The sequence below is a fragment of the Parasteatoda tepidariorum genome, chromosome X1, assembly GCF_043381705.1.
Source record: "Parasteatoda tepidariorum isolate YZ-2023 chromosome X1, CAS_Ptep_4.0, whole genome shotgun sequence".
Classification (NCBI taxonomy): domain Eukaryota; kingdom Metazoa; phylum Arthropoda; class Arachnida; order Araneae; family Theridiidae; genus Parasteatoda; species Parasteatoda tepidariorum.
Genome location: NC_092214.1, coordinates 73,903,110 through 73,975,198, shown reverse-complemented (window position 1 = coordinate 73,975,198; position 72,089 = coordinate 73,903,110). Strand labels below are relative to the sequence as shown.

General features: G+C 28.5%; 4 protein-coding genes across 6 annotated transcripts in view; all 4 read left to right on the top strand.

The window, feature by feature from the left end:
• The window catches only part of LOC107448397 (protein TMEPAI), a 42,628-nt gene extending 31,647 nt beyond the window's left edge, over positions 1 to 10,981 (top strand). For all 3 annotated transcript variants that reach the window (XM_016063570.3, XM_016063569.4, XM_071187653.1), the window contains exon 3: positions 3,336 to 10,981. In XM_016063570.3, coding sequence (XP_015919056.1) covers positions 3,336 to 3,929 — 594 coding nt within the window. In that variant the 3' untranslated portion in view covers positions 3,930 to 10,981. The remainder of the gene's footprint in view (positions 1 to 3,335) is intronic.
• Positions 10,982 to 30,611: 19,630 nt separating this feature from the next.
• On the top strand, positions 30,612 to 59,898 carry LOC107448395 (heparan sulfate glucosamine 3-O-sulfotransferase 1-like). Its single transcript, XM_016063567.3, has 4 exons — positions 30,612 to 31,097; positions 44,634 to 44,857; positions 54,689 to 54,831; positions 57,618 to 59,898. Exons 2-4 carry the CDS (start codon positions 44,650 to 44,652, stop codon positions 58,290 to 58,292), a joined length of 1,026 nt encoding a protein of 341 aa, XP_015919053.1. The 5' UTR covers positions 30,612 to 31,097; positions 44,634 to 44,649; the 3' UTR covers positions 58,293 to 59,898.
• Positions 37,311 to 37,814, top strand: LOC122269494 (uncharacterized). Its single transcript, XM_043042952.1, has one exon. It carries the CDS (start codon positions 37,311 to 37,313, stop codon positions 37,812 to 37,814), a length of 504 nt encoding a protein of 167 aa, XP_042898886.1.
• On the top strand, positions 39,065 to 39,664 carry LOC107448391 (uncharacterized). Its single transcript, XM_016063563.1, has one exon. It carries the CDS (start codon positions 39,065 to 39,067, stop codon positions 39,662 to 39,664), a length of 600 nt encoding a protein of 199 aa, XP_015919049.1.
• Positions 59,899 to 72,089: the final 12,191 nt, after the last annotated feature.

The window sequence follows — 72,089 nt, the reverse complement described above, 5'->3', positions numbered from 1 at the left end:
ATCAACAAAAGTCTCGGGCATTTTGAATTTCTGAAGTTGGCAGGTCTGAAATGGTAATAAAAGTCTACATGTTTCAAGCAGGGTTCCCGCGGCCTTGAAAAAACCTTGAAAAGTACTTGAATTTCATTTTGATTTTCAAGGGCCCCTAGAAGTACTTGAAAATGATATTAAATCCTTGAAAAATTCAAAATGACCTTGAAAAGTATCAAAAACTCAGGAAAACAGCCCTATTTCCAGCATTTTTGTGTTTAACTTTTGGACGCACGCAAGTGTGAGAGAATGACTTTCCCGCCTTTCAGATGATGACACGTACTGTTTGATTTTATGAATGTTTGGCTGATTTTAGGAATTTTAAATATTGGGAACTGCGCCAGATTCTGACAAAATCTCGATTCTTATTCAGACAATTTTAATAACGATCTTCGTATTAAACCGATTTAAAAGCCATGTGTTGCGATTCGTTTTCGTGTGATTAAAAAATTGTACTTGCAATTCCCATTGAAGCAATTAAAAATCTAATATCGCGATTTGTACTTAAGCGTTTTAGAACCCCAATATCGCGACTAGTTTTTCCGCAAGTTTAAAATCCAATGTCGCGATTCGTATTCACGCATTTTGCAATATCAAACATCGATGTTGCAATATCAAACATCGATGTTGCAATATCAAACTTCGATGTTGCAATATCAAACATCGATGTTGTAATATCAAACATCGATTTTCGTATTTATACTCGATATGAAAACTACTCGTTACGATTCGTGTTCATGTGACCATGTCAAGTACGTATGATCGATGCTACTGAAAAAAAAATTATTCAAGTATGAGTGGTTAATTAAAACAGTCAAAGTGACCAAAATTGTTAGTAAGAATCTATCAGAAGATATTGAGGTGAAAGTTGGCAACTGATTCAATTTAAAATGGTTGACCCGTAATAAATTTAAAATGATAATTAAGCCGCAACATCCAATAATTGATTAATTTTCTTAAATAGAAAAGTGGTCAAAATTTCAAAATTATATTTAAGAACAATTTAAATTTCACTGTCTAAATGCTTCTGCCACTTTAAATATTAAATAAAAGTCTCCCGGCAGAGTTGTTTTTAAATATCTAATTGATATCACAGTATTATATAGAACATTCCCCCCTACCCCGTCTTCTGCCCGAATCTTTGCTTATTCAGAGGTTGTATACCTAGCTTAAAATAGGCCTTATGCAAAATTCAAATCTGACGTTTTTATGCATCATGAATTTTATTCTTGACTTGATGCCAATCACCCTTGCTTTTTTTATACTTAGATCACTTTCCGAAATCAAGAGAGCAATGGAAGTCTTATTTTTCAGTACTGCTATTATCGTCTAATATTTATCGTCAACTAACTATTATCATCAAAACATTTTATTTTAAAATGTAAAATTTTAGTCCTTGAGAATTTTATAATAAGTCTTTAAAAGTCCTTGAAAAGTACTTAAATTTTATTTCTAAAGTAGAGCATGAACCCTGTTCAAGCCCTCAAAAGCAAGCACCCATTCTCAAAACTGATTGACTCGCGACGTGAAGTTTTGAAAGCTCAAAAAAACTTTACTTTAAAACCTGTAGACTTTTATTACTATCTTCATATTTTTTAGAAGCCAATTAAGATCTTATCTTTTTGCTTAAGTTTCTTGGGATTTTTCATTTAGTAACAATTTCAGTGTAACAAATTAAAATACTTCATACAATATTAAAATAAGTTTTATGTAAAATAATGACTTGGCTCCTAGATTAAGAAAAGTAGTTACAACTTTCTAAGAAATCCCTGCAGTACAATTGTTTTTGATTGCCAGTCTTTAAATGTAAAGGACTTCAAAAAAATCCATTTACAATATAAATTTTAAAAGTCAAATGAATCAATGGAATCTTTCCTAGCCACATGAATGAAAGTTAAATTGTGACAGACATTTATTTTGAGCAAGTTGATGTTTTCATCATACTCAAAATTGTTTGAAAATGTATTTTTTATTTATACATTCCAAAATTTATTTTAAATTTATTTTAATGTATATTTTAGGCATACTTTAATTGTTTATTTTTTTTACACAATTTTTTTTTATTTGTTAAAATTATTCAAGCTGTATGATTTAATGCACCCATAGTATGTTAAATGGGGCTTCGTGATTTTTTGATTTAAATAGATTTTTTTATTTAAATCGGATTTTTTAAAATTTTATTCAAATGCACTGTAAGAACTTTGATTTTTGACTGAAAAAACATTATAAATGTTCAATCAAAATTAAATTAATATTAAAACTATATTATAAGAATATTTAGAAGCTCTAACTACCTAAAACAATTTTTCATTATAATACATAGCTTTGAATGCATTGCAACCATTTTGAAACAAATGCATGACTGAAATTTAAAGAGTAGGTGAAATCGAGAATTTAAAGAATACTTTAACTATTAAAACAAAGTTTCAATTACCGAACTTTTTTTTCGCAAAATTTCTTAATAGAAAATCTGATAATGTCAAAGATACTGTAAACATATTATGAGAAAAAAAATACTTAAATGTTTACTTTAATCTGTCCTTTCAATCTCAAGAATCAAAAGATTTTTAAAAATGCAACTTCAAATGTGTTGGAATTTAACACATACCAAGAAAGAAAGTAATTTCATTAGCTAAAATTAATTAATGCAGCAATAATAAATTTTAAAATTAATGCTACAATTTATTTAAAATAAATTTTAAAACTAAGAAAAGAAATAATAAAAGTATCAATAATTTAAAACACTGATTTTTAACTTTTTAAATCAATATATATATAAGAAGAATCAGTTGATTTAAATCAATGATTTTTTAAAAAAAATCATTTGATTTAAATCAAGCTGATTTAAATCAACAAACCCTGCTTCAAACGCTTTTCTTTATCCTTGATGTTATCAACAAAATAAAGGAATAAGTTAAATAATAAATGTTATTTTTTATTTTATTTTTACTTTCTAGCAATATGTTTTCTTAAAGCAAATTTCAATTCTGATACTAGCAAATTATTGACAACAGCTCATTGGAGCATTAGCCATTCTTATCTCCTTATGACAAAATGTGAGAAAAGTCTGTATTCATAATTTTTTTAAAAAGTATGTGCTGTAGTTTCAGTTCAGAGAGATATAGTTCTAGATTTCATTTTATTGTATTATCTAGCCTTCTTTGGTTATTTGACTGACTAAGTTTTATTTTGTTGAGCAAACTGTGCTTAGAATTACTTAATATTAGAATTACTAATGCAATTAATTTTTTTTTTACAATATGAATACTTTTCTTTTATTCTATATTTTTTTGTTATTCTAATAGGTGATGTATTCTCCTGCTACTGTTCAAGAAAGACAAAGACTGGAAAGCGGAGCTCATCAAGATCAGCTTGTCAGGCTTCATTCTATTCAGACTGATTTAGCCTTAAATCTGCCTCATTCAATTGCTTTGCCTGATGGTGAGGAAGGTCCTCATTGTGATTCAAAACTGCTTAAGTTGCATAACCCTGATCAACATGCTGAAATAACTCGTAGTTTTATTAGGCCTCCTCCTAACCGCACTGTTCCAGATGGTAATACAATTCCACCATTTCGTTCAAATTCTGTTGGTCAAAAACCTTCATTAACCTTAGCTGATGTTTTTGTTGCACGATCACACAGTGTGAGTTCTAGTGATGCCCAAAGTGTAAAATCTGCCCGGTTAAAGTGTTCTGTACCTAACCCTAATATTACTTCTCAAATTTGGTTACCGCCTGCTGCTGTAAACTTGGGTGCCAGTGGGATCTCAAATAGGACGTATGAATGTACACAAAATGATAGCAAATATGATAATAATGAGCCACCTCCTCCATATAGTGATGTAATGAACCAGTGGGATGTAAATACTATAAATAGACAACAACATAATGGTATCTGAGGGTATCGTAAGTCTTTCATAAGCCTCTAGTTGTGATAATCTTCCCGGTCAGGAAGATCATCAACAGCAAAATTGCTCTTCCTGTGTTCAACAAAGGTAAACAACCTTTGTTTCATCTTGTGTTTTGATAGGCTAAAATGTTCACAGTGCCTCAAAGTTATACAGTTCTGTTGTTGAAAGGTTTACTTTTGTTAAACCGGCCTTGGTCCCTTACCTGTCATAAGTCATTTTTTCTTTTTATAATTTCACTGTCCTGTAAACTTTATGAATTCTGTTGATTATAAATGCGCCCAGAGGCGTACTGTGATACATCAATGTATTCAAAGAACGGGCAGTTATAAAGAGTGTGTGTGTGCATTTTAGAGTACAGTCAATAAAGGAAAGTGTATTACTGTTGTGAACCAATTTCATGAAAAGGTATGGTGCTACACACATTCATATGAGTAATTTGAATGATAAATTGTATTTCAAACATAATTGTAAAAGTATGTCCCAACTTGAAACCAAAGATTGTGGCAGTCTTTTATTGCTTGCTTATTGTTAAGTTTTGCATAAAATTCTGAAACCTGTATTTTTAAATCTAAATTTTGCCATTTTTTAAAATATCACTTAGCAAATCAAAATAGTTAAGCCATTTTTAAATTGGGACACTACTTAAAATTATCTAATTTATCTACTGGTGCTATAAACTGTAAAATAACGTTTGAAAGTGTTGTGATTATTTATAAATTAATTTATCTTGAGTGAGTGACTACTTTCGTGCTTCTGTTAAATTACCATGTAAAGTAATTTGAATAATTTTCTATTGAAAGTTAATGTTCTATGCTTTATAATATTGTTCATACAAATCTGAAATATAGTATTTTTTGTAAAAGAATAATATAAAAGAGATTGCTAATGCTTTTGTAGTACAGGATTGTTATATATAAACTAATAATGAGTTTTGTGGTTCATGTTTTCCACATCAGAAAGGAAAATCTATAAGCACATTTTTGAAGCAAGGAAGTTAAGTTACAAAAAACAAAGGAAACTTATCTTTTCTGTTTTAATTTTTTTTTTTTCTAAGCTATTGATTTTATATGTTTTTAATCATAAAAACTGTTTCAAAATAATTTTTATATTTTAAAGAATTGTAACATGTTTTATAATATATCAATTAAAACAAATGCTTGTGTGCTGTTTAGTTGTAACCACCCTGTATTACGAACTAAAGTAGTTTTCTATTGGCTGCATGGTATAATATATGTCATGCAGGGAAACCTCTCAAATTCAAAGCGAAATTTATTGTGTTAAATATCAGAATGGCAATATTTTAGTTATAACCACCCTGTATTACAAACTAAGGTAGTTTTCTATTGGCTACATGGTATATGTGTCATGCAGGGAAACCTCTCAAATTCAAAGCGAAATTTGCTGTGTTAAATCTCAGAATGGCAATATTTTAGTTATAACCACCCTGTGTTACCAACTAAGGTAGTTTTCTTTTGGCTACATGGTATAATGTGCGTCATGCGGGGAAACCTCTCAAATTCAAAGCGAAATTTGCTGTGTTAAATATCAGAATGGCAATATTTTAGTTGTAACCACCCTGTATTACGGACTAAGGCAGTTTTCTATTAGCTACATGCTATATGTGTCATGCAGGGAAACCTCTCAAATTCAAAGCGAAATTTGCTGTGTTAAATATCGAAATGGCAATATTTTTGTTATAACCACCCTGTATTACGAACTAAGGTAGTTTTCAATTGGCTACATGCTATATTATGTGTCATGCAGGGAGACCTCTCCAATTCAAAGCGAAATTTGCTGTGTTAAGTATCATAATGGCAATATTTTAGTTATAATCACCCTGTATTACGAACTAAGGCAGTTTTCTATTAGCTACATGCTATATGTGTCATGCAGGGAAACCTCTCAAATTCAAAGTGAAATTTGTTGTGTTAAATATCAGAATAGCAATATTTGGAAGAGTGGCAACACACATGCATATTTATGACAGCCATTTTTCGTCCAAGTCTGCAGTTGCTTACTGTCTCTCAGCGGTGTTAAGGAACACCAGCATTTATGAATTCAAATCTGAAATTTGTCGTGTGTTTTAAAAAATCAAAATATTGTGCTAAGATAAATGTTTTAACTAAATAAGTGTTTTAATTATCATTTTATCTCGTACTTTATTTGTTATAAATAACATTATTTTGTTTCATTACCTTATTAGAAATGTTAATTAAACGTGAGCATATTTTTTAAAACTTCTACAAATCCCCTAAACCTTCAAACATCCTTAACTCCTAGTATTACTCAGACTATGTTATTTCAGAAATAACTTAGTTTCTACTGAAAATTATTTAGTTGAACTGTTATTGTATTTATTTATTGCAAAATTAAACAGCAAAATTACTTTGAAAAAGAACTTAATCATTAGAATTATTTAGTCGAAAAAAATAATTAAAAATTATCTTTTGATCAAATTAAAATAGTTTTAACAATCAAATTTGCATAAATGTCAAGGGTGGTTTGAAGGAAAAACTATTTTAAAATATTAAGTTGTTCTCCCTATAAAAGAAATCTACAATTTTAAGAATTTTAATTTCTTTGAAAAAAAATCTTTTTGCAAATTGCCCTCTATAATAGGTTAGTTAACTCATGGAACTATTATTGAGTATTACATCAATCACTTTTTTGGCCGAACAATTTCCAGTTTTGTTGATATTTTATCTGGGCACAGAGGACAAAATGTTGATTAAATTAACTGCCCTAAACCGTTAATATCAACTACATACTTAAGAAGAATCTGAAAATTTTGGATTTAGATCTATTGCCAAAATCTTTAAAAGCCTTCATCTTATAACAGAACTTTTTTGACATTGCTGCAAATGTTTCTTGGGAATGATTATTTTAATTTTTCCTCGTGGTGATTTTCCTTCTGTGGTTTTTTTTTTTTGTTGTTTTTGTTTAATTTTTTGTTAGAATCATTTTAATGTAGTTTTTTTGTAAAAAAAAATAAACTTTTTTTAAATACCTTCGTTGTGATATTTTTTTAAATCCTATGTTGCACAATGAAGAACCTATTAAACCTATTTAAAACAAGTGTTTCAATGTTCTTTAGAAACAAATTGATAATTAAAACATATTTTTTTTGTGTTCTAGCTTTTTTAAAGCATTTTAAGTACCCTATTTATTAAAAAATTTTAAAACCTACAATACACTCATTAAATTGTCTTTGTTAAACAGATTTATTAAGAATTAACAAAAAATGTAGCAAATTTTTCTTATTTAAATGTTGATTTTTTGTTAAATACTATTTTTTTTTTAAAAAAAAAAAGCTTTAATTTTAATTAAATTTTTTCTTTCTTAAGAAAATAAAAGTTAAAGCAAGTGGTTCCACTGCCCTTGACAAACTCATTTAGTTGAGTTTTTTTTTAATGGCATTAAAAGATTTTGGTAACTCATTTAACAGTCCCAATTTTCATCATATGTTATCTTTTTAATAAGAAGAAAAATCTCCATGTGATTGTCTGGTTTGTGCAAAACAAAAATAATGCAGTTTTTGAATTCCCCAACTTGTCTTCCAGTTTACTTTAATTTTAAACTGTCAAAAATATTTTTTAAATAATTGATCCTATTATAAATTATAATTAAAGTGGTTAATTAGGGAGTTTGATTTCAATGGAATTAACTTTTAATTAGTATGAAGTCGCATGTGTTTGATTTTGCAATAGTCAGATTTCTTAAGAGGGCTATTAAAAAGTCCTTTTTGTTATTACACATGATTTTGGAAAAAAAAATATAGATAATGAAGGAACTGTTTAATACCTTTTCAGCATTATAGAAAAGTCATGTTTTTTTCCCCTTCCGTTTATAGTTTTTTTCCAATCGCTTTGCAGATTGGGCCTAAAGAAACAGTTTGTACTAATCTCATGTAAGATTAAAACATTAATTTCTGCACATTTCACTTCTAGAAATTTGACCTTATTAGAAAATTTTGCATTAAATCTTAATTTTTAATAAATTTTGCTGAATTTAATTTGTTGTAACCTTACTGAAACAGTAAGTGTAAGCAAATTACTTCATGTAAATTGTTTGTCTTTCACCAAAATAATGCTATATCAATCATATACCTTTCCTATTTTAAAATCTATTTTGCTTCTAAGGATACAAGAAGTTCAGAAATGTTTATATAATTAAAAATCACTATTGTGAAAAAAAATATTAAATTCAGATTTTTCACTTTTTTTAAACAATAGTGTGTTTCATAAAAGATTCTACAGTTTTTACATTTCCCTCTCTTTACACGTTTAAAAGCTATTTGCATTATAATCTCCTACCTATATGCAACTCCTGATTAAATATGGAGGGCACTTGGAATAATTATTAAAAAAGCTAAGTTTTAGTTAAGCACAATTAAATAAATTTTAAAACTGGAAGCAATTGAATGCAAAATTTATTATTGATTTACTAATACAATTTAGTTTTATAATTTAAGATTTGTAATCATTAGGATTTTTGTGACTTCTGAGCAAACTTATGATCTTTTTTGTGCTTTGTTCAACCTTATTCTCTAGGTAATTACTGCCATAAAAGCTTTCAAAAAAGTAAAATATGTAGGCAATTTGAAAAGTAAGTTTCCATTTTTGTTACTTAAGGGCATCAAGCTATTATGTACGCTTGCCATTTCTGAAAAACTTGCCAAGTAAAGAGAAAGAAATTTTTTTTGAACCGAAAATTTGCCAAAGGTGGAAGTGAAGTTAGTACTGTGTACAGTTTAAACATTGCTAATTGAGATATTGTATAGTAATTCATGAGATTTTTTAAGACGTAACAAACTTCCAGGATGAATGTCAGTAATAATCTTGTTACAAACATTTATGATTAAATTATCAATTGTCAGTTTTCTATGTACATTCATCTGTTATAATAAAAAATAGTTTCAAGAAGTTCTATACTTGATGAGTCTAAGTTTTATGCAGAATAGAGTTTTTATAGGGACATGATTGGTGTTCATGTTCAAAGCATTTTGATTGCCTTCAAGTGATAGTAAAAGATCTTATCTGCATGATTGCAGCAAAATAATTACTTTCTGAATTGCCATCATAATTTATTTGCTGAAAGTTATTCACTGGAATATGAATGTTTTTTTTTTCTAATCATATTCATTAAAGAGCTAACATATTATTTTCAATTATAAAAATGAGAAAATATTTCTAATTTTAGTGACAGTGTTTAGGTTCTTTTTATGATAGTTTGCAGCCACTCTTCCAAGCAGAGACATAACCAGGATGTTTGTTGACAGAACTGCTGCTACATTTTTCTGAAAATAAATATGTCTTAGTTTTCTACTGTTTTTTAGAAAAAAAGTAGAAACAGTTTTAAGTACAGTATTATATATTTGTTTTAAAATTTACATTTGTAGAATATCACCCTCTCAAAAAGAAAATCCTGGCCAAGTCTCTGCACTCCAGAATAAACAATAATATTGAAAGAAATATTTAAAAAATGAGATGCTTCACTTATATCTTTAAATTCTTGAATCAAGATTAAATTTTTTTTTTGATTTTCCTATTATGTCATGATTGATTTAGGTTCTAGAACTTGGAGTATTTGTTTTCAGTAACATATATTTCAAAAGAATTACTGACACTCAGTTAGCTTATAACAATCAAACAATAACAGTTAACTTTTTACAAAATTTGCATTATGCTAATTTTAGTACATAACTAATTTAGTTTATTTTGATATCCAAAGAAAAATTTAATTTTTTATTCCTCATTTGCAGATTTGTTCAAAATTATTAATAGTAAATGTTTTAAAGTAGTATTTCTGTATCTTTGTCTTTCCCTAATTTGTAGTCTATTTTCATTAACTTTTATTAAAACAATGAGAATGTGTTCATTCAAGATTTAATGAACTAGCTTGTTTTTATCTTCAGAGAGCCTTAGTATTACTCTTTCAACATTTAGTTTGGAAACATTTTTTATCCAGAAAAAAATCAATCTTAAACATTTTTTACTCAAGATAAAATTAATTGGATTACTAGAATTTGTGAAAGTATGGTCGCTAAATTGAAAAAATTTGGGTATGATTAAAAACGTTTAAAATTATGCATGCTCATGAATTTAGACCAATTTATGTATACAAAGTGTTCCATAATCATTGCCCTCGATGTATAATTTTCGATGTATCGAAAAGATGAAATTAAAAGATATTCTCATTTGAGATAACAAATAAGTGACCACAGTGTGAAATTTTTTTATTATATTCTGGCATATCTTAAGGTCGATAAGAGCAAAAGTTATATTGTATTGAGAAACCAGTTTATTTGAGAATGAAGCCAAAAGCCTGTACTTAAGGAAAGTCTTACTCGACATGTGAAGTGAATTTTGAGGATATTTTTCACTACTTTTTGTTTTGATCGACCTAGATTATGATTTGATTTTCACTTAAACTTACATTTGTATCCTTCAAAGTGAATATTTTACTTCTTTTATGAAAGATTCGAAAAAATATATATAAAGGGGAAAGACCACAAATCCTTATGGGTAGAATAAAAATTTTGCTTTTAATACTTGGGATCATATCTTATGGAGGAAATAATAAAAAAACAATTTTTTGAGATAGAAAAAAAGGTACATACTACTATTTGCAATTTAGGTCAATACTAATTGCCTTCTTTACAATCTGAAAAAAAACGTAACTGTTTTAGATTTTTTTCTTTGTTTAATGATATGCTTCTTGTACTTTTTGTTTATAACTATGAGGAAATAAAGAATGAAGGTGGCAATAATTAGTTGTACTCTTTTTCTTTTTTTTTTCCTTTTGAATTTGTTAGAATGGATGTGTGTCCGGGGATCATTTTAGTTGCACGTATTATGCTCTGACTGCAACTTTAAATTTTCATTTCATTGATTAGTATAATTTAATATTGTGCTACAATTATGTCCTTTACTTGTATATATATTTGACTTTATAAATGAATTATTGATTTGATATTTTACAGTTGTGTTATTTTAAATGTATCAATATTTGTTATTTATTTAATAAAAGAAAAAATCATATTTCCGTGTTTGATTTAGTAATTTTTTAAAATTTTCTCCAAAGAATAGTGTATGCTTATACCATAATGTCAATTTTAGTGAATACTAGGTATCGGCTCATATTGACCCACTTGGTCTTATCTCGCAGCCAGTAAAGGGACATATATATTGTGCTTGGCATATAACTATTGAATAGAATGGTGTTTAACATTTGGGTTACATTGATTTAAAATATTAAGTTATAGTTTTTGGTACCGTGGCATACAAATGGTTTGTAACATAGCTGTCACAAGAATATATTTATACTTTTCTGCAAATTAATTTACAAACTTTTTATTTTCTATGTTTAATCCTATTAATCTATCTAACCCCACAAGTCGAAATATAGTTTTTACGCAATTACTATATTTGTTTATCCAAAGAAAAGTCCATGTAAACAAACAGTTTTTAGTAATTTTTTTATTTAATTTTAAATTTTTTACATCTTATTTAATGTAACAACAAAAGCCGAAAACTAAGAAATTCCTGGGAAATAAAAAAATTAGACATTTTTAAATTATTGTTCAGGAACTTTTCAATAAGTTATGTTTAAATTTTGAGTTTTGTCAATTTAATTTACATTAATTCGAAATGGTGAAAAAATTTGTCTACACAATGAAACATTTTTGGTTGTTTTGAAAACTATTACATAAGATCATTGTTGTCTTGCCACTCACTATGCGATCAGTAATCACGGATCAGTTTAGGCTTAAATTGTAAAGATTTAGAAAAAAACTTAAGAATATCTATATAGTAGGAAATTAAAAAATCCCCCTTTTTAATCTGGCAGAATCAATATTTATAAATTTATTTGTTAATTACTTATTTTTTCTTAAATTGTAAATGTTTGGAAAAACTTAAGAGTATTATCTATAGTTTTAGAAAATTTAAAAATTCCCCTTTTTAGTTGAGCAGAATCAATAATTATAAATTTGCTTATTAGTTAATTACTTTCTTAAATTGTAAACATTTGGAAAAACTTAATATATACACTTTTTTTTTAGAAAATTTAAAAAAATTTTTTAGCTGCGCGTAATTAAATAAATTTATTTGTTAATTCCTTCATTGTTTATTCAAAATCATTCATTTCATCTGACGACAAAAAAAGAAGCAATTTTACAACTTTGTGCAATTTACATATTGTCCTCCCAATTCAACTAACCTGAAGTTAAAAATTAATAATATAGCATTTAGCAGATTGTTTTTTGTATTATTATTTTGCACAGTAGTTTCTAGTACAAGTTATTTGTGTAAGAAAGTGTAAAAGAAACTAATTTTGAAACAGTTTCTGATACATTGCAAAAGCTATTTGTTTTGGACAACTTTCCACGAAGTGACTTCACACCAGTTATCAACATTTGAATAATGTGGTTTCGTTCTAAGTACTGTAGAGTAATGTGCTGAAATCAACTCGTAGAAGAGATATTTAAAAAGAACATTTTCTTTATAAGTTATGTATTCAGATTAGAGAAATCAATTCTTTAAAACACTAAGAAAGGACAGCCGCACTCAGGTGTTCTTGTGTCTTTGTAATCGAATTGTTAAGTGCTAAACAGAAGAAGCAGATGGGCACTTCAAAATTTCATCATGACACATTCTTCTTAGTCTAGGAGAAAGCCTCTTTATTTTTCATCTCAACACATTTGCTTTAATAATGGAAAAATTATTTTATCATAGCATTTTTATTATGAAATCATAAGAGGACAAAATGAGAAATAATTATACTATGTAAATGTGTTTAAGGAAAAGAAATATATCCTTATTTTTAAGTTTTTTATACACTCTTTTCAAGAAAATTCTACTACAAAAGAATAATAATTTTGAAATAAAATTAATTTAAAAAATAACAAATTTGAATTCAAAAATGATAAATTTGAATTCAAAAATAATAAATTTGAATTCAAAAAATAATTTAAAAACACATTTCTAATTTTGAAAATCAATTTCAAGTTTTTACCCTGAATAGCTTTTCTTTTAATGATCGGATTTTCACAAACTAAATGCCATTTATAAAGCCAAGAAAAGAGTGACCTCAAATATGCTAATTGTTAATAAAGATACAGAAAGAAATATGAAAATGTTCTTTTTCTGAATGAAAATACGTTTTTGGGGGGGAGGGAGCGGATTTGGATTTTTTTTTAAGATCAAAGTATGAGGGGTAGTAGCAATCTGGAAAATATGGGCCCAATAGTTTATTTAGGAGAGCTGTCAAAATTTTGGTTTCCTTAATGTTAATTTCACTTTCAGCGTATTTATCCTTAGCTCGAGAAGTTTTCAAGCGAATATAAAAACTTTTGTACACAATTATGAAATGTGTTTATCCAACAATAATTCCATGAAAATTATGATTTTTTTAATAATCGTGCCGATCCTAATAGTTTTTAATAGGTTACTTCAAATATGCTAATTAATTAGTGCTAATTAATAATAAGATTGCAAAATCAAACTAAAAAATGTACTTAAAAACTGAATAAATATATATATTTTTTTCCAACGGATTTGGATTTTTGACTTTCAAAATACGGTGGTTTGTCGAAATCTGGAAAATATGGTCCCGATAGTTTCGTCAATTGAAAGTTTGGGTCCCTAAATGTTCACGTTTTGCGTATTTCACCATACCACCACGATAAATATCCAAGTAATTTTTGCACGCAATTAGAAAATTAGTTTACTTTTATTTTTGTTATTTTATTTAATAAGGGTCTAAAAATGTTGAGTAGTAAGGTATACACGTTTACGCATCTTTTCAAACTTAGTAATTTTAAATGAAACAGTGCAAAATTTGTTTGAAATTAGTTCCTTAGTTCTTGCGGGAAAAAAAATTAAAAAAATTTTTTTCTGAAATTTTATGACTTAGAAACTATACAACTGATTCACTCAAATTTTTTCATTTAGAATTGCATAGTTTAAAATGGCATAAAAATCTGCTTTCCTTATAATTCAATAAGTTTTTGAACTTTATTAAATTAAATATATTACTAAAAATTATTATTTACATGGATGAACAAATTTTATAATTGTGTGCTAAAATATTTAAATTTGCTTAAAAACTTCGTGAGATACGGAAATACGCCGAAAGTGAAATTAATATTAAGGAGACCAAAATTTTGATAGCTCTCCTAAACAAACCCTTGGGCCAACATTTTCCTGATTTCGACTACCCCTCATATTTTAATGATAAAAATCCAAATGCGTGTGTGTGTGTACATTTTCAGAAAAAAAGAGTTTTTACTTCTGTTTCCTTAATAGTTAGCAACAATTAATTAGCATACTTGAGATCACTCTTTTGAACCTTGCTAAGTGCCAATTTTAGGCACTTAGTTTGTGAAAATCCGTTTATTCGGTAGAAAAGTTGTAAAAGGTGTATTTTTTTTTTAAATTCTAATGATCTCTAAAGATCTGTTTTCTAATGGGTTATCAGTGATGAGTTGAGTGTTAAAACGCCAAAGTTTTAATATCATCTTTATAGATCAGTTATCACGTTTAAGGAAAGGAAATTGAGTTTATTTAAGAAAATGATTAACCATCGTCAAACGGTGGATTCAGAATCAATAGCATTTTAAAATAACCAAACTTCCTTGTTATAATCAAATAATTTAGAGAATCGATTGTTGTAGCATTGCAAACCCATTTGTTAACTCTTTCATATTCATACTTGACTAACTTTTTTCTCACAAAATTTAATCTTTAAGATCTACTTAAAATACCTAGTTTTGGAGGATTTTGAATATCAGGGAGGATACAAATATATACGAGATACTCAATAATTATTGCTCTTAATTTACGTTTGCAGAATCCTTGCTAAATATGAAGAAAAAATATAGTAATTAAAGGTTTCACATCTATATGTGAGCGATTTTGGAAAAAAAAGAAGCTAAATTTTGTTTTTTCCTTGCTTAAAAATTAATAATATTAATATCAAATTCAGTTTAGAATATTAAGAGCTATCGAAGTACAAGGAATCACAACTGGGAAGGCGGGATGGAAAGCGATAAAACCTGTTTGATTGTCCAATGAAGCAAAAGAAGAGTTAAAATGCAATTCTTAGAAACATCTCCAAGTTTCACTAGACAACTGGATAGGTTTTGGTGTTTATCATTTTAGTTTTTCCTTGTCTAAATATTAATAATATTAATTGCAAATTCAGTTTAATATATAAAAAAAGATATCAAAGTATAATGAATCACAACTAAGAAGGTGGGATGGAAGACTTTAAAACCTGTTTGAATGTCCAAGGAAGCAAGTAGGAGTTAAAATGCAATTCTTAGAAGCACCTCCTAGGTTTTCCAGACAATTGTAAAAGTTTTGGTGTTTATCATCCCTCCTACATCGCTAGAGATTCCGCAAATTTTGAAAGCGTTTCTGTTCTTACACGCTCAAATATTAAATTGAAACTTCTTTGCATTTTCTTTTCTACCTCATTTTCGAAAAGGAATCTGAAAATACACATTAAAGCTGGTGATTACGAAACATCCTGTATTTCAAATATATGTAAAAAAAAAACAAAATTTTTTTTTAAAAATCAGCAACAAAAAAAATCTCTTGGTCACTTAAATTGTTTTTTTCACAACCACTTTAAATCTTGTTTGAAACTAGAAGTTCCAGCTAAAATGACTTAAAAACTTTTTTTTTTATATAAAAAACCTTCAACGAACTTCTGCCTGACATACAGATGCGAGATGAAGTCGGCTCAATTTAAAGCCGGTCGCAACTCTGGCTGGGTTCCTTAACTCAACTGGAAAAAGTCTTCTGGCTCCTGAGAAAGTTAACATAACATTTCTTTTATGTTATGTCGTAACTTAATTTTCATATATTACTTTCAAATTAAGGCGAAGCTTGATTTATAACGCCCGCGAACAAACTCAGTTTTTACGCCCTTTTCAATTTGGTGTAGCACTTAAAAGGGGCTTTTCGGGAAAATTTTAAGTTTTAGGTAAAAAAAATATAAATAAAATAAATAAATAAAACCTACTGTAGTTGGTATTTTTGTTTTAAATTTTATATTAAATTAGATTTTGCAAGTTCACATAATGTTTTTTAAGATAAAGTAACTCGATAACTTCATAATTTTTCACTCGCTTCGGTTTAAAAATTTTGCAACACCAATACTATCATAGATGTTTTAGATTGTGACTGTTTTTTATTGAATGAGAAGCGTTTTTTCTTAAGACAGTTTTCCTTCACTAAATCGCTAATTTCTTAAAAAATAAATAAATACGAAGTGGTACTATGTGTAAAGCAGACTGCAATATCAATAGACATCCTATTCAACTTTTAGGTAAATGGAATTAAAAATTTAAAGAAGTTATAGGGCCCGCAATTAGTAAATGAAATTGGGGACATTTAATAGAGAATTGCTTTTTAATCTGGATTTTTTTTAAAAATTATTTCTTATGACTTTGACGCTCCTCTTACGCTGTGGGTAGATGTCCCTTCTTGTCCCCCGTTAGCTACGCCACTACTTTCTAACACGAAAAATCTTCAAAAATTTCTTTGTTTCAGTCATAAACCGTAAAAAATATAAATGATTAATATATCTCTTGTGGCAGACACATAACGGCAGGACTGAAGTGGATCATTTTAAGCTTTCTGCGATAAAATGTAAAGTATTAATGCTTTTGTAAAGTATTAAATTTATTTATATTTTCTAGCATTTTATGCATTCAATTTATTTGTGTATTGTTAAAAAATTTCCGAAAAATTAATGCTTCGATATATTTTGAGTTGTTTTCTTTATTAAAGATGTTAATTACTTTCAAAATTTCGCTACTAAAAAAAAGAACCAGTTGTACAATGTGTACAACAGTTATATTATTAGAGAAACATAAACATTAATTGATAACACTCGAGAACAATATTTTTTTTCTGTCGCATGAAATTTATTAAAAAATCTTAGATCGTATCGCTGATTTCGAATCTGCAATCTGTTTCTCTCCCCAAGCTACAATTTTTTAAAAACATATTTAATCTATTTTTGTCAAAATTTACAAGTTTAAAAACGTTATATATATCAGGTGGTCGCATAAATGTTACGACAATCTTCTAAGGGAGTTATTGCCCATCAGAATAGGAATTCATGATTGCATGGGAGCCCATGCCCAGAAATGCCGTTATACGGTCCTAGGGGTTCTTCCCCTATTATGAACTGTTTCTTCGTTTGCTTCTGATCACGTCATAAGGGAGAAGCTTACCTAACGGCGTAATACGACAGGCATGAATTCCTAAGCAATCCTTATCAAACATCCCTAGATGTTTATCGCAGCATTTACGTGACCCCCTATTATATATAACGTTTTTAAACTTGTATATTTCCACACAAAAATAGAGTTAAAATGTCATTTAAAAATATCAGTAGCTTTAGGAGCAAAATTATGTTCAGATTTGAAATCCCCAGAATTAGGCAAGTTCAAATATTTCTATAAATGCAACAAAAAATTTGCTCCCCAAATAAATCAGTATAATTATACTGATAAAAGAAATCAGTAATTATTATTAATTTATTTAACTCAAAATATTTTAAAAATAAAAATAAATTTAGGAAACAAATAAAATTAAAACTATGGAGTATATTTATTTACATTTTTAATCAAATATACTTAATTTGTTATATCAAGAATCTATATATACACATTATTATGTTAGCATGTGGTGTTAAGGTATAATAAAATTGGGTAGTCATTTCAGTTTGCATAAATTACCCATGAAGTTCTAATAATTCGTGTATTGATGAGATAAAGGTTGAAACAAAAGTTGCTGTAATGGTTTCTGGAATCCAGGACTTATCATTGATAAAGTAACAAATTTTATGAGAAGTGGATGCTCTTCAGAGCCAGACAAACAGGAAGTGACAAGAAAAAAAAGTTTTATGCAAATTAGTTGCGTCACCATTCCCAGTCTCAGACAGGCATTTCAAAATAGATTGTTTTGAAACAATTTGTGCGACTTGTTTTATAAAAATAGAAATTTCTAACGTGCTATTTTGTGTTTATTAAAACAGTAAATAAGTTAAAATTAAATGCTGGTTAAATTATTTTTATTTCGATTGCACTCATGTCACTACTGACCCTTAATTAAAAAAGAGTATAAAATTAAAATAGCTTTATTATCTATATCACTCAAAAATTTAAAACTAGTGAAAAATTCCTATTCTTAAAATACTTTAATAAGCTTTGAATTTTGTTTAAAATTAAAGGATAAAAATTTTTTTTATAGAAAATAAATTAAACATTTGTAATACAATTAATATTTTTTTAATCATATATAAGATAGTAGAAGTAAGATATTTTATTTAGAGCGTTTGCCTCTCAATGAGGTGACACAGGTTCGAATCCTAGGCGTGGTACGAATTCTGCTTGCTGCTCACACTGATCATAATGTTGACGTAAAATATCCTCAGTGGTATACGGATCATGGGTTAGAATCCCCTTGCTGTTGAGCTAACCATAGGAGGTTTTCGTGGTTTACCTCTCTATGTAACGCAAATGCGGGTTAGTTTCATCAAAAAGTTCTACATAAAATAATGCATAAAATTGTCGCAATGCTTAATTCAGAAGTTACCTTGTTTTCTGGCTTGGGTTCAAAATTACAAGGCTATGGAGTTTAACATCGGTAGTCGTTAACTTAGAATTAGGTTGGCTGATCAATGACGGTTACAAAATAAAATAAAAACTTGTTTGTCAGAGCCACGGTGGCTCAAGGGATAAAAGGTTCGCCTCCTTATGAGATGAACCACTTTCGAATCCCAGAGGTGGCTGGTTAATACGAATTATGCTCCCGGCACGCACCGACCACAGTGCTGATATAAAATATCCTCAGGGGTAGACAGATCATGGTTAGAATCTCCTCGCCGCTGGGCAAACCGTGGGTGGTTTTCGAGGTTTTCCTCTCCATGTAATGCAAGTGAGGGTTAGTTATATCAAAAAGTTTTGCAAGAAGACTAGTTTGTCCCAATGCTTGATCTAAGACTTTCCTTGTCTTCTGGGTTGGTTTCAAAATTACAAGGCTATGGAGATTGACTTAGATAGTTGTAAACTCAGAATTGGGTCAGCTGCTCAAAGCGATAAAATAAAATATTAAACTTATGTGCAAAATTTTGTTGCATTGTTTTAAACAATCAATTTAAGATAATACTTTTGCGCTAATATTTTGATAGGTCAACTGCTAAATGTTTTTTTCCTTCATTGTGAAATAATTTATCCAACAAATAATGCAAAGCACTAAAGGAATAGTAATGACATTTTCTTTGTCATAATTAACAAAATAATTAATTGATTTATCAAATATAGGTAAAGTTAGTGTGGAAGTATGTTTCATGATAGTCAACTGTGTGTAAATTATCTTTAAAAATGCTTCATAAATAATGTTTTACCCTCTTGAATTCGAGAATATATAGCGCAAGTATAAAGATGGATGCTTTGTGAAATTTTTTAAATATTTGTTTCAATGCTGGTTTATTTTGAAACCTTATTCATATTAAAATTTGAGCTCCATATTTTTTCAAAAATAATCAGATATGTCTGAAAATATTTTAGAAAAAGAATAATTTGGATAGAGATATTTTAGAAAATCTTATTTGATATGAAACACACGAAGCACATATAACGCAAACATAAGAATGGATAATTTGTGAACTTCTTAAAATTTTTTGGAGCATGAGATTGGTTTGAATCTGGTTTATTATTAAAATATAGGCTTCATATGTTTTGGAAATATTCATAGATGTCTGGAAATATCTATTGAGAATTTTTTTTTAAATTCTTATTTAGTGCAAAATCGAAAAATGTCTTTATTTGTATTCAAAATTTGTTATTTAAAATTTCATTGTACTTATGTAATGGTGCATAATTCGGGATCTTTTTTAATGATATTTTGAAACGTGATATTCATTTGAAACTGATTTTATATTTAAATATGAGTGTCATATTTCTGGAAAATACTAAAGTATACCCAAAAATATTTAAATTTTCTTAAAATACCCATATGGCTCTAGAAATATATTATGGCTCTGATTAATAATATGACTCTAGAAATACTCATAGAAAATTTTTAAAAAAATCTTATTTGGTCTTAAATATGCGAAGTCCAGAATATATATAGCTCTAATATAAAGGCTATAAGTAATTGGCTATTTTTTAATAATTTTTTACAGCCAGAGATTTATTTAAAACTGATTTTATGTTAAAATATGTGTGACTTCTTTTTCGAAAACTCCCATATATGTTTATAAAGTTTCAAAGAACACTTTTTGAAAAAGTCTTATTCAGTCCAAAGCATGTTAAATGATGAAGATAGATAGTGCTTTAATAAAAATGGATATATAACGATTTTTTTTTATTTTAATTTTTTTGCAAACTCGTTTCATATTAAAATAGTATTAACATCATTTTTTCTGAAATGTTTCCATTTTAGCCTAGAAATATTAATAGAAAATGTAAAATTTTTTAATTAAATTTATTTTCAAAATTTCTAATTGGACACCGGTACGTACTTAATTTAATTAAACATGCTTGAAAGTTTTGGAGCCCCTATAAATTTACTTTCTTTGTAAAAGACCCTACATCGTATTTAAATTTATAATACATCATTGTTTGTAATAAATTAAAAGTGATAATGACAGAATAATCCTGACAACTTCTGGTTGTTCTGTAATCATTGATCCTAAATAGGTTAAGAGGAAAATGATGATTTTAAGTTTCAAATATTTTTCCTGGAGTCAGTAAGTGATTGAAAAATCTGAAATTTACAAAAAGTCTACTTTTAACCTATAAGTTTTTAGGAAAAAAATTGAAGCGTATTTCATCCCCTTTCAGAAGATAGCAAATTATTCCCTTTTCTTAAAATAAAACTTTTTGTTATCTTATTCATAAGGTGGGATAAAACGACAAAGGGTGGTAGGAGTATGATGTTTAATAAAATTAATCAAGATGAGGAAAGTGCAACAATGTTAATTGAAAAAGCGAGGTTTATTTATAACAATGCAGAGAAACAATTTAAGTTACTTAATAAAAGAAGCGCAGATTATGCTAAAAAAATACAATGATAGATTATCCATAATGCGACAAAAATTTCAAGAATTAGATACAAAAATTGAGAATAACCATTGAGAATAAAGTTCATATTCGAAAATTGCATTTCCACTTTACTTTATTATTATTGTTTTATATCTCTCACTTTATTATTGTTTCCGAAACATACTTAAAGCACTGATATCAAATTTCGTCCATTACCTCCTCTTCGCAAATATTCATCTCGTCATTTTGTTATTATTCTTGTTGGAACATTCATCAAGTGCTTATTTGTAAATATGATACCAAATTCCGTCCTTTACCTTCTTTTCTCAAATATTAATTTTGTCATTTTATTATTATTCTTGCTAGAACGCTCATCAAGTGCTTACTTGAAGCACTGATACCAAATTTCGTCTCTTTCCTCTTTGCAAGTATTTATCTCATTATTTTTCTCCACATCGCTATTTTGGTTTTAACCCGTCTATCAGCATCCAAGCTTATCGAAAGCATTTCATAAAATACATAATTTTAACCTTTACGAACTGTATTTTGAGAAAATTTTACGGAAGAGAAACAATAACTCATCGTATCGCACTCTGATTTCCAAAATTGACAAATAGAGTAAATAAATACCTTTGAGTCCCCACAATTTACAAAACTATTTCAATTTATATTACTGGTAATGAGCTTCCTAATCCAACACCAGAATCTTAAGAATCGCTTGGGCAATTGCCTCGATGTATAATTGTGTCGGAGAATTTGCAATCCGCGCTTTTATAATCCCGCAGTTTATATCTCCCGCTTCGTCATTTTTACCATACTTTCCCCTATATTTTTAGAAACTGTACTAAAAAGGAAGAGAAAAAAGTTTACGCGTTAAGGGTCACAAATTAAGGAGAAGATAAAAAAGTGATACTGAAATCGGTCAAATCACTAGTGAGAGAGGCGGTTGAGAAACCATCAGATTGATTGCTTAATGAAACTTGAAGCAGTTTTTAATGATCGCTTTTCAGCTCCTATCAGTTTCCTGCTGCAATTCCTTCCTTACCAAATTTCTGTAGTTTGCTAAAGATTTGTTTTAAGTCTCCCCTGGCGAATAATTTTTAAAAATATCTTTTTGTAGAACGAGATTCGTTTGAAACTGGTTTCTAGGAAAGAATGTGTGTCATAATTTCAGAAAAAAAAAACATAACTGTTGTGATGAAAAAGGATTCGAAATGCTTCTTTAATATTTCCTCTGTAATAGATATCGCGTGCAAACTTTAAACAACCATTTTTACTGCAGTTATAGACATTTGGGTACACTCACAAATATATTTAATTTTATCGTCTGAAAATAAATAAGTATTTAATGGGAAAAACAATTTTCATTCAGTCGATTTTCAAAAATGACAAATGTTATTCGCGATCGCAACGCTTGAGTACGCCCTCTAGCGGAGTCTGAAAATATCAGGCATTTATTCATTAAGTTTTCATTTAGTTCTATCATAATCATTGGCAGAGTCAGACGCCATTTTCTTAGTAGCAAATAAGAAGCAAAATTTCCCTAAGGAAAAGGCAGAAAAACTTGTAAAAACTAACCAGAACATTGGTAAACCTTTTTGAAACAGAAAACGCCTAACATTTGAGGAACAATTTCTCAATAATTTTCACCTTTTTATTATTAACAAGCTTGCAACCGATAACTTCCGATTTCGTGATCGCATACTGTTACAGATGCGTGTATTACGGTAAAATAAATTTTTTTTGTTTTGTTTTCAATTCATTACAAATTAAGTCAACATACATTGCTTAGTTTATTCCAATGAATAAATATGATTTCAGAATGTGCAGAGCTGTATTAGTTATAGAATATACTTTTCTGAATCTATATAATTCGGAAAACAACGCAATAAAGAATCATCCGAATTACTTGAAATAATATCATTTATGTTGATTGTTAATAAATTTTTATCGTTTTCTTGGTAAGTATTTTTTAATTTTGAGTGATAAATTTTAACTAGAATTCAGCTATTCCGTTTTTATGTTACATATTGATATTCATATCGAGATTTTGCAATTATAAAATTTTATTGTGAAGTATGTCATCTTAAATAATGAAGGGATAATCTATGTATATATTATTTGAGAATAAAGTTTTCAAACGAAGAAGATATAATTTTGGAATTCTCCGGATTTATAAATCAGGTAAATGTTATGATTTTCATAATAAAAAATTTACTTGTAAATAATTTTTTTTTCTCATTTGATAATAGTTCTCTATAGAATGGTTTGCTACGTCCGATTAAGAAATAAAAAGAACGTGAAAGTTTTTTTATTTTAATTTGAGAAATTTTTTGAATCGTTTTTTTTTTTTCGTAAGTATTCTTTATTTTGCGCTTTTTAGTTCATAAATAATGATTTTATTGAAACTTAAAATTTTTTGATAAAAATTGTTGTCAAAAAGCTTTTTCTGCAAAATTAAATGATATGAAATTATAGGCTTATGCATACTTTTTGCATATTTTAATGTTTGAAGTAATATGATTCATAAATTATGGAATGTAAAGTTTGAATAGGCCTTTCATGTTACATCATTAAATTTAGTAAAACGATTTCGCAGGCATTAGGTTTTAACTCTAAGGAAATTCGCGATCGCAACGCTCGAGTACGCCCTCTAGCAGGAGCTTGAAAATATCAGATATTAATTTGTCACGTTTTCATTTAGTTCCATCAAAATCATTGGCAGAATCAGACGCCATTTTCTTAGCAGCAAATAAAAATAAAAATTTCCCTAAGGAAAAGCCAAGAAACTTGAAAAAACTCTCCAGAATATTGGGATATCTTTCAGACCCAGAACACGCCGAGCATTTGAAGAAAAATTTCTCAATAATTTTTAACTTCTATTATCAACAAACTTGAAACTGATAACTTCCGATTTCGCTATCGCATACTGTTGTCTGTTACAGATGTGTGTATTAAGGTAAAATGCATTTCTTCTGTCTTCTATTCATTACAAATTAAAGTGAAGTTAACATTGCTTTCGTTATTCCAATGAATAAAAGTGAATTCAGAACGTACAGAACTGTAATAATTATAGAATATTCTTCTTCGTTATAGAATAGTATATATTTCTGTATCCATATAATTCGGAAAACAACAATAAAAAATTATCCAAATTACTTGAAATAGTGCCATTTGCGCTGATTCTTAATTAGTTTTTATCGTTTTCTTGGTAAGTATTTTTTAGTTTTGAAAGAATTATTTCAACTAGAATTCAGCTACTCTGTTTTTAGCTACATATTCAAATTCATATCTAGATCTTACAACTATAAAATTTTGATGTGCAGTATGTTATCTAAAAGTAATGAAGGGATAATCTATATATCTATTATTTGAGAATAAAGTTTTCAAACAAAGAACATATCATTTTGGAATTCTCCGGATTTATAAATCATGTAAGTGTAATGATTTTTACAATAAAAAATTCGCTTGAAAATTTTTTTTTTCTTATTTGATGGTAGTTCTCTACAGAATGGTTTTTTACGTCTGATTAAGAACTATAAGAATAAAAACAGAGACAATAGGGAAGTTTTTTATTTCAATATGAGGAATTTTTAAAATCGTTTTTTTATCCTAAGAATTCTTTATTTTACGTTTTTTAGTTCATAATTTTTTGATAAAAATTGTTGTTAAAATAATTAAATGGTATAGCATTATGTGTTTATGTATACTTCTTGCATATTCTAATGTTTGAAGTAATATGATTCAAAAAAGTATGGAATAAAAACTCGGTACTTAGTATTAACGCCACTACAGATTTGGCGGTTTTTAAGTGCCACTAATCTAAACCTAAAATTTTTGCGACAAATCATAAAATAATACACTTTATTTAAAATCAAAGTAGTTTATCGGATTTCGGTGGACAATGGGCAAAGTATTTCGCCCCTGAAAAAATAAAATTGCATCTTGTTCTATTTTTGGCAAATCCCAAAGACGCATTTTCGTAGGTAAAAAATGGTAACAAAAATCGAAGAACAAATCATTTTGGAATTCTTCTGATTTATAAAGCAGGTAAGTGTTAATTTTTATAAAATAAAAAATTTTACTTTTAAGTAGTTTTTTTCTTGATGATAGTTTTCTATAGAATGGTTTTCTACGTCCGATTATGAATCAAAAAAGAAAAAACATGAAAGTTGTTTATTTTAATATAAGGAATTTTTAGAATTGTTTTTTTTTTTTTTTTTGTTTTGTATCGTAAGCATTCTTTACTTTACGTTTTTCAGTTTCTAAATAATGATTTTTATTAAAACTTAAAATTTTTTGATAAAATTACTTGTCAAAAAACTTTATTTACAAAATTAAATTACATAAAATTATGAAGCTTATGTATACTTTTTGCTTATTTTAATGTTTGAAGTAATATGATTCTTAAAACTATGGAATGTAAAGTTTAAATAGGCCCTTCAGGTTATATCATTAACTTTAGTAAAACTATTTCTCAGGCATTAGGTTTTAACTCTAATAAGAAGAAGCATATTTTTTTTATGCTTATTTACAAATATTTTTCCAATGTGTTTTGGATGTTCCTTCTCTAAAAAAAGAGATACCATTTTGTTTTCGCTTGCATAAGAAAGAATTTAAAACATTTTTCTTTTTTAAATTTAATAAGCCACATTAAAGAAGGAATGCTACAAGCTACATTAAAGATGTCTCCAGATCAACTGAATGACTGTTCATATAGAAATCATGGAAAATCGTCTCATTCAACAACCTCCCCTATAGTTCGTTGCGATCGTGAATTAAGCAAAAATTATGTACTAAATTTTGTTTTCACAATGAAATTTCTTCTATAAAAACATTTGAAATGTTTCAAAAGGCTTTTAAAGATGACTGTTTAATGAAACTTACAGTATGAAAATGTTCAAATGTGGTTGAAAATTCATTGAGGTTGACCAGTAATCTGGCAAGTCATTCGCTTCGTTTAATGATCAACATATCCATCAAGTCAGAGAATCTGTGATAGTCGTTTGACAATAGGGGGCATTATTGAAAAAGATCCTACATGATTTGATTCCTGTAAAGCAATTTTAAAGGAACATTTATGCATTTAGAGTTGTTCTAAGAAATTTGAATTTATTCCAATAATTACAAAGTGTTCAAGTACAAAGTGTGCTTTTACAAGACGATTCCTTTCAAAAAACACATTATTACTCGCAATGAAACTTAGATCTATGTTTTTGATGGAGAAATAGCTCAACATTTAAGTAAATAGTGATTGAAAAGTGAAGTAAAATAGAAAAAACTCAGTCAAAGTCGGTTAAAAATCAGGATAATATTGACAATTTTCTTTGATTCCGATTGGCAGGACAGTCAATAAAGATTATCACTTAAGTGGTTTGATGCATTTTCATGTTACATCGAAAATGATCTGAAATGTGGCAAGAAAACTTATTGGTTTTTTATCATGATAAAGCGCTTTCAATTATTATTCTTATTTTATTTTATTTTAAAACCGTCATTGAACAGCCGACCCAATTTTTGTGTTTACGATTACTAATGTTCAACTCCATACCCTTGTAATTTTAAACCCAATCCGGAAGACAAGGGAACAATTACATCAAGTATTGGGAGAAATTTGTTTTCTCAGAGGATTTTTCTCGCATTTGCATTACATGGAGAGGAAAACCACGAAAACCTCCCACAGTTAGCCTAACGGCAAGGAGACTCTAACCCATAATCCGTCTACCACTGAAGATATTTTACGTCAGCACTGTAGTCGGTGCGAGAATTCGGAATTTGTATCTACCAGCTATTGCTGGGATTTGAACCCAGTTCACCTCATTGGAAGGCGAATGCTCTAGCCCCTGAGTCACCACGGCTCGCATTTATTATTCGTCAATTCTCGTCAAAATCTTTAAAAAATACGACGTCATAAATACCAAATTCTCCAGGCGTGACTCCGTGTGACATTTTCTTACTGCCAAAAGTTCGCTATGAATTCTGAATGACATTTACAAAGACTGTTTTAAGGCATGTTTTGGTAATTGAAAAAATCATCGGCAAAAGTGCAATGAAGTAGAAGAAGAGTATTTTGAAAGGATTGAAATACATCTTGACGTACACCATTCTGAGTCCTCTTTGACCACAGTAGTATATATTAAAGTTGAATTTTCAAATACATAATAAAATAATTTCATGTTGGTTCTGAATTAGCAAAGAGTAAGCTTAAGCCGCTCCAACATAAAAGGAAACAAAATGCACCTAGACTTACAAATTGTTACCTTTTGTTTTAAGCCATCATTCTGAGTACTCTTTGACAACAGCAGTATATGTAAAAATTGAATTTTAAAATACATAATAAAATAATTTTATGTTAGATCTGAATTAGCAAAGAGTGAGCTCAAGCAGCTCCAGCATATAAGGAAACAAAATGCATCTAGACTATAGCAAATTGGTACCTTTTGCTTTAAGCCACCATTTTGAGCACGTTAGTGTCGTATTACTATGTTTAAATAATGAAATCTTTATTTTACATCTTGTTACTCAATTTGATTAATGGTGAATGATTTCGATGTTTAATCCATCAGACAATTTGCGGATTTTTTTAAATATCTTTTGTACAATAAGACTTCTTTGAATTTGATTTCATGAGAAAAAAATAGGCCTGATAATTTCAAATATAATCCATATACGCTAAAAAATCTATATTAATAAAATTCTTTTTAATTTTAAACTCAAGAACAAAATCATTTCTAGCGCTACCTTTAATGAAAATATGTGATGAAAAGGTTAAAAAAAACTTGTGACTATTATTATTTAGGATTTAAACTTGAAATTGTTACCTAAAATTTTCGTTCCAAATGCAAGCAACTAAATTGTATGTAAACTGATTACTTCATATCGTCTGGAGGAAAATTTTAAAATTTAATGAGATTTTTTTTGTTTTGTTTTTTGAACCACATAATTCGTTATAAATTGGAGTCATGTGAACAAATGTGTGACAAGCGGTTGTGATCATATCCAACCCCTGTTTTTTTTTTTCTTTCTTCTCAGATATTTTTTTTCAATTCTTCTTCATATTTTAAGTTAATTTTTCTTACACTTTCTTTTTACTTTTTTGTATTTAGAAATTTAAATGATTACGAATATTTAAAAACATTAAAAAAGTTCTTAATTTTTTTTTTCATATTTATTATTATTATTATTTTAAGAATGCAGTTTAACCTTGAGTACCCCCATGCAGCATAATACGTAAATTAAACGTAAATTTTTGGGATATCGGTAAAGTCAAGACGCATTTTAAGTAAATTTTACGTAATATTGACGGAATGATATTACCATTGAGATTTTCATTTGGCGAAAAAGCTTTGGTATATTTTACGTATTACTAATGGAATGGATTTTACCAACTACCCTTCGATGTGATTGCTTTTGCATATTTTAAGAAAGATTGACGAGAGAATATTTACTATTTAGATTTAGTAAAAATGATTCTGTGTACTTTCCTTATTATTGACGAATCTAATTTACCATTTAAATTCCGGATCGAATTATTTACACAAATTTTCTGTTTTTTGGACAACCATTTTTTTTCTATAATTTGACGTTTCTACTTTCGTACATTTTGACGTACCACTGATGTAAAGAATATGCAAAAATTACGTACTCATTCTTGACGAGTAAAAAATGGGTGATAAAATATTAAATATTAACTTAAACTAAACAGATTTGTTTACTTAAAATTTTATGTAGATTTTCCGTTTTTTGGATAACAATTTTTGCTATTATTCGACGTTTCAACTTACGTAAATTTTAACGTATTGTTGAAGTAAAAATTATATAAAAATAAAATACTCATTCTTACCTAGTAAAAAGTGGTTTTTAAAATATTCGTAAAAGAAACGAATTTGTTTACGTAAAAGTTTACATAAATTTTAGGTAAATATTCTTAAAATAAACAATCGTAAATTTTACGTAAATTTTACACAAATTTATCATTTAAATTTTGGTTCGAATTATTAACGCAAATTTTAAGATTACCACTTTTTTCTTCAATTTAACGTTTCAAATTACGTACATTTTGACGTACCATTGACGTAAATAAAATGTACAAAATTACATACTCATTCTTGCCTAGTAAAAAGTGGTTGGTAAAATATTTTTTAAATAAACAAATTTATTTACGTAAAATTTTACCTAAACTTTACGATTTTTGGCTAACCATGTCTTGCTGTAATTCGACGTTTACTTTTACGCAAATTTTAAGAATGTTTAGTTAAATTTAAAGCTGAAATATTTGTATTTTTGACGTAAAATTGAAGGTTCTCTGTGTTGTTTACTTCTGTTAAGACTTGCTAAAATTCTTAACTGCACATAAATTTCCATGACTATCTTTCAATCAATGTAGCCCTTACTTGTGCTCTATTCATGTTGTTTTGCTTTATTAATATCTTGAAATAGTTTTAAAATAAGTCACTAAGAAATTCCCTAAATGCTTGTTTCATGGATGATAAAGGCATTTTCTAACAACGGCTCCGGAGTCGGTAACTTCATTAATTTTTGTCCGACTTAATAAAAATTTAACAATCTATACAAAGTGTTCCATTATCACCACTTTTAATGTGTATTTTTAGAATCCTTACCAAAATTATAGTTAAAAGTAGTCATCAGATGTCACAAATAAAATTTAAGTGAGAAAAAAAATGAAAACGTCATTGAAATCTGAAGAATCATAATTAGAGAAGATGGGAATGAAAAACCATATCCATTGACTGTTGAAACTTGGAGGCGTTTCTAACAATCAACTGTCAGCAATTCTATGACAATCAAAAAGGTTCTGATATTTTTCATTCCTTTATTGTGATAACCCATATTTTAATAGTGTTTTTGCTTTTCTGTGTTTTAATATAACTTTGCCACCCTTAATGAGTACATTTTTTACTTCTTTTTCGACAAGGAATCTAAATTTATACATTAAGGAGGATCGTTACGAAACACCCTGTATAAAAAAATTTTTTTTTTTTAATTTTTATTGAATTTTTTTTTTTTTGGATGGAAAATGCGCATCATGCAAAATACATGGTACATATTTTTTCTAAATGTGCAGTTTTTTAGAGCAATGGTCACAAAAGTGAACAGTATTAAGTTAAAAAAAATAAATACTTAACATTGTTATTCCCCATTCGAACCTCAGCTTATCTTTTGAATGGGTTTTACGCTATATCAACATTTTGTATGAAATTAATTAAAACGGAAATTAATAAATAATCAACATTAGTTTAAGTTCCGCGAAGTTTAAGTTTTGCTTCGGATAAAGAAGAGTTTTTATTTAATTTCTTAAGTAATAAGTTGTGATGAATGCCTACTTAATTATTTATTTCTGCTATTAGATGTACTTATTTACATCTAGATTTTAGTTTTACATTTCACTACTAATCAAAAGAAAATTTTATTTTTGTTTTTATTTCTTCAAAGTATTGACGGTTAAAATAAAAGAAACATATGAAGCCGATGCAAAAATGAATGATCAAACTCCAAATATTAAAATCATCTCTTTGCATGCTTTTCCGGCAAAGCAGCTCTGCTACCTCGAGACCCGGTTGGAGCCAATGATGAAGCCCTTCATGTGAACCAATAGAATGCTCGCTTTTCTATCACGTGGGGATCTACAGGAGAAGATGAAGGATTCAGAATGCAATGGGAGGATTTCCAATTAAGTGTTCGGTATAAAAAGATTCCAAAATATGTGTTTTTAAAAGTCCTTGTGATGTTTATTAATAAATAAAACAAGTGAAGGAAACATAAACGAAACGAGTGTCACTTCACAATGTGGTCTATTTTATGGAATTCTTTAAATGTCGTTTAATTGTTATTACTTTTTTTAGAAACATGTTGAAATACACCTTCTTTGAAAAACAAAATCATCTGAGCGAAAGGGAAATGTCATTAAATTTTATAGAATAAAGATGATAAAATATAAAGAGGCCAAATGAGAAAGAAAGATGAGGACGGATATGTGAATCCATATTTTGAAATGATGCTGTGGAATCCATTTTGTAGAAGGATCGAAATTTATTATTTAGATACAAGTGTAGTAACACTATCAAATGGTAAGTCAATTAATTATTTCATTGATACTTACTGATTGTTCATTATGAATCTCATTGTATCAAAAATATTTTTCGTGTTACTCTTCGATAATTTTTTTTTATCTCATCTCAGTACTATTTTAAAAGCCTAAAGTATTTCACGATTAAACAAATGTACTCAACTATTTATTTGTTAAATACATGTGCATTAGGAATGATATGAATTTTCAACATAATAGCTGATAAGTTAATTCCTTTGTTTTCTTTGAAGGGCTTGAAAATATATATATTTTTAATTTTCTGATCATGTATGTTTTAAAAGATTGCATGATTCTGATAAATTTACTTAATAACCAGATTGTTAAGGAATGCACAAACGTTGCAAATTATATGAATTTCAAACACAATAACTACTTGAAACTAAGTTGATTCATTTGTTTCCAGATTCTTAAAGAAATTTAAAATATTTTATTTTTTGCATTAAATTTCCTGTTCATATATTTTAAAGGATTTTAAAAGATTCTTCGATTTTGATCAATTTACTTCATAACCAATTTGTTAAAGAATGCAAAAACATCGTGAGTTAAAGGAGCTTCAAACATAATAGCTGCTTGAAAATAAGTTGATTCATTTGTTTTCCAGATTATTCAAATAATTTTAACATATTATTTCTTTAAATTCCCTGATCATGTATTTTAAAAGGTTTAAAAAGATTCCATGATTTTGATTGAGTTACTCAATGCCAATTTGTTAAAGAATACACAAGCATTGTGAATGATATATACTTCAAACCTAATAGCTGCGTGAAACTAAGTTGTTGATTAATTTGTTTTCCAGTTTTAAATATTTATTTCAATAAAATTTTAAAATATTTTTTCCTTAAATTTTATGAACATGTATTTTAATGAATTTTAAAAGATTCAATGATTTCGATAAATTTACTTTGTGTTTAATGTTTATTTAGTGCTGAGTGTGTAGAAAATTTGTTAAAGAATGCACAAACTTTGTGAATGATATAAATTTCAAACATAATAGCTGCTTGAAACAAGGTTGATCCATTTTTTCCCTATCTCTTTAAAAAAAAATTTAAAATATTTTGCATAAAATTTCCGGATTATTATTCTTTATTAATTTAAAAATATTACATATTTTGTTAAATTAAGTAAGTAACAAATTTGTTAAATATTGTACAGACACTGTAGATAATATGAATTTTAAGCATCATGGCTAACTGGAAGTAATTTAATTTCTTTATTCGTAAATCAATTAAAAAATATTTTTTCATTAAATTTCTTGATTATAATATTTCAATGACTTTAAAATATTCCATAATTTTGATAAAATTCTTTCATAATTTTTTTTTAATTCACAAACACAGTGTATGATATTAATTAGATATTAATAAAACAGAAATATATTATAATAATAAAATAGAGTAAATACCACTAGTGGTTTATGTTTAAGGAAAGGACTTATCATTAACGTTTTAAACACCAAATTGTATTATAATTTTTGTAAAATATTACCCCCTCTAAATAGCGCTATTTTATAACTACTTGTATTTGAATCTTTACGAAAATCGCTGAAAAATATTTCCTAAATTCAAATGCCTGATTGATAGAAATTATTTCTGTTATGATATAATGTAGAAACGTCGTGATTTATGGTGAAAGAAAATTGGAAAAATATGTTTAAGCAATCTTAATGTAATTTTTAAATGTAAAATGACGTATGTTTTGTAAGTAAAAAATATAAAATAAAATTAATTTATTTTATGTTATTAACAATGACTGAAAACAATCTATTATTATTTTTAGTTTTTTTCTTTTTTTTTAAAAAAAAACTTAACAAAAGCAACCAATCACATTTACCTCCCCATGTTTCTGTTATGCTTAAAGAAAATCACACACATATTTATATACAGGTGTTGGACAAAATTATAGAAACATTTCTACACAAATTTATTTTTAATATTTCTCAAGAAACGCTTAGAGAATTATTTTTGACTTTTTGCATTCTTACACATCAATAAAGTGTAAAGCTTTTATTGGTTTGAGGGACATGCAATAAATTAAAAACAAAAAAGAATGTCTTTGATCAGACTGTGCCAAGATAAGTAACACTAAGCTTGTAACTTATATCAATTACAGTCGTTATCATATGCAATAACTGCTAAAAATTTCGTAAATCTAGCATAATTATTCAAGGACATATGTAAATTTTTATTTAAAAAAAGACTAATTTTTGACTTACGCTTTATTACTATAACTGCAGAAATAGTCAATAAAATTAAGCACACTGTTTAGAGTAATTTTTAACTAATAATAAAAATATCACTATAAAATTTTAAAAAAATTGGTTAAAAAGGAAAAGATATTAGCAATTAAAGATATTCGTTTATAACGCGCATGTGCGAAATTTTTTTCCCCACAAATGAAAAAAGTCCGATTTGAATATCTTAATGCAAAAAGTTTCTAGCAATTTTTAAGCTGTTTTTGTACTTTTTCATTGAAAGCTCTAAATTATAAGGGGTTGTCCACAAATATTTTGTATCACATAACGAAATTTAATGACAAATGATTATACCCTAAAATAGAACTACAAAATTGAATTATGTTGGGAAAAAAGCATGCGAAATAAAACAAAATTTAATAGGGGATGATGGTCCTGACGATGTCCATTTTAATATATATTGCTTAATAGTAGAAAAAAAAAATGCGTGAAAGACCCCTTACCATTCAAAGTTTTCTTTCAAAATTTACAAAAACTGCTCAGAAAATTGGTAGAAACTTTTCAAATTTTAGGGGTATTCAATTTTGTTCATAAGTTACCAAATTCGATCCAGAACAAAAAAATTTTTTTTTTATGTTTTCCATGCATGCGCTGTATAAAAGGATGACTTTAAGTGCTCACATCTTGCACAATTTTTAAAGAATTTTTTCAAATTTTAAAATGATATGCTTGTTTTTAATTAAAAGTTACACAGAATTTTTTAATATTTTTATTGAATATTTCTGCACTTACAGTGAGAAAACGCAAAAAAAGCAGCTTTTTTTTAAAATAAAAATGTTCATATCTCCCTGAATATTTAAGCTAGGTTTAGAAAATTTTATTGCAGTTATTGCTCATGATAACCAAAGTAATTGATGCAAGTTACAAATTTATTGTCTTTTTTTTGGAGTAGGATGTTCAAAAACACTATTTTCTGTTCATGAATTCAGATTCCTCAAACCTTTAAGAGCTTTAAGCTTTATTAATATGTATGAAAATTCGCATGGCCTAAACACTTTCTTTCGCATGTCCTAAACAAACAGTTATAAAACATTTTTGTGAGTATTTTTTGAGAAATATTAAAAAATGAATTAGTACAGAATATATATATATAAATATAAATTTTTAATAAGTTTTTCGTCCTATCCTTTTTTTGTTTCTTTTAATTTTTAATGTTTTCTTGTTTTTATCGAGTTTTTATCTTATATATTATATATATCAGGGGTTTTATTTTTTTCAGCTTTCAGTTTTCAATTATTCGTTATTAATAGCTAATGACTGATCTTGCACAATTGTGCTGTTTCTCACCAATAAAACTATGGTATAAATAATGCAAACTAAAGAAGTTGCGATTTTGGTGATGATTCGGTCATTGATTTGCCCAAAGAATTTAAACGGCTTGAAAAGAAAAAAAATTGACAATAGCGTAAGGAAGAGAACACCTTTAAATAACAAAGAAAACACCTTGACTACTTTTGATCTAATGAACGGAATATCAAAAAAGAGTTTTAATAATTTGAACTCCTAACCATATCTATACTTATTAATAAGTGCAAAAGATGTTTTAAGTCACGAAATCAGACACAGAAACGTCCATTTTCTAAATAGACATAACCTTTGTTTAAACAGATTTAGATTATTTGCCCTGAAAAACATTAAAAAAAAAAAATATATATATATAGGGCAGCTACAACCTAGAAAATAGGGGTCCCATTACTAGNGTTAAATATATATATAGATAGATAGATAGATAGATAGATACAGAGAGAGAGAGTAAATGAATTTGATTCTACATTCATTAGCCTTCTTAAATCGCATGAATGAGATTGTTGAAACCGTGAAAAGAAAAACTACAAGAAGATAAAACAATAATTAAACTTCAAAAAATAATAATAATAACATTAAAACAAGAACAATAGAACATTAAAAGCAAAAGAAAATCAGTCTCTTAACGTGAACTGCATTATTTCTTTTGCCTCCCAATATCGATTGTAAAAGTTTTCTTTTTCCAAAGAAGGACACTTTGCTAAATGGTTTTTGTCCGTTTCGAAATTCTGTTTGCACAAAATGCACAAGGGACTAGTATAAATGTTAATGCGGTAGCTCCTTAACATTAATTTTTACTTTTTGTAAATTTCTCCATCTGTCTTTAACTCTTTGAGTGTACTTTTTATGAGTGAACTTTTTCATACAAAGTGAAATTTGTTTATCCAAAGATTTTTCGTTATAATTAATTATTATTTTTTATTATTTAATTTGCTATTGGTCGAATTAAATTTGTATATTTAGGTACACAAACTTTACGGCATTTTAATTTTCGGTAATTTGAAAAGGGAAAATTCAAAAATTGATTGGAATTGACCCGCTAGAACAAATAAAATTTTTTGAAATAGTGAAAAAAAATAAGTAACATCATGGGATCAATTTATTTTACCACTTTCTTTAACCGACTATTGTGGCCATATTTTCCAGATTGCGGCTACCCCTTGTATCTTAAGGGTCAAAAATCCAAATCCATTGAAAAAAAGGGATTGTTCATTAAGAGAAAATGCGTTTTTGTGTTTGATTTCTCCACTTAAAATATCGTATACTCAAATTATCGTGTACTCATCCTGTACTCAAATTAATCCTCCCAAGACCTGTGTGACGCCTCATCGTGGCGGGAGGGTCCCCCTGGTTGGAATGGGCGAACTACGTTAGGAGTGTATACTCCTGGTAGGGCTTCCCAAGGCGTGAAGGCCATTCCACTATGCTCAGCTAAGGCACACAGGCGAAGGAGCTAAGTCAGTCTTCTCCCTTCGGGTGCTCCGGTCTCTTAGATCAAAGGAAGCTGCTCCATCCCCTCTCCATGAGTTTTTATGCCATCTGCAGTCTATCATATAGTATCGTCTGTCGCGCTGGATAAAAAGAGAAGCGTTCGGTGTTTAGGAAGAGGGCCTCGTTCGATAAATTTGCGACAGTCTCCAGTCAAGCAACCTTTAAAAATCCTTTAATGCAACGTGAATGGACTTTGTACATCAGCGACTAAGCTTAAACTTGACCAGATTTTGGAGCTCGCTGAACTAAATAATGTTCAAATCATTGCTCTGCAAGAAACACAACTCCAAACAAAATATCAACTTAAAGTCAAAGGATACAGCGTTTTTCGCTTGGATAGAAAAATTGGTCAGGCTGGCGGAGGTCTGGCATTATTGGTTAGACACATTCACTATCAAGGCATTGCTATGCCACAACAAAATGACCCTGGACTTGAAGTACAGGGTATTGAGTTCTCCTGGAAGGGAAAGACAATCAGGCTGTTTAACTCCTACCATCCTCCCAACTCCTTGAATCTTCCGGACTGCATGTGCATGTTGCACTGGTCCGATGACAATACTTTACTTTTGGCGGTTTAAACGCCAAGCACCCTAACTGGGGCTGTTGTACCAGCATTCAAAGAAGCAACAATCTATTTAACCTTACAGATGACAGGGGCTTTATGATTCTAAATGACGGTTCTCCTACGCATTCATCCAACAGTTATGCTTCATGTGAAGCTCGTGATGTCTCCATCGTCACTCCTGACATCTATCCCCAATGCAAGTGGACAGTTATGAATAACATTGATAGTGATCATTATCCTATCCTCACTGAATTGGATTTAAAGCAGCAATTGGGCAAAGAACGAGGGAAATTCTGGAACTTCAAAAAAGCTGATTGGCAGAAGTTCGAAGAAATCACAGACATTGGCGTGGCTTCTGTCTCTGTCTCCAACGATGTCAACTACAGCTAGGCTAAATTCGCTACAGTAATATTTAAGGCAGCCAGGAATTCTATTCCCGGGGGAAATGTCAATAAATACAACCCAGTGTATTCACACAGCACTGACACTATGAAGATTCTTCTTGAGAAAAAGCTCATTTGGAGAGAAACTCCCAACCTGGCGACTCCGCTGCCAGGATCGAACTAAATAAAACAAATGCAATGATTAAGAGTGAGTACGCTACTTCTAAAAGGAAAAGATGGAACGAACTGTACTCTAATCTTGACTTCAGAACCAACGACTCTAAATTATGGAAACTTGTTAAAAGTCTTGATAAACAGCAACCCCAAACAGAGAGCTGCAGCACCATCCTGGCCCATGACGGTAGTATTTCTCAAAGTGATAAAGATGTAGCCGACATTCTGGGCTTGCATTACAAGAATATTAGTAAACTAACTTTTAGTGCCAACGAGAAAACCACCGAACGTAAGGCAAGAAACTTGGCGCATTGCTGCCGTAGTAGAAGCTGTGGTGTACCTCTTTTTTTCGCTTGTTTCTCTATGCACGAACTGAAACTAGCAATTAAAGACTCTAACCTTTCTAAATCTCCTGGCCCTGACGACATTCGTGGTCAGATGATCATGCACCTCGGAGGGAAGGACAGGAGGATGCTGCTAGAGATCATAAACCTTTCTTGGCGCATGGGTCGACTTTCTAGAAGCTGAAAAAAGGCTACCATCATTCCTATCAGAAAACCTGGAAAAATCACCAACTCACTTGAAAGCTATAGGCCGATTTCCCTAACCAGCTCGACATGCAAGGTAATGGAGAAAATGATCCTTACTAGAATAAATTTTTATCTTACATCCAACAATCTCCTACCAAGGGAACAGTATGCATATCGCAAAGGACACAGCACCACTGATCACGCACTATTCTTGTGTCAAAGGATCAAGGATGCTCCAAACGCCAAACCAACCAATCACTCAATTGCTGCATTCTTGGATCTTTCCAAGGCACTTGATAGAGTATGGAAAGTTGGTATAAAAGGTAGAGCTCTTTCCTGGATTGCCGATTTCCTGAGGGAAAGGCATTTTTGCGTGAAGTATGAAGAGGCTCTTTCGCTCTTTCAGAATTGGCCGAGGAGTCCCCCAAGGGTCTGTTCTAAGCCCTCTTCTGTTTACTTTATACATGGCTGGTAATGAAAACACCGTTGCTCAGGCTTATGAGTTTGGCATGTTTGCTGATGACATCGTGATCTGGTGTTCTAACTCTAACGTGGGTGTCATTGAGTCAGCCTTGAATGCTACACTGAAAAATGTGAGGAACTTTGCGATTGATCCCAAATTGACATTCAGCGTCTCAAAATCGAGCGCTAGTTTTTTCACTACTAACAAGCACCTCTACTCCTTTCGGCCGAATATCTTCTTTAACGAACAACTACTTTCTTATGCAAGACATCCAAAGTACTTGGGCTTCATTCTGGACCAAGAGATAACAAGTAACAAGCATATACAACACCTAGTAGACAAGGGCCGCAGGAGACTCAACGTACTGAAGTATATCTCTGGCAGAGACTGGGGAGCAGAGGCCAAGATTCTCAGAACAACGTGCCTGGCCCTTATAAGACCTATCCTTGAATATGGAATCCCAGTCTATTTTTGTGCCTGCTCTACCAACCTTCAAAAATTGGAAAGAGTGCAGCTGAGCGCTGCCTGTATTATTACAAGCTTGAGGAGCAGTTGCCCAAATGAAATCGTCCTATTTGAAGCAAATCTTCCAGCTCTGAGTCACGATAGGCACGCACACCTAGTGAAATACTTTAACAAGTTGAAAAGTGACAACAACCAAAATCGTACTTCTGAATATTTTTGCAGGTGAAAACAAATCAGCGTCTCAAAAGGCAAAACCCGTTTAGCCTAGCGGAAGATATGAAGATCATTAATAACTCTATCGAGCCTTCCTCTCCTCTCTTATGCCATGCATCTGTCCTGTCGAAGGTTTGCCCAAAGTATTCTTCCATACTGATCTGGGAACCTACACAAACAAAAACCTACAAGTACCTGATTATCTCAGATTGTTGGCTTTTAAAGCCATCAGCAACATCCCTAAACATGCCATGAAAATTTTTACTGATGGAAGCAAAAATGACCTTAGTCAGACCGGAAGCGGAATTTTTATCGAAAACCACTCCTTAAAACTTTCTAGACGTAATCCAGATAACTGCTCGGTTTTTAGGAGCAAACTCATCGCCATTGACGTCGGATTGGAAACCATCCTAAGTGACACTGGCTCTGAGGACATTTGGATACTTAGTGACAGTCGTAGTGCAATTCAGCACCTACAAAATTGCCATCAGGTCAGTGACCAAGTAGGTTTACAAATACTGGAGAAACTAAAACACATGTCTCAAAAACGAGACACTCAAATTCAGTGGATACCTTCTCACGTAAATGTGTCAGGTAATGAAATTGCTGACTTGTTGGCCAAAAGGGGCTCCATAGAGACTTTGACTAGTCTCGACTCCTTCACTTTCCAAGAAATTTCTTCTGTGTGGAACAGAAACTGCAAGTAAATATGGCTAACTCCGCCTGCTCACCACTGGTATTGAAGAAAGCGCCCCGGCTCCATTCTTGAGCTCCAGGGGGATCGGCCAGATATGACAGCAGTTTCAAGACTAAATAGTGGCCATCTTAAAGGAATGACTTTTAGCTCCGTCTGCAAAATTTTTCCAACCTGCATTAAGTGTCATTCAGAGCCAGCCTCTCTGGAGCATATCCTGGACTGCCTGGGTCTGGGTTCGGAAGACCTAAAAACATCTCCACTTCTTGTTATTGACTTTGCTAGAATACATGGACTCATGGACCAGATCTAGCTGTTGCTAGGTCATGAAGGATTAGTAACAAAAACAACTCAAATTAGTTAGCATATTTAAGGTTTATATCTAGAACCATTAATATAGCATTTTAGTGCATGAAAATGTGATCATTAGATAAAAAGTCATTCGGGATAATTACAAGAGATCATTTTTTCATTTTAATACTGGTAAATTACCGAAGTAAGTATTATTGAAAAATGTGAAGTGAGTGTACATGGAGCTTCGTGGGCACTATGGGAAAATTGAGAACGTTGCAATCGAAAAAGTGGTGGCAGAAATTATTATTATTTTAAACTTTTGAATCCTATGAATGGGAAGTTTGTAACTTTTAATTTATTTTATGAGGGCAAAATGTTTCAAAGCAAAACAGTAATAAATATGATAAAAAATATAAACATAAGAAAATGAAATTTAAAAAAAAGAAGCTGGTTTTCACTTTGGTTAGGTTAGTTTTGGTTTAAAAACATCAAAAACGAATTTGATTCCATGGAAAATATACGTTAGAAAATGCTAATCGAAAAATTAGTAAAAAATATGAAACTTACTAATTTCCATAAAGTTTAATACAAGTTACTAGGAGTTTGCTCTAAAAAAATTTCTTTTCTTTAAACTAAACAACACTTGAATTTTAACTTAAGTAAATGATTCGAATAAAAAAAGAATTGGTAAGTATATATTTAACTAAAATTCAGTTAATTGTTAGGGAGCAGTATGACTTGATCAATTTGCTGCTCCTCAGTAACTCGTTCTCCGGATCGACTTATAGTATGAAGATTTCTTTTTTCATTTCTTGTTTTTTTTTCTCTCTATGCAAAATAAAACTGAAATTCAGTGTAAAAAATAACTCCATAAATTATAATTATATATTTATAACTGTCTTTTCTATTTTTCAAATATTATTCATATTTGTTTATAAAAACTTAAGAACTAATTCAATACAACAGTGTTTCCCAAAGTGTGGTACGCGCACCCCCAGGGGTACGGGAACAGTTTAGCGGGGGTACGCGTTCGTATGCGAAATATCTTGCGACAAACGAAAATTGCAAGAAAAATTTATTTAAAAACAAAGCTAACCATAAAGTTTACGATTACGTTTTTTTCTATCGGCTATTTTTTGCAGAGTTAACAGTCAATAACTAAAATATGTTAATAAAAGTTTTAATAAAAACGTATTTTTAAAAAATATAATTTTATTAATAAATATGCTAATAAAAACATATTTTTAAAAGAATACCTTCATTTTTTTATTAGTGGTACACAGCGCTACGAAAAATTTAGAAAGGGTACACAAAAGTCATAAGTTTGAGAAACACTGCAATACAACATTAAATAAATAGTATATAAGTATTTGACATTAGTCGGTTGTTTACAAATGATTTTTTTTTTTTTACCATTTTTTTTGGCAAATTGTAAAAAGATCAGAAATCAACTTTTGCATCACAGTATGCAGCAGTAAATTCTATTATATGATTAATTTAAAATTCTCTAAAAGTTGAGAAAAATTATTTCTGAAAAAATAAGTCACGAGAAACGGTCACAGATATCAACTTTTTTAAAACGAAAATTTCTTGCAGTGTAATATAACATGGTGTTACGTAATGCCTTTGGAATTCTTATCGCAAATGAAGTAAAAAAAACATAAACATAGAAAGTCGCAACTTAATATTAAAGCTAAAAAGATGAATGAAAAGAATCTATCGAAATCTAGCAAATCACCCTTTAGGACAATCAATAACTCTCCCTCACTTCAAAGAAATGCTCTGCGAAGTTTTTAATTGACACATTTTTTTTTAAATTTTAAAAAAAAAAAGTAATTTTACAGGTATTTTTAACTTACTTTAGATTTTAAATTATATTGTTGCACTTTTAATATAACAATTTTGGAAACAAAAAAAATTTTGGAAAAAATTTTGAGGGAAAAAATTTTGTTAGGGAGTGTTAGTGATCTAGAGTAAAGATTAGATTTGGGTAAATATTAGATTTGGGGAAAAAAGAAGCTGGGAAAAAATTTTGTTAGGGAGTGTTAGTGATCTAGAGTAATGACCATAAAAGGTAACACAAAGGATTCGTGAAACATATTCTACTCAAAATTATATAAAATAAATTAAAACTGATTTTTAAAAGTAATTAGCTACATCTGTTAATTAAAATTAATTTTGAAATGAAATTAAATTTCTTCAGTAGAAGTCAGAGCAAAAAAAAAAAAAAAAAAAAAAAAAAAAAAAAAAAAAAAAAAAAAAAAAAAATATGTTGCTAATTCCATATGCTAGCATGAGAGGGGGTTATGATTGGCTTATTTTTGCTGATAAGGGGGAGTCCAAAAACCATGCTTAAGTAAAAGTTCGACGAAAAAAGTGCCAATAAAATTTACATCCAACTAAAATTTCCTTCAATTGAATTTCAAGTACCCTAATATTTATTTGTAATGGAACTATGGCACATCTTCCAACGAGGAGTCAAATATTTCGATGTTATTTGAACAACAAAATTTTTGGTGCTATTTTAAAGCAATAGTTTTTTTTTTTATCCAGAATTTAATTTATGTCTTTTCCTTCATAGTTTCTTAAATTACTTTTGAATCATTATTCAATGATTTTAAATAGGAAAATCCGCTGTTTCCTCCGAGTAAAATGATAAGTTTTTCCTTTGTTTTCGCTTGAAAATTTGCCAAAGCTCTGAATTAAAAATGCTATTGTTTGCTTTTCTACTATTGCTGTTGTTTCCATAAAATTATCAATTCTATGTGTTCTGTTTTGTGTGTTTTGTTTCAAAAAGCACTATGTTTTGAATGCCTTCTTTCAGAATAAAAGCAGCATATTAATGAAATTTAGGAAAAAAGTTTGTGAAATTTGAAAAAAAAGAAAGAAAAAAAAACCATTGGATAATGAAGGTCATAAAGAGGTTCATATTTTTAGAGTTCTATTGAATATATCCCAGTTAAGACATTTAACTAAAATAATAGTATATAGACTCTTGTAGACTTTTCTTGTTGATAAAAATTCCAATTTAAAGCAAAATTGTAAAAACTATTGTTGACAAGTCAGTCATTATGCAACAATAATGTTTCGTTGATGTTTATCACAAATTGCACAAATAGCAAAGAAAAGAAAATTAAATATCTTTAATTTCTTATTATCCTTTTTTCAAATATTTTGCAACAAAAAAGTCTCAAGTAATTCAATTTTCTATCCTTCATTTCATGATGATCAAAAAAATAAAGAATAAAAAATATTTTTCTCCGCATTGGGACATCTGACTGCTTTCTCAGACTCTCAATCGATTGCATTTTATCCTGTTTTGAAAAACAATATTTGCAAGCATTTTTGGGAATATCAAATTTTTGGTGAAAGAATGATGGTGTTTTTAAACGGGATAAAAAATATCAGTTTACAGTTCTTTTTTATATTTTAACATAAAATTGAATTAAAATTATTAACTGTATATTTGTTCATTTAACCTTTAACTTTCAGAAAAAAGATAATTCACTTTAAATCTTTCTTGATAAAAGATTTTCTTTAGATAGTTTGAAGATTTCACTTTTTCTTTAGAATGTCTGTAGACTTTTTGTAGGCCTTTAAAACGCTTTATTATTTTTTTTAAATGCTTGTGAAATCTTAACCTAATTGCCACTGTCATGTGTATTACTTTCAGAATTCATTTTGATAATTTTCTGTACAAAATAAAATTTGCAGCCGATTAAAACTTTTGACGTGATTTGTATATTTTCTATATTTTAATTTTTTCTATCTTCCGATATTTTAGACACTCTCGATTCCATTATTTCTATATTTTGATTTTTTTCATATTTGAAATACATGCAATAACATTTAGAGAAATTGATATAAAAATAAAATAGTTTCTTTAATAGCTGAATGAACCGCACTAAAATTTTTCTTTGCCTAAAAATGTTAATTACAACTTTACAAACGTTGCATAAAGTTTACTATACTACATGTTCAGTGCACGTTTCAAATTGCTCATGATAAAATGTTATTCTCATGAAAATGTGGGACTTTGATGTTGCTAATTACTATTTTAGGTTAAAGGTGCTTTGTTATAACCACTCTTTTTTAAATTTTTAGAATTCTTGTCAAAAATAAGAACAAAAATGTATCCACAATTCATTCATACTTAAGCGAGAATATTATAAGTACTCATAATTAAATGATCTAAATTCATATTTAAGCGGAATAAAAAGAAAAGCAGGTCGAAATTAAAAGTTTTGACTGACGCAGCACTGAAAACCATTTTCATTACCTGATTAAGCAAAAAAGTAATTCTAATAATCACTTGTTAACTTCTTTATTTTTTCCTACAATCTAAGAGATGCCTATAAGCATGAAGTATTCGCATACTTTCAATAAACTAAAAAAAATGACTATAAATAACTTATGAACCATATTTTTCATGATAAAATTACGTTTTTTTCCGGTATGTAAATTAATTAGTTCTTATTCAATGATATTAATGAACCAGTTTATTAACATCAAAATGATATACTTTCGCATTGCAGATTCAAAGTGCTTAAAATTCAAACCTACTGCTAACTGTTTTTCCGACAACAAACTGTATTACTCTAAACTTATCGAAGCTGGAAAAAAAACAAACAAGATGCGCTGATATATTTCATTTTTTTATATATATTTATATTGTTTTTGTTTTTCAGGTGGGTAGAAAAAAGTATGATCTCTAAGAGAGAGGTGCCTTGTCCACCTTACTGTTTAGCTGTTCATACATGGGGTCTTATAACCCATCTATCAAAGGGGCGATTGTTCAGTATCTGCCTTCTTGCCTTATTAACATCATTCTTTTTAGCTTTGCACATAGTATTTCTCGGATATCCCCGGACACCGCTCGTTTGTCTTGATTCCGCTAGATATATACCACAAGGTAAGTTTTTCATATTATTCTTAATAATTGCCTTTATTTTTTTATTACTTTTTCAAAACTGTACATTCAAAGTGTCACAAATTAATATTTGAGAGAGAAAAAATGCTATCAAAATCTATCAAACCAATGGAAAAGAAGAAAATACGAAAAATATCAAAACCAGTTTGATTGCTTGGAGGTGCTTTTAATTATCATCTTTCTCACTTTATGTTTCCAATGGCAATCACATTTTTAGTCCTGCCTTCCTCAATGGAGGTTCGCTAAATTTAAATATTGTTTTTATTTTCTTCTGACTTGATTAATATTTTGTAAAACCTAATACGTACATATATTGACATAATTTCTGACAAAATTATGAAAACTTGGCTTTTCCAATTATTTGAAACAAAATACGTTACGTTTTAGTATTTTCTCTTGAAAGTTTTAAAGCTTTTTCAAAAAATATTGTAAATGAATTGTTTCGTGCAATTTTAAAAAAAGCGTACTTTATATATTTTTTTAAATTCTAGCAAATGTGAAATTTTCAGTGCTTTGTGATATAATAGAATATAACTTGCACACTTTATATCACCTTCAATATGAAATATTCAATTCCGTTTCGTTACTTAAAGTTTTTCTGTAAATTCATTATTTCTGAAAATTCATTCATCCATTCATTTACTTTTAAAAATTATTTAAATGAAAGAAAAAAATTTAATGAAAGTTAAAATTTTATGTAGTTTTAGTTTCTTTCGTACAACTAGTATTATTTTGAAAAGTTATAATGACCACTAAGATAATGTCATTTAGTTTATGTAAAATTTTAATGTTTTCTATAGAAATAAAACAATATAATAGGCTGAGCCATCGTTTACTTGAAACTTAACCTTTCTTTACCTTACCATACATCCTTCATCTTTACCATCCTTAAACCTTTTACCTAAAATTAAAGCCAGTGAGGCTATATATTGAATTTCAAAAAAGTCAGATACTTAAAATTCTATTTATGAGGAACTATTCGACTGATTTGGCTCAAATTTTGTATTTTGCCTTATAAAATTGCATTCATTAAAATGATGCAAACAAATGTATTCCTTATAATTCAAATTTTTTGACCATTCTTAAATAAAATAATACAAAATAATAAAAACTTACTAAAAGTTATTTTTGCATGCAATTATCTTTGGATAAACGAATTTTATAATTATGTGAAAAAAGTTTTCAATTCGCTTAAAAAGTTCTCTAGATGCAGCGAAATATGTTAAAAGTAAAATTAACATTAAAGGGTTCATACTTTGAAGTGCTCTCCTGACCAAACTATTGGGACCATATTTCACAAACTACCTCCTATATTTTGTGGATCAAAAACCCGAATCCATTGAAAAAAAGGTACGTTTATTCAGAGAAAGTACGTTTTTGTGTCTGATTTCTTAATTTAAAATATCGTCTGCTCTTAATAATTAGCATATTTGAGACCACCCCCTTGAGCCCTTAAGATTGAGTCCTAGAACGTGGCAATATAATGATTATATCAGAAGTTGTTCAGGGTGGTCCATTTTTTGGGGGGCTTTGTGTATGGCAATTTTATTGACTTTTAGTTTAGTATTGCCTCAAATATTAAGTTTATTAATAGAACAGGTAGATAGGTTGTAAGAAGCTAAAATTTTGAGCCTCGATGGCTCAGAGGATAGAGCCTTCGCCTTCCAATGAGGTAAACCGGGGTTCGAACCCGGCGATAGCTGGTCGATACGAATTCCGCATTCGGCTTGCACCAACCACAGTGCTGACGTGAAATATCCTCAGTGGTAGACGAATCATGGGTAAGAGTCCCCTTGCCATCAGGCTAACAGTGGGAAATTCTCGTGGTCTTCCTATGCATGCAACGCAATGCGGGTTAGTTCCATCAGAAAATCCTCCACGAAGGCAAATTTCTCCCAATACTTGATCCAGGAGTTCCCTTGTCCTCTGGATTGGGTTCAAAATTACAAGGCTACGGAGTTGAACATTAGTAGTCGTAACCCATAAATTGAGTCGGCAGTTCAACGACGGTTATAAAAATGAAATAAAATAAAATAGGTAGATATCTGTATATATATATATCCTCTAGTTTTATATAGAAAATAAAGTATTTTTGATGTATCTATCATGAAAGTTTATGGTTATTTATGGTATAGATTTATTTTTGAGTTTTATAAATTTATTTTAAGGGACTCGGAAAGTGTCAAGATCCACTATTAATATCTTAATAATTTGACGCAGAATTTTTATTAAACATGTTTTTCATACCTTTTTCATTATTTCGTATTAAATTTGGTCAAAATAAGGGGAAAATATTATATTTAGCATTTTAATAATTTATAATTAAGCAATACAGCGCGAAATAGCAATGTTTTTTTTCTTCGTTAAGGGTCTCTTCCGAAACCAGCTCACTTCCAAGCAATAATTTTTCAAATTTGCCGTTATTTAGATCTAAGAAAAAAAATTATTCATAATTAAAATTTTTTTAATTTGCAAATTTAATTATTGATAAATTTTTGAATGTGAGTGAAAAAAAATGTCAATCTAACTTTTTTGAATTTTATATTTTAGTGCAAACGTAATTCCGATAATCTAAAACATTTTCTTAGTAAGTATTGGACTGTTTTCTATAATTAAAAAATATAAAAATATTTGTTTGCTTATAGTTAGAGCGTCAGAAAAAAATATCCAAAAAGGACATCAGTGTCAATCTGGGACTAAGGATTCAGGCCTACTTATTCAAGAAATAGTTGTAACCAAAATATTATTTTACAATATTCATATAAAATAACAAAATTAAATGCAACAGATGTCAATTGATTCCATTTACTATTCTTCTTTAAGTATACATGAATTTGAAAGCGGTCACCAGATCCTCATATTAGAATGTAGAATGGCATGTTAAATTGCCTTTCTTGTTGCCATTTTTAAGGAATGTTAAATAACACTAGAACTATTCCCAAGAAATGGTTTTCAAAAATATTACTTCATTAATTAAAAGAGCCAATTTTTCTGAATTAATTGCAACATTTTAAGAACCAGGTAAAAAGAATCCCCCCAAAATTTCTTGTCTATCCCTCCCTGTTTCTCTTTTATAACACGAGGGAAAACTAACGAATCATTTCGTCATTGATGAATTCTAACGATTTACAGAAATACGAGAGTTAAAAAAACTTTTACTATTTTCTTTCGAATGAAATACATTCATAAAAAATGTAACATTAATACACCTAGAATAGAGTTTAGCTCAATATTTATTCACGATTAAAAAGAACTAATTTTTTAGCAATTGTACTATTTGAAGGAAAGATACTAGGTAAAAATAATCCTCAAAAAATAAACTTGTATTACGTATTCTGTCCCCTCCCTGTAAAAGTGTTTCTCCTTTACAAAACGAACAAAGAGGGAAAAATTCGAATGATTTTGTTTTTTATGAAGATTTACGAAGTACGATCTATAGCGATAGGAATTTTAATAAAGTTAGCTATTTTCTTTAGATTAAAATACAATTACATATTTTAATATAACTTTTCTGCATATTCAGATTATTTTCTTTAACAAAAATAGTCAAATTGTACTTATACTCAAAATTAAAACTATTTAGAAATCTTACCTTAATAGTGTAGTTAAGAATGCTATAAATATTTTTTAAAGTTATTTTTTAAAGTTAAGTGATTTCTTTTGAAATAATGACAGTCTGGTAATCGGAAGACGTAACAAAAAAGAATTAACTACCCCTTTTAAATACTATCTTGATTAGTGTGTAGGTAAAGGTAAAGAAAATTTCTATTAATCTCCATTTCCAGTATTTACTTATATTCCATTTTTTAATACGTAAATTTTAAATTCAATTGAATTTTTTAGTATATTTATCTATGTATATGTTAGTGCACCTCGAATTAACAATGCAGAATTAAAAACTCGAAATTATAGGCAATTTTGTTTGATTTACATATAAATACTTATATGCATTATCATACTTTTTATACTAAACACCAGGCCGGCCAGGTGGCCGAGCGGTTAGCGTGACTGACTGCGAAGCCATAGGCTGTGGGGTCGAATCCCGCTCTGGGCATGGATGTTTCTCTCTCTCTCTTTGTGTCGTCCTTTGTTGTGTGTGTGTGTATGGTGTGTGAATGTGGCCCACCCTATAAACGGGTTTGTGGCAGTGTGGCGTGGGCAATGTTGCTCGCCTCCGTGACTTTGGTTCACAGGTGCCCACTGGGTAAAGCGAAATGAGCAACAATTCTGGCATAGTATAGGCAAAGATACAAATTCAGTGCCTGCCATTGAAAAAAAAAATACTAAGCACCAGTTACACTGAATTAAGTTTGCACCATTTGCGGAATTTTTTCAGCATTTAAAAAAATTAAAATACTTTATTAATTAAGTGCACAAAAGCTACTGTAATTTTATTCTATTTAGCCTAGATTTAAAATAAGACTATATTTATTTTACAATCAATAGTGACTTCAGTTTGCAATATTAATTTGAAGCATAAATAAAAAATATTTTAATGTTCAAAATTTAGAGACTTCATAATTTTCTTCGCTCTCTTCTTATACAAACAACATAAGCATTCGAATTCATTTGTAAGTCCCGTAAACCACGAGGTTTAATATAAATCTACCCAAAAGACGAAGAAATAAAATAAATAATAGATAAACGTAGGTTTTTTTTTTTGGCCCACCTATAAAATCATTAATTTATATTAATGAATGATTATAAAATAAATTATTTCGAAAACATCTTTTGAAAACTTGAACAATTATAAATTACTCTTGCTTATTTTACGTCTTTTTTTGGTAAATTAGTTTTAATAACTATACGAAATAGCTAGATTTTACAGTAAATCAAAATTTTTAGACATTTCGTTATACATTTCATATGCTACATATCGTTCCGATTTTATTACGGAAATTTGATAAACTTTAAGGGTAGAGTGATTTTTCGCTTCAGCCAGCTAAGTTTAGCATTTTATAGGCTGTTTTAATTAGAAAGATTCTGTTAGAAAAATGTTCATTATGTTCTTTCTAATAATCGCAAAAAATTTTAATTATAAAAAATTGTTAAATCTGAAAAAAAGCTTGAAATAACAGTGCAAATAAAGAAAAAAATGAAAAAAAGATGAGGTGCATGAAATCGGATCTAAACATTTATGAAGGAAAAAAATGTATTATTAATCAGAACCTACCTATGATCAACAATTGTTCCATTTTATGGTGGTTAAAAGAAATTTGTTTTATAGTTTAATTTGACACAAAAAAGTTGAATTTCCAAAATAAATAATTAAAAAGAATAATGATTTAATAAAAATCTTAATTTTGGATAGCTGTTTATTACACTCAAAACAGTTACTTTTTTCATTAAATATGAATAACCAAAAATGTTAAGCACCTATTACTAACTACTAAGTACTATTACAATGTAACATTTAATGACCCCGTTTTCTCTTCCCGCCTTATCAAATCAGTACGGCAACCCCTTTTTCTTCTCCTGTTTTATCCTTCCACCCCTCTATAGCGGGAGTGGCACATCATGGAATCTACCCCCACGTGATACGACCCAAACACGTGGGACAAACTAGATCACTCCATCTTAGATAATTAAAAGTAGCGTAGAAAATATAATAGTAGGTTGTGAAAATATATTTCGAACACATCGAATAATCATAAATTATTTGTTTTCATTTTGTATCTTTGTTAGACTAGTTTCAATAATTTAATGAAGTAGCTAGATTTTACAACTTATAGATTTTCTAATGTTCCATTATACGCTTCATATATAAATGCGTTTCATTCATATGCAAAACCTCCTCCAAAATCGATAACCGTCTTTAGTTTGTAAAAGCCACACCAGGAAGCGCTGAACGCGAAATTCACTTTCCTTGTCTGTCGTTCAATTTTATTCTTTTCTAGAAATCGGACTAATGAAATATTTTTAATTGACATGAAAACGTTGTTTTATTTTATTTATTGAGTGGCACTATGGGGATTGCATTAAATATTTTATTGATGGATTTTTCAACTTGTCAAAATCTTAGACGAAAAAGTTTACTGTAGTTAAGTTTGTTCCATTTAATAAATGTTTGTAAAATGTTTTTCACCACCTCAATATGGAAATAATTTAAGTATAAACAAACGTAACTACTATGTGGTAGTATTTTTACGCTATGAAGAAAGCAAACAAATTTTTGTGAAATTAGACATGCATAAGACTTACGTCACAACCACCAAAACGAAAAGAAAACAAACAAAAAAAATTCCACAAAAAGAGTAGAATTTACCAGTTACGGGTTAACTGACTAAGAATGTTCTAGGCAAAATTACCTTAATCTCATAAATGAAATGCATATTTATTTATATAAACTGAAGCAATGGGCTATTTTTATATAAAAAAGTTATGTGAAGAAATATTTTTTTGTTTAAAATTAGATAACATCATAATCTAACGTTTCTTTGAATAATTTCAGAATATCAGAAAGATATAAGAAATCACAGTTTTCTCTACATTATAATGTAGACATCTCTTAATTACGTCACTTGTTCACCGTAATACTATTTTGCAGAAGTTTTGATACCATAAGTAATGCATTTTATGTTATTAATTAGTTTTTTATTAGTTATTGTTTTACTAAAAGGAAGAGTAAGCGGAAAAATTTAACAACATTAATAAACTATCTAATATTTAAGGCAATCTTATTAAATTCTTACTGAATAAGAATAAACGAATCAACCTAAGCCACAACTAATTAATATTTTACCAATATGTAAATTTTTATTCTAAAAACTATGCTTACATGTCTTCAAAAACCCGAATGATTGTAACAAAATGGACTTGACTAGTTTGAGAAGACCAAAACAAATTTATTCCATACCCTAGATTTTTTTTGTTACCTTATTGCTTTAGTTACTTAACTCTTATAATTCGAAGCGGTATATTACTAACAATATTAACTTTATATATTAAAATAACTAAAAGTACTGAAATAAATAACTAAATATATTAAAAAAACGTACATAAAATACATATAAAGTAACTGTTTCTATATCTATGTATCTAATATTCTGTATACAATATAGTAAATAACATCTTGAATATTCTCTCTTAATTAATAATCTACCCTTTAATATTTATTTGTCAGCTTTTTTTATAATTATGGCCAAATTTATGACGTAGAGCTTTAAATCCTTCAAATTCGAGCCATGAATTTCAATTTTTTAACTCTGCAGTTGAGCATTGTTATAATTTTGTTTCTTGTGGGTATTTTTCTTTCTTCATTTGTTTTTTTCACTTCTTTCCAAATACATATTCAATTCTGCAGTCATTTACGCGAATCTAGAGTTTTTTTTAAATACATTCTATTATTTTAAAATTTGCAAGCAGATGATCATTCTGGGAACTGGAGATAATTTCATCATTACCTTCTTGAATTTTCTGCGTCATACTTCTCATTGTTTAGAAAAGTAGTTTTAATTTGCATTTAAAATGTGAAAGAAAAGTACGGAATTTTTGTATTTGAATTTTTTATTAATGCGTAGTTTCATATTTTCTGCTAGTTCATTTAAAAATTTACGTTTAGCCACTACTTTAAAAATTCAAATTTTTAAAATTATTCACTCCATCTCTTCATCAACTCTTCCATTTTTTAAAAACTTTTTTTTCTCAGAAACAATACGCATTTCTCCAGCAGAATTTTAAGTTTATTAAAATAATTATCTTTAATTTTCTTTTTAATTAACATGAAAACTTTTTTTTTCTAGAAAATTTTAGAACATTCCATTTAAATATTTGTAAATAAAACCTAGATTTTTATACAAACAGTGAGCGAGTAAAAAAAAAAGGAAAAAAACATTCTCTTATAACTTTTGATTCAATGATCGGATTTTCTCGTATAATAGAAGCCTCGGAGCCTCCGTGGAAAACAAAGTGGGGCCCTTTCAATCCCCGGTACTTTGATGCTTTTAATATGTAATGACCCATCTTTTTAACTAGAAAGTATTTAAAAATAGAATTTTTTTCGCATATTGATATTTTTTGAATAAATTTGTTTTAAGCAAATTTAAAATAATGAAAATATAATGGAAAAGGAAGACTGAAATAATAGACCCACTTTAAATTAATGCAAAGTAGTTTTTGCTGTAAGAATTTTTATAAAAATTACGATAGGAAAACATAATATACCACGGAATTAATGAAGATTTATTAAATTATAATTAAAAATTATAATTTACTAAATAATCAATTATAATTTAAAGCATTCAGAAAAATGTAAATTTTGTAAAAAATTAAATTGAATTTTATTGATATCAAAACAATTTAACTTTTGTACTTTGTGGGCCCCTTATACTCGGGAACATTGGAGCACTGCCCCTCTTTCCTCTTTGGTAGCTACCCCCCTGAAAGTACTCGATCTTAATGGTTCGAGGAAGTAATCTAAAATATGCTAATTAGTTAGAGCAGATGATACTTTAAGTTATAAAATCAGATGCAAAAATGCACTTTTTCTGAATAAACATGTCTTTTATTTGATGGATTATGATTTCTAACCCCCGAAGTATGGGAGGAGGTAACTACAATCTAGGAAATATAGTAATAGTTTGATCAGGAGAGTTGTAGGTCAGGATATAAAAGTTTGGACCCTTTTATGTTAATTTTACTTTTTGCGCATTTTGCCGTATCTAGAGAATTGTTTAATTGAATTGAAACATGTTTGCATAAAATTATAAAATTCGCTCAACCAAAGATATTTTTATGCTCAAAAAAATAATAATTATTTATTATTTTTTACTATTTTATTTAATAATAGATAAAAAAAATTTAATTGTAAGGTACACAAATTTTTACATGATTTTAAAGAATGTAATTTTATATGGAAAAATATAAAATTTGAACATAATTGGTCGAACTGTTTCTGAGAAATATCTGACTTCTTTAGAGCTTGATATGTCTTGCAGTTACAACCAAAGACGCAAAACATCTTGTACAAAATTTTAAAGCAAAACAATTTTCTGGAGGAAAACAAAATTTTAAGTTATTTCGTATCCAAAAATGATTTTTTATTATAGCATGAAAATGCATAACGAGTTAAGGTGATTTTTCTGTACTTTTGTGGGACAGAATTACTTGATTGAAACCAGATTAAATCCTGGGAGTATTTCCATCATTATCAGATGTTTCAAAAATATTTCTTGGTATAAATATATGGTATAAAATCTTCGAACATGAATATTGTATCATTTTTAAATGCATCCCTAGATGTAAAAAATAATAAGAAATTCACAAAGCGTTCGACATTTTTCTCCTGCAGCTTAAACTGTCCTGATTTTCTGTTTTATAGACAAAATTTATTTCTATTAAAAAAATGTTCTTCTATTATTATTATTATAAACAATATATGGTCGTTTTTTGGAAAATAAGACTGCCTTAGTTTTTCTGGAATACGTTTAAATGAATTCTATGGTGCAAAAGTACTTAAAAAATGCATAAAGATTTTGGCTGCTGGACATTTTTCCCAAGTCCTTTATGTTTGGGAAAATATAAATTTTTTATAAAAATTATTAAAATATTCTATTCTTATTCATGGAAATGAATAGAATGAATATATATATATATATATATATATATGAAAGGGTAGCAGTCATGGTGAGTGATGTTAGGCCACGCAGATAGCAGTTGGAAGGCAAAACATATTTTATTAGCTTCACATAGTATATTTAAGACATTTTCTAGCAAAGGCGGAGCTCCANCTCTGTATATATATATATATATATATATATATAGTATTAACTATAATTATGTATACATAAATAAAATGAAATAGTCTTATTTCAGATGTTGAGAGTATGAGAGTTCGATTCCCAAGGACAAAACGACGCCTTCCACAATGCATCATCATAGGCGTCAGGAAATGTGGTACTCGAGCGCTTTTGGAATTCCTCAATTTGCATCCATCCATCCAGAAAGCATCGGACGAGGTAATGTTTGTTCAATCAATTGATGAAAATCACATTATTTGTTTTCTGTAAAAAAAAATGTAGTGTTCCTTATAACAATATTGGCTTTCTATTTTTTTCTTTTTTTTTATTATTTTATTGCAAAAGGAATCCGTTTTTGACAAGACTGGCAAAATGCAATTTCATTGCGTTTTCTTTCATGCGCACAAAGACGATTCTAGGATGCATTTACTTTGATGTCTACCGATTTGGATTGGATATTACTAAACTCGTGCAATTGAAACTGTTCTTCCTTTACGTATATCGAATGCTCATGAACGGCAACATATCAAATGTACTATCCCAACATTACCCGCAGCTTTTGAATGTCATCCTTAATAATACAAATAAAAAAAAATACTTTAAAGGTCACAAATTCATATTTAAGCTGTAAAAATTTAAAAAAAAAAATTATATTGATAACCTTATAAAACATTACCGAAGACGACAAGATAAAAATATACAAAAATCAGTTTGTTTGCCTGAGAGAACTGAAAAGACAAATTATATTTTCTGTGTGTGCATGTGCGAAAATCTATACTACATTCAAATTTCATCAGGCAGGCAATGATGACGTCTTTGTTTTCTACTATTTAGAAGGCGAATGTCAATGTAAAATTATCAATTATCAGCAAAAGTGAGAGTTTTCGAAAGAGTGAAAACTGGAACACAATATTTTAGTGCAAAAAAAAAAAGAAAAGAAATTAAAAAACTTTAATAAAAAAATACCACTTATGGAAAGCGTAATATAAATATTTTTTTTAATCTCAATCCATGACTTGAATAATGCAAATTTTCGAATTAAATAAATTTAGGTTTCACTTCTAAATTAAGCTGAAGAAAAAAATTTTCAAAAGAATAAATAAATTTGACACTAAATATTATTTACTTGGAAATAGCGTAATATTACTTCAATGAGGTGAAGCGGGGTAAAAACAGGATGGTACAATCTTCCGGTAATTTTTAGTGAGGCGAATCATATGCTGTATTTATTATGTCCATTAGTGAGATGGAAAGCAGTTTTAGAATTTTAATGAATATTAAATTAATTTTCATTTTATCATTTAATAATCTTAACTTCTTTTCATCAAAAAGAAGTCTTTATATAATTTGAACGCAATGCCAAAAAGTTGAAGGATAACTTACAATGTGCTAAATTTGAAAGCAATTGTACTAGATTAAGACCATTTATCAATTCAAAGATTAGCGATCTATGCCTCCCCCCCTATATTTCGATTTTTATGCTGAGATTATTATATTTTATTTTATCCTGCTTCCAGGAATAGCGATTGATAAAGAGGGAAACAATACTTAAGTATGGCATTTTTTGAATTGTTTGAAGTAGCTCAATGTATAAGTTTTATTATTAATTAATTTATAAATCTGTTAGCTACTGTGTATTGTAATTGACTTGTGTATTGTATTCGGGTAAAAAAAAAGTATTAACACACCATCAATACCATTTTTTCAATAGGGTTACATAAAATTTTATTTAAAATTTTACTTCAGATTCATGCCGTCCGATGATTAGTTAAAAAAGCTCATTTTAGCAACGGAAAAAGAGGAAGTATGTTTTATATGAGATTTATTCTTCCTGCTGAGATCAAACTCATTTTTTTTATTTTCAAATAATACATTAGTTTCTGTTGTGGAAAACAATACTTATATTTTGGATTCGATATATAGGGTGTCCCGTAATGACCACCTGTAATACATATTTTCTGAATTTTTGTCGAATATGAAGTCAAAAATATATATATAGGGGTTGCGCATTAATATTAAAAAAAGGGGGAAAAAACACGCTATCGAACTCTGCCGAATCAATATTAAGGAAAACGGAAGGAAAAATTCCAAAAACGGTTTGAATGAAACTATGAAAGTTGGAAGTATTTCCGATAATAGCTTTTCATCTCTCATATACCGTTTTGACCTTTTTGTTTCTAAGAATCACTTTTTAGCCCCTATCTGTTTCCAAGGTAATTCAAACAGGTTTTTATGTTTTTAATCCCACCTTTCTCAGCAGTAATTTCAGAAGCGTTTTTTTCCTTATTTCAATATTAACTTGCACCCGTTAATAGATAGATATATTTTTTATTTTTTAGCCGGCCAGGTGGCCGAGCGGTCAGCCTGCTTGACTGTAAAGCCAATGGCTGGGGGGTTTGAATTTCGTCCAGGGCATGGATGTTTTTCTGTGTGTTGTTCTCTATTGTGTGAATGTGTCCCACCCTATGAACTGGTATGTGTGGTAGTGTTTCGTGGTTAATGTTGCTTGCCTCCGTGACTTAGGTTCACAGGTGCCCACTGGTTAACGTTAATTGAGCAAAACTTCAGGCATCTTCCGAGATGAAGAAGGAAAGTTCAGTGCCTGCAGTTAGAAAAAAATAGATGTATCTTTTTGACTTCATTTTTAGCATGGATCATAAAATTTTTTTGATTGGGAAAGCCAAGAATATTTAAATTTTGTATAAGCAATTCTAAATTAAATAACCACTAAATATGAAATGATATAAGAAAATATCAATAAATTGAACGAGATGATCATTCATTATCCATTTTACTAGGTAAGATGCCAATTGTGACATCATTAGCACCAAAAGATTTTAGCAGCTGTGTTAAATTTTTATTCTTTACTATAGATCATTTGAATTTTAACAACAATATGCAAGCCATACCTATAAACAACTGATCAAAATTTGTGAAGTTAAGCTGGAGTATTGAATTTTGATTTTTTTAATAGTATTTAATGCTGTATTGTTAATGATTTTCAGGTGCATTTTTTCGACGAAGATGACAAATACAAGTTGGGTTTAGAGTGGTACCGTCGAAGGATGCCTTATTCTTTCCCAGATCAGATAACCATTGAAAAAAGTCCCGCTTACTTCATCACTGATTCAGCTCCAGCCAGAATTCGAGCTATGAATGAAAGTGTGAGATTGTTGCTGATAGTTCGTGACCCTGTAACAAGGTTAATATCCGATTATGCTCAACTGGCAGCTAACAAAGCTAAGAAGGACAAGGCACTGGCCTCCTTTGAAGATCTCGTTTTCATGCCCAATGGCCAAATCAACACAGCATACAAGGCGGTCCGCATCAGCATGTATTCCATCTTCTACGAAAAATGGCACAGGCTTTTTCCTCGTCGCCAGATCCATATCGTTGATGGAGACGATCTCATCCGAGATCCGTTTCCGGAGGTGCAGCGGATCGAAGAATTCCTCGGAATAGCGCACAGAATCTCGAAAGAGAATTTTTTTTACAACAAAACAAAAGGTTTTTATTGTGTTCGAAATGAAACGACTGAGAAATGCCTCAATGAAAGTAAAGGGAGAAGACATCCGATAATCTCAGATCAAGTCATTCATAAACTGCGTCAGTTTTACGCTCCTTATAATAAAATGTTCTTCAGAGCTGCTGGTCGAGATTTTGGTTGGCCAGAAGAATAATACATATCATGCTCTGTATCTCGCTATCATCACAACGACTTTTTTTAATCTCGACAAATTATTTTTTTATATCGGTGCAAATACCCAATGCTTCCCTATCAAAATATAATTCATGTCTTAGTATTTTACATTCTAATCATAATTAAGAAAAAGAGCTTTGTTTGAGGTATCTTGAGAAGGTCCTATGAACTACCAGTGCATATCTAAATCTTACCTTAGACTACAAATTTTGCAAAACCAATCAAAAGTTCGTTAACTTTTCGAGCGAATATATACATATCAATATATCTTAGACCATGGTGATATTACATGACGGAATTTAGAAAAATAATTATCTTATGCTTCCTTTACAAGCAAGAAAACTGTTCATATATTGAGAAATAAAGACTAATGTAAGCAGAATACTAAAGTCCGATTTATGTTTGAATGGATGTTTTCGAAGTATTTTCCTAATAGCATTGCATTAATTCGATATGCCTTCATATAAGTTTATTTAAAGACATTACTCAAAAATTTATACTTCAGAAAGGAAATTAAATAGTTTCATAAAAATAGGTGTTTCAGAAGGTGAATAAATCTCTTTTGGAGAAAATGTAACAATAGCATTGGTGTTTCAGATATCCAATTTTTGGAGGAGACGAAATTAAAATATTAAGTTAGAAAAGCTCTCACAATTTCTCTCACGGAAGTAAAATTCTCATTATTTGTTAAATATCAGCAAAATAATTATAATTTTTTAATTTCTGAGGGAGTGATTTGCTTAGTTGCGTTCAAACAAATGATGATCTATCAAACTTTATTTTATTTATCTGAAATAATTGGAGGGACTTTTTGAAATTTTTAATTATTGCGGGAAACATATAACCACCGTCTTTCCGTGTCAATGATGGCTATGATACAATAATTTTAAAAAATGATTCTGATACGTGAATTATACATTTTATCGCTATTATCATTTTTATACTAAGCTTCGCTACTAAATATTGTACTTAAAATTACTCGTGAGCAAATATTTTTTTACAAGATATATTTATCTGAAACTTTTGATTTTTTATCGTATTAAGTACAAAATAAAGATAAGATTTTACGTAAATGAGCTAATAAATCAATATGTTTTAAAGACGTACTTTTCAGATTTTATTTCCAAAATAACAAAAGAAATTTGCCTTAATCTTCCTGTTAAACATTTACAATCCCTGTTAAAATTCATAATTCACTGCTAATTAGCTTAGAATGAAGTTTTTATTCATTTTCATTAAACTAATTAAAGCTCAAAACTTAAATTTAACAAAGATTAAAAATCAGCAATTAAAATGTTTATTTGCATTACTAATTGCACATAAGTTTAATCTTGAAATTTAAAAATACAAAATAAAACGCATTACAAAAATTGTGTTCTGAAAAAGCAAAAGTGCTAAAACTAATGGATTAAAAAAATAATTTTAATTAAGCACCAATTTTTGTGACCTTTAGTTTCTTTTTATTGCCATTATGATTATTATTATTTGCAAGATCCTAATATTTTAAGGAAAGTGCTTACTAACATATTTAAGAGCTTAAATTTGATAGTTTTTTTTTCTCCCTTTTTTGTAGTTTTAAATGCAAAGTTATAAAAAGTAGCACACTTTTAAACAAATATTACAGCAAAAATAAATAAATAAATAAAAAATCGCAATTGAACAATTGTTCAAAACTCAAAATGTCAGTCTTTTATGATATTGCATTGTTTAATTTAAAACTTTTAAATGCTAAACCGAATTAAACTTAACAATCTTTCTCCTTTAAAATTCCATTTATGTTCTATTGATTCTATGAAATTCAGTATCCAACTAATTATTTCAAAATCAAAATTATTTGCTTTTAATAATTGAAAATTTAGAAAATAGACTTAATTAAGTTGTTCTAAAGTTTGCAATATTGAATTTCTTTCGATAACTACGGCAACAAAGTTTACAGAAAAACCTGAAGACAAAAATGATAAACCAGTTTTTAAACGATAATTCAAATAAAAAAAAATTATTTTATTCTACTTTTCCAGAAAGCATATTCAAGTTGAACATTAAAATTATTTCTTAAAAATCATGCTGAAAATTTTAAATATAAGTAATATTGAATCATTTTGGTTCATTTGCAAGCTTTATTATTTTGTTTTTATTAGGCTAATATAGAATAGGTTTTGTTTTTTTTAATTCTAAAGTATAAAGTAAAACATAAGCAAAGTAATTTGTGAATTGCTAATTTAGTATTTCATAGCAGAATATTTTGGTATAAACTCATAATATTGAGAGCTTATATTTTAAAATAAATTTATATAAAAAACTATTATTTTTTATTTCTTGTTTGGAGAAATAAATAAGTTTTTTAAAAGTGTGAATTGAAGGATACCTCAATCAATACATATCATTGGTAAAAAAACGTCGCAAGATTCTGCCTCACGTGAGATCTACAATATTTTCCAGCAGATTCACGGTTTTTTTCTTTTTATTTCAAAATTGGATGTTGAATAACAATTGAAAGATGACCTCAATAAATACATATCATTAGTAAAAACGTAATTTTTCTACGCAAGATTCTGCCTCACGTGTGATCCATGATATTCTCCCAGAGTATCGCAATTATTTTCTTTTTTTTCTAAATGGGATAATCAAATAATTTTGTGTTGAATTACAATTGAAACATACCTCATTAAATATATATCATTAGAAAAAGAACACAACTGATTTTCGCAAGATTCTTTCTTGCATAACTTCCACGATATTGTCCCGAAAGAGATACACGGTTTTTTTATTTTTATCTCCTAATTCAAGAAATTAGCAAGTTTTTCAGAATATAAATTAGATGAAACCTCAATCAATACATATCATTAGGAAAAAAGCACAATTATCCTCCACAAGATTCTATCTCACATGCGATCAACGATATTCTCCCGAAGATTCACGGTTTCTTTCTAATTGTTTCTAAATTGGATAATTAAATAATTTTTTTGTTAGATGACAATTGAAGGATACCTCAACAAATACATATCATTAGGAAAAGTACACAACTGCCTTTCGCAAGATTCTATCCTGCGTGACTTTCACGATATTTTCCCTCAAGAAGATACGCAGTTTCTTTATTTTTGTTTCTTAATTCAAGAAATAAAAAAGTACTTCAGAATATAAATTAAAAGAATCTTCAGCATATACATATCATTAGGAAAAGTGCACGATTATCCTGCGCAAGATTTTAACCCGCGTGTGATTCACAATATTCTCCAGTAAGAAATACAAGGTTTCGTTTTTTAATTGGAGAAGTAAAATAATTTTTTAAAATATAAATTGAAAGATACTTTAACAAATAAATATCATTAGGAAAAGAACACATCCTTGCGCACGATTCTGCTCCACGTGAGATCCACGATATTCTCCCTTTAGGGATACACGGTTTCTTCATTTTTTATCTCATAAGTCAAGAAGTAAACAAGTTTTTTAGAATATAAATTGAAAGAAACCTCGATAAATACATATCATTGGAAAAAGAACACAACTGCCTTTCTCAAGATTCTGTCCTGCGTGACTTCCACGATATTCACCCTCAAAAGATACACGGTAACTTTATTTCTTAATTCCAGAAGCAAATAAGTATTTTAGAATATAAATTAAAAGAATCCTGAGTATATACATATCGGTAGGAAAAGAACATAATTATCTATTGCAAGATTTTAACCCGCGTTAGATACACAATATTCTTCCGCTTATTATTTTTTAATTAAAGATGTAAAATAGTTTTTTAAAATATACATTGAAAGAAACCTTACCAAACACATATCATTAGGAAAAGGCCGCATCTTTCGCAAGATTCTGTCCCACGTAAGATCCGCAACATAAGCGGTTTCTTTCATTTCATTTCTTAATTGAAGAAGTAAATAATTTTTTGAATAAATAAAATATACCTCAATAAATACATATCCTTTTTCCATTGGTAGTTTAGAAAATTTGTGGAAATCAAGAAATTCTAAAAACGTGAAACTCATTGTGCAAACATACAAAAAAGCATTACGAGCTAATTCTGTGATCAGCCAATAATAACTTTTAGAGAAAGTTGCTGTCAACCCACAAGAAAAATGTTTATCGTGTATCATTCTGACGCAATCTTTCACTGAATCGTTTTATGGTCAGGTCCGAAAACTTACTTATTAGAGTTTAACAATGTAGTAAACAGAGAAAATCTGCATAAAAAACTTTCCCGAAGTCAAATCAAGTAACTTTTCTGAAATATATTAGAGTATAAATAGCAATATTTATTTGGTAGTTGATATTTAAAATGGCAAGATGAAATAGTCTTTTAATACATATCATTGTTCCTGATAAAACTGCCCTGACATTTCAACATGCCATTTATTATATCATGGAATTTAGTACAGTCAGTACAAACCTCCTCTAGGTGGAAATTTTTTTTTCTCTGAATAATGGTGGTAGCTTGATACTGAGTATTTGTCATATTTACATATCAAAATGTAATGTTAGATATATATTTACAAAGCATATTTTAAATGCAGCTGATATATTTATAAATTGTCTTTCTAACAATCAGATGTCGAAGAATAATAGATCAATATATTATTGTTCTAATTCCTTATTTACTTTTTTATTCTCAGCATCTTTATAGGAAAAAATATTTTTTTATTGTAATAATTAATAAAAATGCAATTAAGTCTTTCAAAATTAGTATCTAATCTACCGAAAGGTGCATAATAACAACGTTGAAAAAAATATATTATTCCTGAAATCAAGGAATCAGTGGAAATATAAATTGTTATATGAATCAAATATTTTCGCTAATTTAAAATATTTAGTATTAGTAAATATCATGAAGAAATTATATTTTGACAAAAAGAGTATATATATAATAATATTCCGTAAATGTTCTTAAAAATTTAATAACAAGCAAAATTTCTGCTGTAGAATAATGCTTTAGGGTTGTTTATCAACAAATGTCATTTTGTGTGTTCGGTATAACAATCAAGATTCGCAATAAAAACATTCGTAAAATATTGCTAACATCCGATGCAAAACAATTTGTGATATATTCTTAACATCAGCTACAAAAATATTTGTGAAGCATTGTTATAAATAAATATGAAATATGTATGTATGTATATATATATACACACACACACACAGTGAAACGTCCTGTTATGGACACTCCTGCAAAACAGATNATTTTATTATTATTATTATTATTATTATTATTATTATATTTATTCGGATTTTCTTAACTTTAAGATTTAGCTCATAAATGTTTGTTTTAACTCTGAAGCTATAAAAAAATATTAAAAGGGTAAACATAAACATTACAATGAATTAATAGTTGAATTAGTTGAAGAGAATGAATCAAAAACGTAGTACGTGGAGTAATTCTGTATGCTTGTGGACATCATAGTTTATCCTAAAACTTTGTCATAATTTATCACATCGAACTGATAGCCAGATTCCTTAAACATCTGATATAATTTAAATTAAATAAGTGAAAATTTGTTGTTTTCCAAAAAAATTACCCAACCTACATAGAAAAAAGTTCCCTAATTTGGACCACTAAAATATCAATAATGTTTATTATAGTGCATGAAAAATAATTCCACTTTAAAAGCAGCAATAGAAATGTTTTCACCATAATGAAACTTTTTTTTCTCCAAAAATACGCTTTAAAATATATTAAAGTAGTAGGATGAACCAGTGTTCAGTTAAGAATGTCTGAGATTGGATAACTAGTTTTTCAAATTAAACCACCAAGAAAGTCACAGTTTCAAATTATACCCTCCATTTCTTTAAAAAAAAATTATTTTTGAGATTATTTACTTTTTTCTGTAATTCTTATTCTTTTCAAAATAGAGTAAAATTTTACCTTTTAAAAATAATGAAATATTAGAGCTCTACGTTTTTTAGATTGAGAAGTAGGATAATTTATAAAACGTGTGTAACTTTTTCTTTAAAAATTTAAAACATCATGCAGATACGGAAAATATATTAAATATTTGGAAGCTCTGAAGTAAATTATGCAAAGATAAAATTACCTTTAAAATTCTAAGTATATGTTTAAATTTGTCTGTAATATAAATCTCAAGAGAGAACGAAATTGTATTGTTATAATTTTGAAAGAAAATTATTCTCCTTAATCTGTGATTAAATAATCTTACGTCAGTTTACTTAATTACATCAGTTTACTTAACGACCTTAATATGCGTAGAAAATTCTGCCCCTGAATGTACGTAACAATTTTTTTTATTTTTATCTTCATTCAAATTTTACAAAGCGAAGTTATGATACTTTATTGATCTTTTTTATTGATCGATAAAGTATCTAGCAATCATAAGTTCGTTTTGTGAAAATTAAATGAAGATGAACAATACAAGACCTAACAGTTTTTTCTTTCTTTTTTTTTAAACTAATGACGATGGACAATGGAGCACACAATAGTTAATAAGTTTTTTTTGTGAAAACTAAATAAATATGACCAATATAGTACATAACAACAATCATTAGTTATTTTTGCAAAAGTTAAATAATATTGAAAATATTCACAAGTTCTTTTTGCGAAAATTAAATACAGAAAACCAATAGAATATATAACAATAACAGTTTTTTTCTGAAAATTAAATAATAGGGTACAATTGTAATAGATTAATAATACATTAATAGCCTGGTAGACCTCAATCTAATAGAATTAATAATAGATCAATAAAGTACACAACAGTCATAATTTTTTCTTGAAAACCATTTACAGATGAGCAATAGTATTGTTCAAATAAAAATGATTCAAAATAATTATGACGAAAATTAAATAAAAATAATTAAAAGCATATTTCAAAATTTCTTCCTCCGTCCACATCCCTCTAAAAATCGTGAGGAAAAAAGGTTTTTGAATTTAACTCTTCGCCAATATAAAAGTTAAAAAAAACTATCAATGTAAAAAATGTTACTATAATTGAGAAATGTTTATAACGATTTGTATAATTCCATAATTGTTCTTGTTTTTTCTTATAATGCACCCACCATGTTGAATCTTTAATATATTATAAGAAAAACAATTTAATGCCTTGATAATAATTCTTTCAATCCCATGATTTCATAAAAAAAATGAAGAGACGTTAAAAAAAATTTAAAAGATATTTTAACTCGTCATAAAATATGAACTGTACTAGAAGTGGAATTCCACTTATGCCAAAAATGATTCTATTATGAAAAAAAATCGAAATGAGAGCTTAATTTTTAATGTAAAATGAATCAATTTTAGATGTTATTTATTTTGAACTCTATATTGATTATTTAAGATTATACTTCGACTTCTGATTGCTAATGAAACTGTCTTGTAATTCAGCGTGTTAAAAACCTATTTTTTGCTGATGAAAAAAGACTTCAAAAATTTGTGATCCAATGTTTTATAGCATATCATTTTTAATATAGTGTTTACAGCATTTATCTTTAATGAGCAAGTAAGTCAATAACTAATAATTTTTTGAAACAAAGTGTTTCAAGAGTGAGATAATTGCTAACAACAATGCACTTTTTAACTGCGCACCGTCAAAAGGGGTTGCTTTGTGCATCATTAAGACTAGAAAAAATAACATTTTTATCACTCTAAATTATTTCCCTTATGTCACAATAGTAACTCTCGTATTTTCAATTTTGAAATTTCGCATTTTATTGTTTTGGTAGTTCTATGAGAATTTTTTTCACTCTTTTTGTGCCTTAAATAGTGTTGTGGAAATTTGTGTTCTTCAGGAAAAATGCATTATGTTTTGTTAACAGGTAAGCAAAATTTAAATAATACAACTTACTTTCTTTAAATATTGTATGATATATCATATAAATTATTTCATAGTTATCATTAGAAATTTATTTTAAAAATGGGGTAACTTTGTGCAAACATTAACATTTTGCTACTGAACGAACAATTTGAAACATTAAATTACACTGTTTTAATATTGAAAAAAATCCTTACTTTTAAAAAAAAAATTATTATGCTTTTCTCACTAGAGAATGAGTAATTCAAAAAAAGACACTATATCATTACGTGTTCATAATGGTTTCCAATGTAGACACCATTTCGTATGAAATTGTGTCTTCATTAATAAAAGTGAATTCTAATGTAGATACCCTTTCGTATGAAATTAAGTCTTTATTATTAAGGGTGAAGTTTCCAATATAGGCAAAATTTCGTATAAAATAGTGCCTTCATTATTAAAGGTGAGCAATTACAATCTAGACATCATTTCGTATGAAACTGTGACTTCATTAATAAGATGAACAATTTCAATGCTTACACCATTTCGTACGAAATTGTGTCTCATTAATAAGGCTGAACACAATGGAGACACCATTTCATAATGGCGAATTCTTTTTTCTCCTTCATAGAGTTCATCATTCGGATGGTGTTTAGCTAATGAAAACATGCCCTACTTGAACCACATTCAGTCTAGAAATGTAAGGCACCCATCAGTGAAAATTCTTAGGGAAAATATTGAAAACACTGATCAATGTCAGCGTTTTCAAAATATGAAATAGAACACTACCTCTCCACCTAAATATGATGTTCGAAAAAACCTCGTATTTAACAAAACTAGCGAATCAGTCGCTATGAACATATGAGACATATACACCGAAGAGCCACTACATTATGACCACCCTACATCAGTAATAATGGGCTCGCCCAGGTTTTCATGGTTTCTCGCCCAGGAATAATGTTTTCATGGGGCACATTAGGACCCATAATCCTCATAGAACAATCCCTGACGTCTGTAAGCTACTTGAACATAGTTGCAGACCAGGTTCACCCATTCATGGCAACAGTTTTTCCTGCGGGGGATGGTGTTTATCAACAGGATAGTGCACCATGTCATAAGGGTCGAATCGCCATAGATTGGTTCGAGGAACATTCCAGTGACTTTCAAGTCATGTCTTGGCCCCCAAATTCACCTGATCTTAATCCAATAGAGCATTTGTGGTCCAACTTGGAAAACCAGTTGGTGAGGACCAGTTGGTGAGATCTTGGTACCATATACTTCAGACTACCTATCAGCACCTTGTGGAATCAATGCGACGGCGGGTGTTGGCAGTTTTGAGGGCTAAAGGTGGTCCTGCATGTTATTAGCAGGGTGGTCATAATGTAATGGCTCTTCGGTGTATATGGGGAAAAAATTAATCAAAAGAAGGGTGGGAATCATTGTAAATTCTTATAAATTAAATGTTTTGTTGTTTTTGATTATTTTGGTTTTATTGAGTTTCTTCTAGTCGTACGATCATAATCTTTTTTTTAATTTATATTTTTATTCATCAGTTAATATTTATCGAAAAATAAATATTATGTATTTTCATTAAATTTGCTATTAAATTTTCATTTACATAATTATGCTTTGGTTTTGTGATTGAAGTTAATACTTTTTAATTTTTTATGATTGTGATTAATATTTTTTAGTATTGAGATTGTGATTAATATATTTTGTTGTAAGAATTATCATGCGTAAAGTAACCCCAAACTGGGGTAACAATGAATATGTACGCTTATTCTGAATATTTGCTCTACTTATACCTCATTGCATGTCAAAAATATGTGCTTTTTGTTTGAATATAAGCTTTAAAAAACTAAAAATTCGCCACAAAGTTACCCCATTTGATGGTACTTAAAGTAACTTTAATCGTAACTTTCTACAGTCTTATTACTTTCCAGTTTTAACAAGTGAAAACAATACATATCGTATGGATGAATATCCGTGGTGACTCTTTGCTAAAAATAAATCTTTGTTGTATTTTATTAAAAAGAGTGGAAATGCATTTATTTGAAACATATATTCTACAATTTCACTTCAAGAATAATTTAATCTATGTTTTTATATAAAATTAACTTTCAATTGTTTTATTATTTAATTTAGATTGGTAACATATGTGTTACAGTATTTCATTTATTAGTTGTAGATATATCGCAAGCGTAAAATAGTGTTATTTAAAACTTGTTAACAAATTTCAGAAATTTTTTTAAAGTAATATAATAAAAATCCTCATTATAGTTAAATGATAGTTAGTTGTAAGTAATATTGTCATTGTCATCAAGCGTCAAATGAAACAATTTGACCAAACTTTTATGAAACTTAAAAATTAGTATTTAAATTTTATTAAAGTTGATAACAATATTAAATCTTTACTAATTCATTATTAATTCATAATATCTTTAAAATGTTACTTTTAAAATAAAGAATTTTAAAAATTCTTTCAACAAAATATGTATGAATTTATTTATAGATAGAACCCAAATGACGCTTGATTTGGAATGGTATTACTAAAAATAAAATTAATGTAAATATCTTTAAAATTATTTAAGACAACTATTCTTAAATCTACTAAGAAATTTTATTCTTACGTGAAGATTATTGGAAAATGTTTTAATTTCAATCTTTTCCTCAAATTAAAATAATAATAATAATAGGAAGTAATTTATTCTTGAACTTAAATGTCTCCGTCAATGAATTCAACAATACTTCATGTTTCAGGTTCCTACTTAACTATTTAATCGTTTGTCAAAAGGAAACATTTTAAATGAAAATATATTAAAATAGTTAAAAAATGAAATCTTGGGCATTGGATCACACACACAGTCACTTCCTTTTCGTACTTCAACAAAAAATTCTATGGCAATTTAAGTAAATAATCACATTATTATTAAGAGCAAAGTTCTTAATAATATGAATATTATAATAGTAGATAAATGTTATAGTATATATATGAATGGTGAATATATGATTAATGTAATTACAAGAATATCGTAATTACAAGAGCATCGTAATTGCAAGATTATCTTTATTAATTGAAAATGAATATTTCGCTAAGAATAAAACATAATGATATTCATTTTAATAAAGATCTTAAATTACATTGCAATTTTATTCATAATTTGAAATTTTTCAAAACCTGTTTTGGTTTAAAAATGCTGCAAAAAATAAAATTGTTTGTCTCAAATATAATTGAAATCAAAAATATTAAAAAACTTTAGGGAAAAAAAATTAGGGAAATTAAATTAAACAGACTTACAAACGCAAAAGATGTGTTAGATTATAAAGGGATTTCTAAAGCATTTAACTGGATATCATTAACTACTCAAATATGTTTTGACAAAATTTCGTTTCATCACAAATGCTTACAAAAAAAAACATAAAAGTATTTATAACAATACCTTTTTTAATATATATTTAGATAAAATTTTAAAAAATACTAGAAAAACTTCTAAACATTTTCACAAAAATTCCCATTGGTATCTGAGTAAATCCGACAGTCAAATAAAAAAAAATTCTAAAGCAAAATTATAAACTTTTATATGCAACTGATATAAAATGTAAAAAAATTAATTCCACCTGAATAGTTTGAAATTCATGTTTTAAATAATGGATTAGGCAAACAGATAATTTACTATATTTTATGGTAATCGTCATTTATTAAAAAATAATTTTTCTTGGAATAACTCTAAATAAAGTCTTATTTTAAGCTTTTCTAAATAAGGTCTTATAATAAGCTTTTTGAAAAATAATAAAGCAATTTTTATACTTCTTTTTCACATTTGAAAGTACTTTAAGACATATATTTAATGGATGTCGTATGTAATAAGTAAATAAAAAAACGAGTTTTGTATCTGTTTCTCTCATATAAAAGTATATTAAAAGATATGTTTATAGGATGTCATATGAAGTAAGCAAATAAAAATACATCAATAGTTTAGGAATCCTTAATTTTTTGAGTAAATAAGGATATCATTTACAATCATTTTACTTTACACAATATGTATTATTCCATTATCAATTGTGGAATGTTTTTCCTTGGATTTATTAGAATTAATTTCTGCGGAATAAAATTTATAATCAAATTTTTCAATTATTTTTTTACAAAAAGAAAAGAAAACTGGAATCTAAAAATGTTACAAAAAAAAGATTAAGAAGATGGCTTTAAAAAGTCCTCTGATTTAACAAAAAATTAGCCAACTTAGATCTCTTCAAAAATAGTGATGTCCAACTTGTGAGGCTGAACTAGATCAGTTGTCATCTAGCACCGCGGTTCCCAAATAGTGTTCCGCGGAACACTGATGTTTGGTGGAAGAGTTAGGAGGTTCCATGAGTTAGTACTATTTTGTTACTAATGATGAATTTTGAAACGTTTGATTAAAATTAGATCAAACCTATAATTCATAATTTATTTAATCTTCCGGTTGCCTTCATAAAATTGTTTAAATAAAATGCCAATGAAACAGAAATGACATTTTTAAAGAGAAAATATAATATTTCTAATAGCAATATATTGAACAAATTATGAAAAGAACAAGCATTTATAAGACATAGCATTAGTATTTTCTATTGCATTTCTCAAATTAATATAAAATCACTAAATTCTTTAATAAAGAATAATAAAGAAAAATGCTTTCCTAATAACCATTTTTAACGTTTATACCAGTTATAAGTTTCCATTTTGAAGTAAAGCATAATTCGGTTTATTTTATTCATTTTCAGCTAATGCATACACACTAAAATCAAATTTATAACTAGACTAGATATAGAATTAGGATTGCAAATTTAACTGTCGGAGATAAAAGCTAATTTAAGATTTTTAATGATGAAACGATGAAAAATCTTCATTCATCTAATTAATTATTTTAAAAATCTGTTTTAGGTTAAAACATTCACAATTACCTTAATAAACTTAATTAATAAAGTTGGGGTTCCATCAAAAGAAGGGTGAATTTTCAGGGTTCCTTGGCCAAACGAAATTGGAAACCGCTGCCTTACCATCAATTGGTTGTGTCTTCTGGTTACTAATGTCTACAATGCTCTAAACCCATTCACTTTTGTTTCTATTGGCAATCTATTGATTAATTTACGCATAATTGAAAGGCGGGTGGTTCATGGTCAGCTTGGACAACTTTTTATATGGTGCTTCAAAATACGACATCATGATACCAAGTCTTGGTTCCGAAGTGAAACAATAAAAACTCATTTTTTTCTGATGACGATTGGCAGTGTTAGTGAGATTTTTATTAAAAAAATATTCTATCTACACATTAAAAAAAATTCCTAATGAGATCACTTGTTCTGCTCATATCATAATATATTTATATATAGAATATTAATAAAGAAATAAAAGTTATTTTTCTTAATATATATTTGACATACTTATTCATTTAAAATAATCATTTTCAATACGATGCTCAAGAAAAAGAAGTGACTGTGTTAATTTAGTTTTGTTACTAATATAATATAATCCATCTATTGTTGATGCAATAAACCGCTGAAGTATTTTCAAATCCCTATTTGAACGTCTCTTATAGCTTATTATACTTCATATGTGGTGCAAATACAGCCAAATGATGATGTAAGAAAAGGTTTTATAACTTCAAGTGTGTATTTTAAAAGATCTCTGCAATCTAACATATTCACTTAGGTTAAAATTCTAACAATGTATGGCAAAAAAGAATTTTTAAAAAAAGTTAGGTGCATAAATGTATTTTTTATTTATTTTATTTTTATATTTTGAATTTATTTATAATGAATATATACTGAGCGGTCACTGAATTAAGACCGTCAAGCAGTTTTATGTCCAAATATGCTATTACTTCACAATTTTGTCCCTAGAGGGCCTGCGTAGTTTAATCATGCTTTCGAGTCTATATTTCGTGTGCATAGTTGTCTGAATAGGGCATCACACCTAAAAAACGTTACAGACATTCTGTAATGCTAAAGAGTAGTTCGAATGACGGAGAACAAATAAATTGAGAAGAAACATGATG

Excerpts from the sequence above, each read along its gene's own strand:
- LOC107448391 (XM_016063563.1), top strand. The coding sequence starts at position 39,065 with ATGCCATGCATCTGTCCTGTCGAAGGTTTGCCCAAAGTATTCTTCCAT.
- LOC122269494 (XM_043042952.1), top strand. The coding sequence starts at position 37,311 with ATGATTAAGAGTGAGTACGCTACTTCTAAAAGGAAAAGATGGAACGAA.
- LOC107448395 (XM_016063567.3), top strand. The coding sequence starts at position 44,650 with ATGATCTCTAAGAGAGAGGTGCCTTGTCCACCTTACTGTTTAGCTGTT. Across the intron at positions 44,858-54,688 it reads CGCTAGATATATACCACAAG|ATGTTGAGAGTATGAGAGTT; the intron begins GTAAGTTTTTCA and ends GTCTTATTTCAG. Across the intron at positions 54,832-57,617 it reads TCCAGAAAGCATCGGACGAG|GTGCATTTTTTCGACGAAGA; the intron begins GTAATGTTTGTT and ends AATGATTTTCAG.